The following is a 72,089-nucleotide window of genomic DNA, read 5'->3' as shown; positions in this document are numbered from 1 at the left end:
CCTTCTCCATCTGGCAATCTGACGGCACTGCACCAGTGCACAAAGCAAGGTCCATTAAAGACATGGATGACAGTCTGGTGTGGATGAATTTGACTGGCCTGGACAGAGTCCTGACCTCAACCCCATAGAACACCTTTGGGTGGATTTCGAGTGGACAGTGAGCCAGGCCTTCTCGTCCAACACCAGTGTGTGACCTCACAAATTTGCTCCTGGAAGAATGGGCAAAAATTCCCATGAACATAAAAGTTGGACCGACGTCATTTCATTTTGAACCCTAGGAATTAGGAATGGAATGCTACTTAAGTTCATATGTGAGTCAAGGCAGCTGAGCGAATACTTGTGGCAATATAGCATAGGTTCCAAAGGATTTTCAAATCATTGTATTGTGTTTTTAATTGTGTTCTACACAACATCCCAACATCATTGGAATTGGGGTTTATAATAATGCTAATAATAATAATAATTAATAATAATCCTACTACAAGTAATACTTTTGAGGTTGCAACATTTCAAACCAAAAATATAATTTATGCAATAGTAGTAGAAGCAGATGAAGAAGTTGTAATGGACCAACTTCCACATTGCCGGACACAAGGGAACGTACAGACGCCGGACGGTGGGTAAAAAGGGCCAAAAGGCATGTTTGCAAAGCACTCCTTTATAAAAATCTGTGTTGTGATTGGGAGTTTTCATAGTGATGTGCATTTCAGCTGTATCACTGACATGCTCAGAGGAGTTGGTAAATAACAATGTGTAATGCAAACCACTTATATGACAATGTAGAAATAATTTCAAAAAGCAACCACAACCTTTAAATTATGTGGTAAAATCCCGTTCATATTTTGGACTTCATGAAGACTTCACCACTTGGAGAGTGCATGAATGCGCATTTAGAAAACAGGTGAAATCACGATTTATCGCCACTTTTTTTAAGTTACTTGGTGGTAAGGGCTATCACTGGGCTACAGCATTGCACCACTGGAATGGCAATTCACTTTTCAAGCCAATTACTTGCGATAGTGATAGTGGAAAGTGGGATGCTGGGAATGTGGACCCGTTTGTCTTCAATCAGTCTGTTTAAATAGCTCGGAGCTCGGGCCCATCCATCACCTTGGGAATTTCATTTCCACGTGTCCAATGCAAATGAACAGGGCTTGCAATCAAATAGCTTTTGTTTTGTCAATAGTGGCAGCAAGACAAGAACAATGTGATCTCATCTTTCCTGGTGCTGAATAAACAAAGCATCTGCTCAGAGGGGCTTCATTTAGTTATATGCCTCTTGGAACATTTACAGTATGCGATATCAATGGGTTTTTGGTTGATTAATGTTTTTATACTGTACTGATAGGAGATTGGAGCTTATCATTCTATTCCAAAAATTTGGGTTTATACAATTTAGAGACAGTGCTAAAAGAGTGTTGGGAAGACTATTTTTTGCAATCTTAATTCATAATATTTCCATTTCAAAACAAAGGATTGTCATGATCTGTGTTCCTCAGTTTGTCCTGGAACAGAGCATTTCTGTTTCCTTTATGGATTTAATTGTCACGACTGCTGTAAACCTCATGTCTTTATTTGCTACCATCTCTGTCCTCGATCATAGCTCCTTTATCAATTTATTAGCTCGTCCCAAAAGAGATTCGTTGATGAGTCGAGGAGAGCAAGAGAGGAGCGAGGAGGGACAAATGTTTGGAGAAATGAGATTCGTTGATCTTGAAAATGTCATCATTTTATGCAGACATCAATAAAGAAGTCATGTGTGTCACAAATGAATCGTCTCTGTGCCTGAATTATTACCAGTACTATCACAACCTGTCATCTTTCTGTTATGTTTCATGTGGAGTTAAGATAAATATGATGTATATAGTTCCTCTTCAAAACTTCGTTCGTGAGTGCTCCCCACTACATTTTCTAGCAGTGCATATTTGGAGTGACTTGTAAATATGTATAGTGTTGATATGTTGCTTTGGGATGCAAAAACAGTGTAGAGCCATCAAAACCTTTTTGCCTTAATGTGGCCAAAATCATTTTCCATACTTACATCCTATTATTATTATTATTACTTTTATTGCATAGTAACCTTGAGCGAGTGTAATTACGTAATTTCAATATTAAATACTGCCCAAAATAAAACATAGATGAGCAAAAGGAATGCAAGCCTGTCATTTAATGATGATGCAAATGAGAAAGACTCAGACCAAATGGGTAGGTAGCATCGAAAGTCATTTGATGAAAAAAAAATGCCAAACAAATCATGTGAGTGACTGGCTGCTGTAACAGCTGACTGAAAGTCACATTGAAATTAGCTCTAAAAGTTATATTAAGAAATTAGACTCCTCTTTTTCCTCTATATGGAAACCTTGTGTCGATTATTTGATCTGATTGAAAGAGTGCAGTCATTGGACGTGCTCAAAACTCTGCTCGCAACTGTGCTTGATTAATGTCATCATATGAGCGACGGGCAAAGGACACTGTCGCCTTGTACATTCCGCAACCAGACGTAAAAATGGACCAGATTCCAAAGAGAGTTGGTGGCTCCAAATAGGACTGAAAAACATGCTTAACTGTGTAAGTGTATGCCTCTGTTACCCTGTACAACACAATTATTAAACCTTCTTACCCTGATCTTTTAGTTTAACCAGTTGTTGATTAATATTAGAAAAAAAAAATATTTTGCCCTGCAAAAATGCAGCCCTCCTTGCACCCTAGAATAATTTTCTGTTTTTGATCATATTTGCTATATTTATTGTTCAAGCTACAGTTTACGTCGGAGTCCTGTTCCACGACAATGATGACCGAGTCTACATACAAGAAACTGCACACTATGGTCTCTATCCCTAATCTATGATAACATATATTTGTATGAAACCCCCTTCTAAACCTTAAATATACAATTATCAAATAAATAACATCAACAAAAAAATGGGAAAAATTCTGTCATATACTGCCCTGCAGTTCCATTATTGGAGCCGGGAGGGCGCTTTGTGTCCTCTCTCTCTCCTTCCTCCCCTCTCTGTTTTCAGCACCTGTCTCCAATCAGCCTCATCACCACCGGTATATCAGAATCAGAATCAGAATCATCTTTATTTGCCAAGTATGTCCAAAAACACACAAGGAATTTGTCTCCGGTAGTTGGAGCCGCTCTAGTACGACAACAAACAGTCAATTGACAGAGAACACTTTTGAGACATAAAAACATTGACAAAAACAATCACTGAGCAGTAAAGGGTTGCTAGTTATCTGGTAATGCCGGTACAAATTTTTTATTTATTAATTTTTTTGGACAATTTTCCTTTAGCACTTAGAGCAGTTTGAATGACTAATATAACAATAAGCCTGCCTGTTCCAGGAAATCCTCGCCAAAGTATTGCAGTTACTTCCAGCGGTACCACAGCCCATTTACCTCACGTAAGTCACTCTATTCCTTGTTCCCTTTTTTGACTCCTGTGTCTCCTTGTTCTCAGTGTTTTCCCCCGTGTTCGTGATCCATGTCATTCATGTCGCCAAGCCATCCGCCTGTCCTCACCACTGCCTGCCACCTGTCCATGCCACCGCCTGCCAACCCACCTAGGACCACCGCCATTACCTTTCCTCAATAAACTGTTCAACATTTTATATCTGCCTCCGCCTGCCCTTGGGTCCAGCTCCTCCACATACGTGACAAATTAATTACCTTTGCTTTTCTGGTTGGCGACTCAATTACCCGCCCTTCATAGCTGCAAAATGTCATGTCATGTCAGGTCAGGTGGAGACAGGCTTAAGTAATGATATATGCAATGTGGGGTGAATTTTTAAGGACTGCGGAAGTTTCAATTGGACTGAAGTGGGATTTATAATCCTGCCCCAAGTGGAGGAGTTTATGTATCTTGGGGTCTTGTTTACGAGTGAGGGAAGAATGGAACGGGAGATCGACAGGCGGATCGGTGCAGCGTCTGCACTGATGAGGACTTTGTATCGGTCCGTTGTGGTAAAGAAGGAGCTAAGCCGAAGGACGAAGCTTTGAATTTACCGGTCGATCTACGTTCCTACCCTCACCTATGGTCACAAGCTGTGGGTCGTGACTGAAAGAACAAGATAGAACAAGAACAAGAACAAGATACAAGCGGCCGAAATTAGTTTCCTCCGCAGGGTGTCCGGGCTTTCCCTTAGAGATAGGGTGAGAAGCTCGGTCATCCGGGAGGATCTCAGAGTAGAGTCGCTGCTCCTCCACATCGAGAGGAGCCAGATGAGGTGGCTGGGGCATCTGATTCGGATGCCTCCCGGACGCCTCCCTGATAAGGTGTTTCGGGCACGTCCCACCGGGAGGAAACCCCGGGGACGACCCAGGACATGCTGGAGAGACTACATCCTTCGGCTGGCCTGGGAATGCCTCGGGATCCCCCCGGAAGAGCTGGATGAAGTGGCTGGGGAGAGGGAAGTCTGGGCGTCTCTGCTAAAGCTACTGCCCCCGCGACCCGATCCGGATAAGCAATAGAAAATGGAAGGATGGATGGATGGATGGATTGACTGGTGACCATGAGTCCAGTTAGGATAGCTAGCAAGATCACCTAACTAACAAGAAAAAGTACCTTAGAAAATGGATGGCTGGATGGGCAATCATGAAATTATATTACTAATTATTTATTTTATTATTATTTAATTATTACGAACGTGACTACTACATGTTTTGTTCAGGCAGGTCCCATGACAGTAAAAAAAAGATTCAGTGTTTACTATGAAAGATTCCATCACCTGTGTCTGATTTATGAAACAGTCCCAGACCTTTGAAGGCTGTCAGCAAGTCTTTCTAAATGCATTGTTCTAATTTTCTCCACAACTATTCATCTCCACTTCTACAGAGAGGAATTCTTTTAAATTGCATCTGTCATGGAAGTGAAAATACAGGATGTCAGAATTATATCAAGAGCGACAAGATTGCTTGTTTAGTCTGCTTCATACTACAATAGAAGATATTGGTTTCAAGAAACACAAACTGCAGTACAAAATGAATCTTTGGTAAACAAGAAACCAAAAAAGTGAAATTCTAAATATGGTGTTGATCAATTTACCATTCATCAATTTTATATACTAGCTGGACCCTATTCCAACTGACTTTGGTCCACCCTGGGTTGGTCGCCAATCAATCACGGGGCATATTTCCACCCCCCCCCCCCCCCCCCAAAAAAAAAAAACATTCACTCTCACACCCATGGACAATTTAGACTCTTGTTTTAACCTCAAAATCAGTGCGGAAGGAAGCCATACAGTAGGGACTTGGAGAAAACCCACACAGGGCCACCCAGGGAAAAGATTCAAACTCGACACAAGATATTTGAACCCAGAGTCTATCAGCTGTGAGGCAGACTTGCTAACCACCACCATGCTGCTGAGTGTAGACAATTTACAACACTTTCTTGTAAATACTTCTCTTAAAGGAATTGCGCATATACATTAACTCGACCAGCAGAAGCACATTACCCCCGTCAGTAAAAAAATATATATATATTTTTAAAATGCCATTTTTATTAGCTCGTTCTCATGAACATGGCCATAACTGTCATACTGTATGTGCATGGATTTTGAATTTTTTTTTTGTCATGTCCCCAAGTGCATTTAATGCTGGTGTGGTGTTTATCGGGGGACATCAAATTGTGCGTAATTTAGAAGAAAACAATGAGTTGGAAGCGGCGCCTGCGTCACTTCCGGGTTATCGTAATTTTAAATTACAGCGTTATAAATCAAGATATTTGATAGAAATGAGGGGCACCACGTCATATTTTTACAAGTTTAACTTGAGGCGAAATGACGACAAACCTTTATTATCAGTCTCTTATCGGAAGGTGGCTACATTCTAGGAACTTTGAGTTCTAGACTTTCTAGAGGTTTCGTTCCAAGTCCAAACACACACATAATCAATGCAAGGGATGAATTTTATAGAAAATTGAATAATGAAAAGGGGTTTCTACAGGATAAAACACAGACAAACACAAAACAAACAAGGTATCTACGAACATTGGCAAAGGAAGGGATTTGTGACGTGAGATAAGCAGAATGGGCGTGTAGTGAATGCATATAGCTGAGGACTCCTGGTCTCGTTAATATAAACCCAAATATGCACTAATCCATACTTTTAGTAGACCGCAATGTTGGACTTACGTGTCTGGAACACGTTTGAAGCCGGCGAGTCAGGCTCTCGAGTGTTCGGCCTGCCCAGGCAGGACGTCTCTAGGGCGATTTTCGGAGCGGGCGCGTTGCGCGTCCGCCTCCGTTCCCTCAGACTGAGTTCGGGCCCCAAGCAGGGTGGCTCGGCGCGCTTGCAGGAAGCTGCAGCCGGGGATCGTCCGATGTGTCCTTGTCACCTCGGGTGAGGTGGGCGTCCTGCCTGGCGCGGTCGTTGGCGAGTTGGTCGGAGTGACCAAAAAGACTTGTGCACCAAGCTCGGGCTCCTTCCCTGCCAGAGAGGTGACATTCCACATCCCGAGAGCCAGCTTCTGTAGCCGGGGATTGGATCGCCAAGGTCCCCACCTTCGGCCACCGCCCAGCTCGCACTGCACCCGACCCCTATGGCCCCTCCCACAGGTGGTGAGCCCATGGGAAGGGGGACCCACGTTACCCTTTCGGGCTGTGCCCGGACGGGCCCCATGGGTGCAGGCCCGGCCATCAGGCACTCGCCTTTGAGCCCCACCTCCAGAATTAGAGTTCGGTATTAGTCACTGAAAATGCACGGATAATTAGTGCGCAGCGTCGCAGTTGAAGGTGATGGCCACTGGCTTGTAGCAAGGTCAGAAGTTGATTGAACACAGCATGGGACATAACAATGATGTCTGCTGCGGGGTCAATCAGAGCTTCTTGGACAAGTTCATGCTCAAGCGTCACGGGTAAATATAACTTTCGGGACGTACCTTTAGCGGTTAATTCACCCAAAAGCTGTCGGAATGGCAGAACGTTATTTAGTAGCGTGATGTCACGCGAGTCAGGGGCCTTGCCTGAGTCTAGTCGGACGATTAGGACGGCACAAGAGAGGTTTAGGGATTGGGCGTCACAAAGTGGTCCTCTAAGGTTATGGCGAAGTGATGTCGTCGAGGAGTCGGTCAGGGTCACGGAGGCACTTGGCAGGTCATTAGGGGAACAACAGAGGTTACCTGGTGGACCTATTGCGTCCTCTGTGGCCCTGTTCGACTCAGTCAGGCCTAGTCATAATGATGAGTCCCGCTTTATGCCTTTGGACAGGCTGCGGAGCACCTCAAGTAATTCTTCTGCCACGGCACTAAATTCCCTTTGAGAGCTGTTGGTTAGGGAGCCCTTTTCCCGGTTGTCACTTGTCGTTTTAGGGTCTCGGTTGGACGAGTCAGATTTAGGCTGGTCGTTACGTGTACCCTGTTTTGTCATGTAAGTTTGGCGCGAATTAGAGCTGCGGTCATTCCATGATTTGGATTTGTCGTTGAATTGGCGTTGTTGGTTACGAGGACCATTCTTGTATGCGGGCCGAGATTGGTTGTATGGGTTAAACGACTTCTTTTGATTGTCCGGTTTAACAACGCTAGAATGTGGTGTGTCGGTAACACGCGTGTTGTACGTAGCGCCCTCTAATTCCATCTGTGGTGATGCGTTTGTAACGAAGACGCCTGAGTCTTGTGCTTTAGAGGGAGGGTGTTTTTGTTTAGAAAAAACGCTTGGCGGCCAGTTCACACAGCTGGGCACTGGACAGTGTGTGCGGGCACGTGAACCCGACTGTACAACTGAAGTGTGGTGGCATTAATTATGTAAATTATAAAAGTCTACAGGACGAGAGTATAAGTGAGGGGATACACAAGCGATTTGCATATTCATGAGTTATTTGTCGCAGTAAGTGCGTGACCCCACACCCAGTGAAAGAGTGGATGCTGAGAGAGCAGATGTGTTTAACAAGGGTCAAGAATAGGGATCACCAACATGGTGCCCACATGGGTATAGCTCAGGGACCTGTTCTAAAAATAGTTCATCAGTGATGGGACATTGTGATTTCCTAGGAATGTTATAGAAGTGATCTTGATACAATGTAAACACTTTATTTATTTAAATAAAGTGTTGTATATTGATATTTGTCTGTTTCCTACCTTGTTAAAGCATTGTTGATAATTATTATGAGAAATCATCAACATTATCATTGTATTCACATTGATGAATGTCATTAATTATTAACAATAACATAATATTAAAGCATTTTAAGCATTTGAGCATTTTTTTAAATTTCAGAAGTGTATATCAAACAAGTAACCCTCCACAATAAACAGTACTCCCAGTTTTAAAATGGTTCAAGAGTTGATCATGGCTCAGTAATCTATTATGTAAGAGCAAGTGCAGTCAATGAGGCAGAAAAGTGTGTGTGTTTGTGTGTGTGTGGGTGTGTATGTGTGTGTGCTTATGTGGGTGCATGCGCGCATGCTTGTCACGGATGTGAGCGACTCACGTGCACAAGATGTATGCCAACATGTAGCTTGAGCATCTGCCTCGCTGCCCATTTCCCACTTCTGACTGCCCATTCAGAACAAAGAGAGACAGAAAGAGAACAGGACATTATGACCATAATTTGAGGTTTGGCAAGGGGAAAAAAAAGCACATTTGCAGGGCTTAGTTAATCCAATTAGCTAAGCTATATTGAGTTTAACTTCCCCCCCCCCCCCCTTTTTTATGTTCACTTATGTAAACACAACGAGCTGACTTTGCACTGCACATGTCATACTTTTTTTCCACTTAATGATTTTGATTTATTCTCACTTTAGCTGTATTGCACTGAGAAGCTTTTTTTAACTCCTGGCCGGAACCAGAGGGCAGAAACAAAAATCCTGATTGCGGGAGTGATTGTGGATCAACTTGATGGATTGCCTCCTTCCCTCTGATTGGTTGCCTCCATGCAGAAGACGCAACCCTCACTACTTGTGAGAGCGCATGTGTTTGTTATATTGACAGCGTTGGAACCGCAATTTAACGAGAGAAGATTGTATTTGCATAGTATATTTAGAATTGCTATTGTCGCGGTACATTCACCGGACTTTGGTGGAGGCAGAGTGGTTTCAGTTCCCACTCAGTGACAGTGTGAATGTGAGTGTGAATGGTTGTCTGTCTCTATATGTACCCTGCGACTGACTGGTGCAGGGTGGAGTCTGCCTTTCACCTGGACTCAGCTGGGAAAGGCTCCAGCTCCCTGTGACCCTGAACAGGCTGTGCAGTATGGAAAATGAATAGATAGCTGGATGGAATGGCTGCAATATAGTCATGTTTTCACCAGGGTTATATATCTTTTTTTTTTTTTTTTAAATCTGTCCTGTTCAGCTGCATGGCCAGTCGGAATGGTAGATCTGTATACGTTTTGTGCTGGTATGAGCAAGGCAGTGCTCATACCTTTTGTGCTGGTATGAGCAAGGCAGTGCTACTGATGAGAGGTGCGGTGGGATGCATTTATAGTGTCTAAACACCTGTAAGAACGTGTGAGCTGATATCTTAATATAGCTTCATCGTGACATCTCGGTGCTGCGACAGAAAGTCTCAGCATTTACACATCACTTTAGATGAAGTTCCTATTTTGGTTTCTTTTATATATATATATATATATATACTAAACTTTGACCTGTGAAAAAGTACATTTAAAACAAATAAATAAAGCATTCCAGGTATAATAATGGGAGTGATTGTTCAATGGATTACTCTAACATAAAGCGTTACAAGGTCACATTTTAGCTTATAAACTGAAATATAGGCTTGCAGTATAAATCCTGTTGTGTGTAACAACAGCTCTGTCACGCTGCGAGTTGGAATGGAGCCAAGAGCAGACTGAGGCAGAGGGAGTAGATTTAGAATTGTTTATTGCAGGTTGACACAGGTTAAGGATATCCAAGGCAGAGTGGTGGACCGGCAGGACAAGGAGCGAGCAGGAAGCGTGAAACGTGAGCAGGTGGGGTGGCTTGGCAGCGTGGCTGGAGCAGGCAGCGAGGCGGGGGAGGCACGGGAGGAACGCCGGAGATAGGAAAGAACAAAATCGGGTGAGTACAGCAGCGGGTCGTAGGATAGTTACCGTCATACCACAAGAAACCTGGAAGTACGAGAGTCAGCCGGTGAGTCAAAGACAAGTGTCAATACTCAGGCGAAGGCTGTAGAACTTGACGGGTTTTAAATGCAGGCAGTAATCAGTGCTGCTTGAAGACAGGTGTGCTGCACAGGTGATGCTGATTGCGAGGGAGACAGAGGGGGAGAGGGCGCGACAAGGCACAGGGCGCCACCCAAGCTCCAAAAGAGAAACTGCAGGTCATGGATCATGACAAGTTTGATGATAACCATTCAAAACTACAACAGGAAGGTAGTCCTACAGTGACTCAAGACATTCTTTTGTCTATTGTTGTGATGTATATGTGTATTGTGTGTCGTGTCATGTCCTGTATGTGTCCTTGTGATAGAGAAAGAAACGGAATGTGTGTATCAGATATTTTATAAAGGTTGGTGTTGTCATGCTTTGTGTTCAGTTGAGCACTGCTTGGTTGGGCCATGTTCAAATTCGCAGCCTCTTTCGTCATCCCAGGTAATAAATAATGGTGGTATGATTTTGTCTGACAGATCCCGAGCAAAATAAATAAAAATAAAATGAAGCTTTTTACTGTACAGAGAGCATAGACTGTGTGGTATGCAACTGCATGTATGAATACAAAAATCTGCTTATTGCCACACTAGCATATGCTTTTTATAGATGTTATTGATGTAATAGCTGTGTGTGCCGTAGGCCAAACGGTATTATTATATAATTATGTATACATACTTTACATACACAGCATATATTATTTGGACAACTTGAATTGATTATTCTTGAGGGAATTTTCAAAAGGCATCAACAATAGATTCCAAAACTGTACTCGCTGCAGAATATAAGTTCACAGGAAGGTAATTCTCAAATTTCGATTGTAGACCTTTTTTGTGAACAGGTCCTACAGGTACTTTCATGATTTTATACAACAGGGATCATAAATGAATCATAACTTCAGCAAAATATCAGAAGAAGAGGTTTACCGTAATTTCTCATGTATAATGCACTTTTTTTTTTCTTTTGCCAAATTGTCAAAAGTCAATAGTGCGCATTATACATAGGTATAGGGGGAAATGGGGGGGGGAGAAGTGTCACATTTTATAAATGTTTGCTGCCAACTAGGCGGCACGGTGACCGACTGGTTAGAGCGTCAGCCTCACAGTTCTGAGGTCCCGGGTTCAATCCCCGGCCCCGCCTGTGTGGAGTTTGCATGTTCTCCCCGTGCCTGCGTGGGTTTTCTCCGGGCACTCTGGTTTCCTCCCACATCCCAAAAACATGCATTAATTGGAGACTCTAAATTGCCCGTAGGTGTGAATGTGAGTGTGAATGGTTGCTTGTTTGTACGTGCCCTGCGTTTGGCTGGCAACCAGTTCAGGGTGTACCCCGCCTCCTGCCCAATGATAGCTGGGATAGGCTCCAGCACGCCCGCGACCCTAGTGAGGAGAAGCGGCTCAGAAAATGGATGGATGGATGGATGCTGCCAACAAGAGGTTATGAAGAAGCTGTACACTTTCATTCCAAAATGCCATTGTTCCCCTAGAGGTTATGAAAAAGATGTAGCCGACACTTTCATTCCAATATGACAAGGGTACGTATGTCTGCATATAGTGTATGTACAGTTGTGCTCATAAGTTTACATACCCTGGCAGAATTTGTGAAATATTGTTGTTGTTTTTTTTTAAATACGACTGTTGAGTGAACAACAATCATAATTCATTTCTTTATGGTTATGTTTTATTTAATGATAATGCATTACTGAAATGCTTGACAGTTTAATTTGAATCCCATTTTTAAAAAAAGTAAATGTGTTTCGCTAGCCCTTCATGTTTTCTTTAAATAATAATAATAATTATTATTATTAATTATTATAATTATTATTATTAATTATTATAATTATGATTATTGAAGAATCATCTTACAAATTCTGCCAGGGTAATCAAACATATGAGCACAACTGTGTGTTTTCTCATTTACTAAATAAAAGTAAGGCTGTGAATTTCGAAATAAGAGCAAGTAAATAAAAAAAAGTATTACATGTTCAAATAAATTGCTTAACTTCAGAATAATTATTTGAAAAAAATACTTCGTTTTGATCATAAGGGGAGAAGCAAAATCATGCATTGTAAAAATGCATTATACATAGGTAGAAGGGTTTTACAGAATTTTGAGGTCAACTTTGGGGGTGCGCATTATACACGATAAATTACGGTACGTTAGGAGGAAGGTAATAGAAACAAGAAGCCTTGTGGTAATTCATCTGGACTTTGCTTTTGTAAACTAGCTCCTAGTCTTTACAGAAGGGTCAGAGCAAAGATTTTAACTCCACTCCATTCCACATGCTCCACTGTTCCACCCTAACAAATGTACACATGTACATCCAGCCATCCATTTTCTGTACCGCCTATCCTCACTTGGGTCGCGGGTGTGCTGGAGCCCATCCCAGTTATCTTCGGGCAAGAGGCAGGATACACCCTGAACTGGTCGCCAGCCAATCGGAGGGCACATGTAAACAAACAACCATTCGCACTCACATCTACGAGCAATTTAGAGTATTCAATCAACCTCTTCTTCTTTTCCTTTCGGCTTGTCCCGTTAGGGGTCGCCACAGCGCGTCATCCTTTTCCATGAGAGCCTATCTCCTGCATCCTCCTCTCGAACACCAACTGCCATCATGTCTTCCCTCACGACATCCATCAACCTTCTCTTTGGTCTTCCTCTAGCTCTCTTGCCTGGCAGCTCCATCCTCATCATCCTTCTACCAATATACTCACTCTCTCTCCTCTGGACGTGTCCAAACCATTGAAGTCTGCTCTCTCTAACTTTGTCTCCAAAACATCGAACCTTGGCTGTCCCTCTGATGAGCTCATTTCTAATTTTATCCAACCTGGTCACTCCGAGAGCGAACCTCAACATCTTCATTTCCGCCACCTCCAGCTCTGCTTCCTGTTTTCTCTTCAGTGCCACTGTCTCTAATCCATACATCATGGCTGGCCTCACCACTGTTTTATAAACTTTGCCCTTCATCCTAGCAGAGACTCTTCTGTCACATAACACACCTGACACCTTCCTCCACCCGTTCCAACCTGCTTGGACCCGTTTCTTCACTTCCTGACCACACTCACCATTGCTCTGGACGGTTGACCCCAAGTATTTAAAGTCCTCTACCTTTGCCATCTCTTCTCCCTGTAGCCTCATTCTTCCCCCACCACCCCTCTCATTCATGCACATATATTCTGTTTTACTTCGGCTAATCTTCATTCCTCTTCTTTCCAGTGCATGCCTCCATCTTTCTAACTGTTCCTCCAGCTGCTCCCTGCTTTCACTGCAGATCACAATGTCATCTGCAAACATCATGGTCCACAGGGATTCCAGTCTAACCTCATCTGTCAGCCTATCCATCACCACTGCAAAAAGGAAGGGGCTCAGGGCTGATCCCTGATGCAGTCCCACGTCCACCTTAAATTCTTCTGTCACACCGACAGCACACCTCACCGCTGTTCTGCTGCCCTCGTACATGTCCTGTATTATTCTAACATACTTCTCTGCCACTCCAGACTTCCGCATGCAGTACCACAGTTCCTCTCTGGGTACTCTGTCATAGGCTTTCTCTAGATCTACAAAGACACAATGTAGCTCCTTCTGACCTTCTCTGTACTTTTCCATCAACATCCTCAAGGCAAATAATGCATCTGTGGTACTCTTTCTAGGCATGAAACCATACTGTTGCTCGCAAATACTCACTTCTGTCCTGAGTCTAGCCTCCACTACTCTTTCCCATAACTTCATTGTGTGGCTCATCAACTTTATTCCTCTATAGTTGCCACAGCTCTGCACATCACCTTTGTTCTTAAAAATGGGCACCAGTACACTTTTCCTCCATTCCTCAGGCATCTTCTCACGCACTAGAATTCTATTGAACAAGCTGGTCAAAAACTCCACAGCCACCTCTCCTAGATGCTTCCATACCTCCACAGGAATGTCATCAGGACCAACTGCCTTTCCATTTTTCATTCTCTTTAATGCCTTTCTAACTTCCCCCTTACTAATCATTGCCACTTCCTGGTCCACCACACTTGCCTCTTCTACTCTCCCTTCTCTATCATTTTCCTCATTCATCAACTCCTCGAAGTATTCTTTCCATCTACCTAGCACACTGCTGGCACCAGTCAACATATTTCCATCTCTATCCTTAATCACCCTAACCTGCTGCACATCCTTCCCATCTCTATCCCTCTGTCTGGCCAGCCTGTATAGATCCTTTTCTCCTTCTTTAGTGTCCAACCTGCCATACATGTCATCATATGCCTCTTGTTTTGCCTTTGCCACCTCTACCTTTGCCCTGTGTCGCATCTCAATGTATTCCTTTTGCCTCTCCTCGGTCCTCTCAGTGTCCCACTTCTTCTTAGCTAACCGTTTTCCTTGTATGATTTCCTGTACTGTGAGGTTCCACCACCAAGTCTCATTCTCTCCTTTCCTGCCAGAAGATACACCAAGTACTCTCCTGCCTGCTTCTCTGATCACCTTGGCTGCAGTGGTCCAGTCTTCTGGAAGCTCTTCCCGTCCACCGAGAGCCTGTATCACCTCTTCCCGAAAAGCTGCACAACACTCGTCCTGTCTCAGCTTCCACCACATGGTTCTCTTCTCTGCCTTTGTCTTCCTAATTTTCCTCCCCACCACCAGAGTCATCTTACACACCACCATCCTATGCTGTCTAGCCACACTCTCCCCTACCACTACCTTACAGTTGGTAACCTCCTTCAGATTACATCGTCTGCACAAGATGTAATCCACCTGTGTGCTTCTACCTCCGCTCTTGTAGGTCACCCTATGTTCGTGCCTCTTCTGGAAAAAAGTGTTCACTACAGCCATTTGCATCCTTGTTGCAAAGTCTACCACCATCTGTCCCTCCAAGTTCCTTTCCTGGATACCGTACTTACCCATCACTTCTTCATCACCCTTATTACCTTCACCAACATGTCCATTACAATCTGCACCAATTACGACTCTCTCTCTGTCTGGGATGCTCAGAACTACATCATCTAGCTCCTTCCAGAATTTCTCTTTCACCTCTAGGTCACATCCTACCTGTGGGGCATAGCCACTAATCACATTACACATAACACCCTCAATTTCAAATTTCAGCCTCATCACTCGATCTGATACTCTTTTCACCTCCAAGACATTCTTAGCCAACTCTTCTTTTAAAATAACCCCGACTCCATTTCTCTTCCCATCTACACCATGGTAAAATAATTTAAACCCTGCCCCTAAACTTCTAGCCTTACTGCCTTTCCACCTGGTCTCCTGGACACACAATATATCAACCTTTCTCCTAATCATCATGTCAACCAACTCCCGGGATTTTCCTGTCATAGTCCCAACATTCAAAGTCCCCACATTCAGTTCTAGGCTCTGTGTTTTCCTCTTCTCTTTCTGCCGAAGAACCCGCTTTCCACCTCTTCTTCTTCTTCTTCTTTGACTTCGACTTCGACCCACAGTAGCTGAATTTCCAACAGCGCCCTGCAGGTTGACGGCGCCGGTGGCGGACGTTGTTAACCCGGGCCACGACCGATCCGGTATGGAATTCTTTGGATGAACGCTCATATTTGTTTGGCAAGGTTTTAAGCCGGATGCCCTTCCTGACGCAACCCTCTGCATTTATCCGGGCTTGGGACCGGCCTACAGTTTGCACTGACTTGTGCCCCCCATAGGGCTGCATTAGTATTCAATCAACCTACCACGCATATTTTTGGGATGTGGGAGGAAACCGGAGTACCGGGAAAAAACCCGCACGGGCATATAAATATAAATATAAAAATGGCCCTTTTCATAACAATTATTTGTGGTTTCTGCGATTGGCTGGCAACCAGTTCAGGGTGTACCCCGCCTCCTGCCCGATGATAGCTGGGATAGGCTCCAGCACGCCCGCGACCCGAGTGAGGAGAAGCGGCTCAGAAAATGGATGGATGGATGGATATTTGTGGTTTTGCAAACACAAAGTAATGTTTTCCATGGAAAAACAAGCATCTGTCTGTACAATAGATGAAACTCTTACTAGTGGGTCATTCTATGAAAATGGCAGCTTTCCGAACAGCGATTTCAATTGTTTTGTATCCTTCTTTTAATAAATAAAAGGTTCATCAGCCGATTGTTCATGAATAAACAGTTATTGCATGTGCACCACTCCCCAACAAGTTGTTTCACCAATGCAGCAAAATCGACAGGGAGAATGAATGGGTCCTCATCATCAGCCTTAGTTCCTTCTTTATTTTCCGAGTCTTGGGCGACCCCACCGTGACTGCAAGGCTAAGTGGTCCGTTCCTGTAGGGCCTAATTCCCCCTTCAGTATACACCGTTGGTAATAATTCATCTTCAGAATCGATGTAATCGGATGACTCATTTGTTTGTTTGCTTTATTTTCAGCACGCGTTACGTCACAGTGATCATGTGGCCATATACTGCATCCAGAATGACTGCGACACAACCTAATAAGAAAAATTTAACTAAAAAGTGCCATAAAATCTAAATCGGTCAACGTACATTGATGATTTTGTTTCAGGGAAGAGTTTAAATTAACCATTTCACAGGATGACTAGTTAGTTTTTGACCAAGGAAACAGCAAAGTGTTACTTTAATGAATACATTTGTTATACATGTACAGTAACAATGTGATCAAAGCTGTTCTTTTCCAGGAGTTTTTTTGTGTTGAGGTAGAGATCACAATGTTTTCACCTTGGCAGAGGTTTGCGCTCCATTGAGTAGCCTACCTTTGTAGTTCTTTAATGGTAATGATGGAGAAAACATCCTCTGGTCATAAAGCTGTGGATAGAAATGCAACATATTCCGCCCACACAGCAGCTGCAGGCAGACATGAATCTCATCGAGACATCATCTTGTTACTGGTGTTCCTGTGGCAAAAAAACTGTTCTTTTACCTTTGCATTTCTATGATTGGCTTAACATTTCTATTACAGTAACAAAAGTAATTCTCATTTGTTCCTTCAATTTCGGAATAAATATATGAGCTGCATAGATTGCTCTCTAAAGAATACAGTAAAAGTATCAAAAAAATCACAAACAACACACAACACAAACAGCAAAAGATAATTTTTTTTAAATCTAAAGTCACTTTATTGGTTTCTACATACAACTTTGGATATAAGAGTTATAGCAATATCATATAAGAGGAAGTCAAAAATAATAATTTATGGTATATATTTATAAAATTACAGATTTACAGTCCTACTGATGATTTATTACACTAATACTATTGATAGTATACCATATTTATCTTCAATTCAATCACCAAAGAAAATGAGACACAAGGTTAAGAGGTTATACAGGAAGGGCATAATCATACTGCATTTGCTTCTTGCTTATTTCCAGACGTGTTGACTTTCACCAACGTCACGAGACAGCGAAAAGATTTTTTTCTTTTTCCAGAGTTAATTTTCAGATTTGGATCAATGCAGCTTCCTATGGGTGTTTGGCACTGCTGCTTCACAGAAACAGCGTTCGATTCCAGACTGCTCTTAAGCACTTAAGGGCTTTTCTGTGTGAAATGTATTTATTCTTCTCATACCTGTGTGGGTTTTCTCTGGGTGTTCTGGTTTCCCCCACAACTTCAATCATATAAGGTTAATTTCTAGTTAGTTACTTGACCAAAGTAGTGACACAACATATGGATTAAGTCCTTGGGCATTACTCAGGGACAGCTTACTGTAAACACAGAAAACATATTTCACTGTGCATTGTACATGTGACTAATACAAAGTACCATTACCTTTAATATTCTCCTTCAACAATACATCACACACAACACTATGTTTGGTTGTGTGTGTGTATTTTTGTAATCTGAGAGGTGTTCCTAAACATTTATAATACATGTGCAAAATGAAGATGAATTTCTTTTGTATTGCTTTTATATTATAGCATTTCATATTTGACTATAATACAGACATGTAATCCCTAAATTACAAAGAATACTTGATTGCAAACAATTGTCTTTCAGAACCAATGTACTCAGTATTAATTAGTTATAACCCCCTATAAAGTTAAAATTTATATACATTTTACAACGAAGGTTGTGGCGCTTTAACCAAAATATAAAGCATTTTAAAATACTGTGTAGCGGACATGAGCGCCACAACTTTGAGGCGCCACAGAGACTCGCGACCACTGGAGAAGCCCCACTCCTCCACGCTGCCCTGCTGTGAGACGGCAACTAGGACAGGGCCTGGTGTACATCAAGTGAACCTTAACCTAATTAGCAGCTTTCCGTCAAATCTTGATTCCTGTCTTCAAAAGACTCCTTCCCCGAACAAAAGATTGGAGGGACACTCCCTTTAAGCAGACTATGTGGTTAATATTCACCCATGCGCTCGGGCACCTCCGGGTGCCACCACGTGCCCGAACGAATGCCGTTTTTTGATCGAAGAAGGCAACCATGCGCCTCCGATCGTTTTCCCTAGCCACGATCAGTCGGCGGGGCCTCAACAAGCAGCTGCCGGCATCCCGGACGGATCCCGCACCCCTCTGAGGGCCAGAACTCGGCCCACCGCCAGGTCAACCGGCAGGGAAGTTATGAGCGCATCCCAAACGGGACAACAACTTTCCTTTCCTATTTATTTTTATTTTTGTGCATCTAGTTTTTCTTCAACTGAACCTTCTTCATTTCCACTTGAGGTCCGGAGGAAGACCAACCCAAAGACCAGCTGATCTGCGTCCGTGAGTCGACACTGCAATCCTTACTATGATGTACAACATCAGTGTGTAATAATTGATTCATACGAAATCCAAACTTTGCCTTCTCTCGCTCTGACTCAACGCATTAAACGCTCATACGCTCATTTCGTTTAGCCCAGCGACCACACACGATGACCTCTTTTCTTTCTTTCGTTTACCCTTAGAGTTATGTTCTTGTTGTAGTTGTGTGTTTCATTAAATATACCATCAAATTCCACTCATGGTCATATTTTGTGTGTTCTGAATTTAAGTAAACCTTTGTAACCTAGGACTCAAAATGTCGTAGACTACAGATTCTGAAATTGATTAAAAAGGTTTGTCGTCATTTCGCCTAAAATTAAACTTGAAAAATTTGACGTGATGCCCTTTTCGAGACATTAGTTTGATTTTTAACAATTAAATCAAAATTACGATAAACCGGAAGTAACGCAAACATCGCTCCTGGCTTATTACTTTATCGTAAAATAATTACAATTCTTATTTCATACATAATCGCTACAACTGCATGGCCAGTAGCTGTCACGATTTGGTGGAGTGATCATTTCGTGCTCAATTTGGGACAACAAAACTATGGTGCTGGAATAATCGATCCATTTTCTACCTCATTAGGGTCGCGAGTGAGAGGAGCACTATCCCAGTTGTTCTCCGGATGAGAGGTGGCATACAGCCAGGACTGTTTCCAATTTTTCTGTAGTCTGGCTAATGTATATAATATTTGTTTGCACATATTTAGTCCTGCTGATTGCACAAAACTGCAAATAAAAAAATAGCGTGAGGTGACGCAGCCAGTGCTCAAAACGAAACGCCAAAACGAAAGGGGGGCACGTGAGAGCCCACGGGCTCACGTTGCTGCCGTTCTTCTTCTAATTAGAGAAATAAGTAGTATTTATGAAAACTGTGATGGTAAATACGCTAAACTGCTGGAAACGCAACGTTTATTAATGGCCAATTATTATGTGTGTAAATAGAATGCTGATATACAGTATATACATTTTTTTTCTCCAGTTTTTGATGTCAGGATGCCATGCAACTTTGTTTGCCACATACATTTGTAAATATGGCTCTAGTGTCACATCACCGGGTCCAAATATTGCACATTTTGTTGTTGTGTTAGCTTGTTTTCTTCAGAAAGTGCATACAATGATATGAGCAACTCCATCTGCTGAGTCACATCTGACTAATCATGGTTACAATATCCCAAACACCAATTTAAAAATGAAAAAAATCCTTCATCACCAACAATTTTTAGTCATTATCTTCCGTATATTAAAAAATGTCAGCAGCAGTAAACCCTTTGATAGCACAATAGACTATTAAAATGGAGACTGGGCTACATGTCCTTCCTGTGACCTTCCTTGACAAACTGCATTTGGTCACAATTACTAACTTAAACCAAATTGGTTTGAAAATATTGACATCTAAAGGATATTATAAATATGTCTAATTACAGAAACCATATTTAGCAAATTATATTTGATGTGCCTTCTCTTTTCAATCTGGTGCCAATTCCATCACTTCTTTTTTTTTTTTTAAATACATTTTTACTGTCATCTATATCGTAATTTAGTTGGATTTGGGGGGGAAATATTTATACACAATGGTTTTTGGATACATTTCCTGACACTGAACTATAACAGAATTTCTGGTTTTACATCAAATATAAGAATTCAGCAAATGACCACCTTTCATACGCTTGATATTAAATACATCAATCCATCCATCCATTATCAGTTCCGTTTATCTTCACTCGGGTGAAAAATACTTCAAAAGATACATATTTTAGGTTAATATGTATTACAGCTGCTAAGCCCAAGTGCAAAATGTATGAAATGATACTTTTATACTGATTTCTATTCATCTAGTGTTGCTAGGCTGGCTGGAACCTCCCTCAACCGATCATCTGTCAAGCACAAGACGATTGCGATTGGGGCATTGACTGGAAATCAAGTCAGCTATGGGAACCGTTACCCTAACTATGGCATTTTAACGATTTTGTAACTCTTTGTGCTTTAATGCCAGCTGTATCAGCAGTATTGACGCTGAAAGCAATTCTTCTTATCATGGGTTGGATATCCTACTGTGTGGTAAAGCAGCAGTTCAATATATAGCTCTCTGTTTTTACAAAGATGCAGGCTCTTCAGTTTGGCAATTCAGACGTGGGTGTCTCACAATAACCCCCCCCAAAAGAAAAGTGATTTCAGTCTTTTGTGGTGGTTTACAGAAGTGCACAGCAGAAGCCTCCATTGATTGAATCAGAACTTCATGATCATTTAACCGTTCACTTGTGCATTGATCCACGTGTCCTTCCATCCATACATGTGCAAAAAACATTTGCTCTATCTCTCTTTCTCTCTCTCTCTCTCTCTCTCTCTCTCTCTCTCTCTCTGGATTGTGTGCAGCGTCTGATCCAGAGGCATGCGTGGTCAGGAGCCATCAAAGCTGGAAGACACAAGGGATAGAGTGTAATTACTGCATATGCATACATGTAATGTATGGGCTTTGAGGTTTTCATGCGTGTGGTCAGCAGAATGCAACGATCTTTACACTTGAGATCAAGATGGAGTCTGATTTATTCAGCCATTAGCAGCTGCTTCATCATTAAATATTAACCTTCCACCATCACTCACCAGTGGTCAGTGCATTAAAAAGGGGGTCACATCAGGGTGACCTCTCATAGTGACAAATAGGCAGGCACGCACACACACTCACACACACACGCACACACAGAGACTAAGGGTTGCACTCAGTAGAGTTTGTCGCCTGAAGATTTTAAGTTGCAAACCAAAATGAACTCTTAATTCATGGACAAGGGCGCTGACACATCAACCTGTGTTTGGTGTGTGAACAGACCACTACCACAAGTCTCTAAATGGCTGAATAAAATAATAATACAATTTTATCTGCTAAAGAGTAAATTTACGTTAATATGTACAAGTATAACAGTTTACTTGACATTTCTCATAAACCTGTGTGGTACATGTTAAAGGTCAGCATTAACCCACACCCCCAAATGCGATGTATCCCCGCATATTAAAGAATTTTTTGGGGTTAAAAAAAGATAAATATATATATTTTAAAAATTTCCAATCCAATTGTAATGGCTTTCATTTTTCCACTGATTTTTTCTGTTTTTGGTCCAGTCCGATCCCTGACCCCTGTGAATAGTGGGGCTCCACTGGACCACACAAAGGTTAATTGACTCAAATCATGGATGGATGGATGGAAAGGATGGATCAATGTAAACATTGTTATAAATAGAACAGACTTGATTGGGAAAGCTTTGTATTTCAAAATACTATGCTATGGGAAACATGCAGTATATGATGCAAAGTTAAATGCCTGTAACTTATGTCTTGAAAACCATACAATTTGTGGCTTTTTTAATGTGTGCAAGAGGCTCACCTGTCCCAAAGCTTCACACTCCCGCAGGAGTTGGTGCAGCAGCCAGCAGATATCAGAACTGCGAAGGGAAAAAAAATAAAAAATGGAGATGATCAATGACATCATTGATGACACTATTATTCATGAGTCAGAGCCAACTGCACAAGTATTTGCATAAATATTAACCACTGGAGTATGGCTACAAATAATTACTTTTAATGACTACGGATGCAACCTATTGACAGACGCGCTACACAAAGACAGAAAAACAAGTGTAGCTCCAGTTGTTCATATGAAACACTTTCTTTTTCTGTCTGTCCCCCTTGATTCCTGTCACAGTCGGACAGCCACTGGCAGCAGTTTCTCTCCCCGTCATCCTTTCCTGTCTTTTCCTTTGGTGACAGTCCCATAGATGTGTCAGTCTGTCTCAATCGTTTTTTTCTTTTTTTTTATTAAACTCACTCAGATGCATTTAATTTGGAACAATTTTGCTGTAAGTCAGCGCACTCGACTGTCAACCTCCTGACGTTTGCAGAGGACAACACAGTCATCGGCATCACCAAAGACGGTGATGAGTGTGCGTATCGACAGGAAGTGGAGCAGCTGGAGCTGTCGTGCGTCCGACACAACCTGGAGCTGAACACGTCTGTAGGCGCTATCGAACAATGCAAACTAAAACTAGCAGATATTCCAACAGCTTCTTCCCTCTTCCCATTGACTTCTTAGACAATTAACTTACAATTCCATTGTAACATGCTGTCAATTTGCTTGAGATTGTAGTCAAATCTCTGTCACTTTGAACTGCATCAATTTCTTGAAGACTCTGCGCCCTTTGCACAATGGTCATTGCACCAGACTATTGTTCTATTAGTCATTTCAAACTGCTCTAAATTGCCAAAGGAGTCTGCATCATTTGCACAATTGTCCAAAAAAAAAATAATTATCGGCATTACCATATTACTGATAACCTTTTATCGGTCAGTGACTGTTTTTTTATGTCTCAAAAGTATTCACTGTGTCTGTTGTCGTACTAGAGCGGCTCCAACTACCGGAGACAAATTCCTTGTGTGTTTTTCACATACTTGGCAAATAAAGATGAGATTCTGATGTTCTGATTCTGATGAAAAGTTAGCAATGTTGAAATGATTTTTAGCGACCAACAAATTTAAGTAGTGTTGTAGGGGCATGAAACAGAACACTAAACAAAAACTGACCGCTTTATTATTCGTGCAAAACTTTGGTCCTATACTGCAGCGGTTCTCAAAGTGTGGTAAAAGTACCACTAGTGGTGCGCTAGCTCCTACTAGTGCATAGGTGTCAAACTCAAGGCCCGGGGCCAGACCCAGCCCGCCACATCATTTTATGTGGCCCGCAAAAGCAAATCATGAGTGTCATCCCATGATTCTTGCTAAAATCTGTACCAAATTTTCAAATTGCCATATGTAAGGAACAATAATGTTGAGATATTGCATTTTTTTTTTTACCAAATCCCATTTTACAGTCACTTAAACATTAGTTGAACAAACTATTATCATTTTCTTCTGATTTCAAAACTAGAAAGACCTCAATTTGTTGTGTGTGTATATGTATATATATATGTAATAATACAGTATGATTAGGTAATTGAACTTAAATAGTTTCCCAGTGATAACGGCCTTCTGAAGGAAATCATAATTACAATGTCTCCCATGGCAAAAATGAGTTGGACACCCCACTAGTGGTACTTGAAAGTCCCCCTGAATGAAATATTCAAACTGTGCATCATGTTACAGTGGCTTAAACTTTTTTTTGAATCCAGTGTACCACATTTTTAAGTACAGTTCAGTTGTATTTAACTTTTAAGTACAATAACTTTGTTTTCTTTTTGAACCGTTTGTTTTTGTTTTATTAGGTATACTATAATTTTTTTATTAAACTTTTATGTGCAGTAAATTTTCATTGAATCAATATTTAAGTATAGTTATTTTCATACATTTATGCCTGGAATTGATGTTCAAACTGCATACTGTTAGAATGGTTTACAATAATAAAAAATATTTTTAGGAATAAAACCTCTGCCTAATTTTTGATGAACACCTGAGCCTACTATGCTACAGTATGTCCATATTAGTCATTACAGTGGTACTTGGAGTGCTAAGAATTATTTTAGGTGGTCTTGGTGTGAAAGGTTTGAGAAGCACTGCTATACTGTATTTTTAAATAATTTCTTTGCAGAGAGGTACAAATAACTATTATTGTAGTTTCAGTTTTGTGCTGGGAAAGATTTCCCCCTTCATGTAGCAAAATAGGGTAACTAACCACAAATAAACACTTCTCAGAATGATGCCGTGCCGGTTGGGTGTGTAAATTGTGTCTTTTTGAACCACACAGTAACTAAATGTTACGTTAGTTACTACTGTAGTTTGTTAGTTCTATTAACAATGCTAGTTGCTAAATCTGGCTTTCTGACTGTTATCTTAGTCAAATTTTGTTGATGTATTTTTAAATCCAAGGCATTTTTCGCAAATTTCAAAACTTCAAATGGATGTCACAGGGAACAAAACCTTAACATCTTTTCTTTTGCTCATTTCAGAACTTGAAGGAAAACTGAGGTATTATTAGACTGTCTGTTCATCTAAATGCAGTTGTGAACTCAACCATGTGACAAGCTTCATGGGCATCACGAGCCACCTATACGCATTTCATCTGCTCAGTGTTCCTGTCACAAAGCAGAGGAGAACTTGCCCGTGCGTCTGTGAGAACAGCATTCCTATTATGAAATGACATATACAGAGATTTCCTTGGATCATTCTGTGCAGCTCCAAACAGCTCTTCTCTCCTCTTCCTAAACTCAATATGCCCTCATACATACAGTGACCTGCTTGTACCTCTAGCAGCATACCAGAAGCCCAGGCTATCAGACACACACACAGACTTACACACAAACACACGCAGACTCACTGAAAGACAAGCCTATGGGCTGATTCACAGCTGTGTCCTCTGGTTCACTTCACTCACTTTGCATGTCAGCGAGTATGATGGACAAGGGTGGAGGGATGAAGGAAGAGAGTGCCTCTGTCAGTGTACAGTTTGTGAATCTATTTTCGAGCTTTCTGCATTTTTATTTCCTGGATGAGGACACGGAGAAAAGAACAGACACAAAATCTTGAATTCGAAAAGGGCTATTTTCCATCAAAGAGCGCGCACTCAAAACACGCACACACATACACGTACACGGATATCAACACTGGCTTTGATACATGAACACCAAAGAGACAGAACAGTGGCTTTACTAAATGGCATCAAATATCCTTTATACTGCACACATAAAACCACACACCATGTTCATGTGTATCTATTATATACTGTATAAATGGGCTTTAAGCATACACCTGGGCACTTTTGTTTCTTTTGAGTTTCTGTGCACACGCCGCTACAACTCTAAATATGTGCATTCTGTCAGGCTATAATGGTTGTAGTGTATTAACATATTCATTTTACAAGGTGTCCCTTTGTTGAAATGTAAGGACAAAAAGGGGGCATCAAAGCTGACTGGAGATAAATGACCAGGGAAGCAGCTGTTGGCCTAGTTAGCAGGGCGGTACTTAACACAGGACATCTGATTATACACACACATACACACACACAGAATGATATTACAAACGCAAGCCCACAAAAAACCTCGCAAACAAAGCTCAATGTAATAAGACAAACTGCCAATTCAACTATGACATTTGCTACTCTCATGGGCAACGTTATAATCGTCTGGATATTGATGTTCATATGAGTTTTACCTGGCCCACCTTTATTTCCGTACCCCTTATTTTCCTGTAATCCCACCATGTTATTATCCAGCAAGCACCCAGGTCAATGGTGTATGATGCTGCTGCTAAATATTAATAAACTCCACCAACTTATTGGCCCATTCTGTAGCAAAATGTTTCTGTGTAAACCCTTTGAATCCGATAGAGAAACAAGTTACATGTGGCCTAATTGAAATGCTGCATTTTGATTATGGTTGGCCTAATTAATGCTGGTGACAAGTATTGTTACTGTTAGGAAACATGTTCTACCCAAAGAAGATGACGGGCAAATGAGCAACAATGTAAAACAAAAAAGGAAATATCCAGAAGCAAATTAAATCTTCATGTTTTAAGACCTGTGAGAAGATTACACTGATAAATGTGTACACCCCTTACTCCCAGCATGTTAGGTTAATTGAGGACTTAATATTGTCCATAGGTGTGAATGTGAGTGTGAAAGATTGTTTGACTGTATGGGCACCCTGTGATTGGTTGTCAACCAGTCCAAGGTATACATTGCCTCTTTCCCAATGTCAGCTAAGATCGGCTCCAGCTCAACCGCGACCCTAGTGAGGACAAGCAGAATAAAAGATGGATTTTTATTTATTTTTTTTAATTTATGAACCGAAATGATTCAAATTTAAAGAAATGCCCAATTAATACTTTTACAAATGACGATAGCAAATACTCCCTCCTCTGCTGAGGGCAAATTTATTGATGTGAGACCAGAGAACTTTGGAAACATGTCAAAATGGCCCAAACTGTCCAGAACACAAGAGAAGAAGAAAAAAAGAGGGAAAATGGGAGAAAGAGAGGTCAAGTTGTTCCTACTTTTGGTTTGTCACGTTAGATGGCACCATATAAGATCTCGCCTAGGGTGCCACATTGGCAGTGTTTGGGAAGTGAAGCAACACTCCAAGAACCAGTCCCCTTTTCATTATTGGGACTGAACAGACTGAGTGTGTGTGTGTGTGTGTGTGTCTATGAAGGTGATGCTGAAACAACTGCTTGCAAGCTGATTGCTGCTGCCGCTGCTGCTGACTCCCCTGGGCTACAACTAACCCTGCCTGCTACTGCAAAATTTGAGACCCGAACGCACTTCAGCAATTTCAATGACAACATTTTGTCTTTATGCACCACTGTTCTTTCTCTCTCGCCTTCACTCTGCACTTATCTTCTCTGCACATGTGCTAATGAAGAACGAAGATGCTGTCATGTTCCTGTTTCCCCACCTGGCTGTTCTGGTGTCTTGTTTATCTTTCCTTAGTGTTCTTGGCGATCTTCGGTGGGCGCAGTTTCCTTAGATGCACCGGCTGTCTGTTACAATCAGCGGGCGATTTAGGCACTGCAAAAGCAGAAGGACGGCGCCGGATTATTGTTAATTGCTTACTTCCGCTGCCTAGCACCTGTCCTGCAGTGTATCTGTTTTTTGGTTTTTTTTGTATTATGTTAGTTTGCATATTGTACTTTACATGTGTTTGACGTCTGCAATCTTCAGTAACTTTGTATTTCTAATCTTGTGTATGGAAAATATGTAAGTGTCGTTCTTTCACTGTGGCTCGTCCACCACTTTGGTTTAGTTTTTATATTCAGCATTAATGTATTCCCTTGTCCATCTTTTGTCATTCCTTGTCATTGGCTTATTTATTATTGTATGATAATTTTATAATAGTTACTTTCTCCTTTTATTCATTAAATCCTTTTTTTAGCGTATATCATTTTGTGTCTGTCTTTTGGTGTCCAAGATTTAGCGGTAAGCCATCTTAACAGTTGCTTTTAAAGAAGATGACAGCTGGTTCAATTCAGGATGCACCAAGCTGCATCCTGGACAGTTCTCGACTTCAACTCAAGGGTAAAGAAATAATGGTGGTGTGTGTTCTATATGGAGACGGCTGCATTGCTTATCTATCTCTCTCTCTCTCTCTCTCTCTCTCTCTCTCTCTCTCTCACTGATCACTCACTGCTCTCATCTCCTACTTGCAATTGATTGTACATTCCCAAAAATACAACATCAAACCGGTAACATTTCATGTAATGTTACCCGCTCGCACCCGACCCCAAGCTACACTTTGTGGTGGCTTGCAGGTGAGTGGGACACAGCGGTCAAACTAAAACAAAACAAAAAGTTATAGAGAAAAAGGGGGGGAAAAAAATGATATCATAATACAATGGGAAACGCTGTACTATTACAAGGCCGTAGACGCAGAATGGCAGCCACACTTCCGTCAGACTACAACAGGGAATCTGTGGCTATACAAGTAGCTTACCACCACTAAGGTGAAACTGTGGAGTGAATGAGTAATGTGTGTACAGTATTTGTAAAGCATCATTGAGTGCAGAGAGGACCAGCTCTACACCCTCGGCAGGGTCCTCGCGGGTGCCTGGGAGTACGCCCAACCATTCTATATGTGTTTTGTGGAGACACACAACACTTGGAGAAGGCGTTCGAACGTGTCCCTCGTGGAAGTCCTGGGGGGGGGGGGGGGGGGGGGGGGGGGTGCTATTGGAATATGGGGTACCGAACTGCCTGATACGGGCTCTTCGGTCCCTGTACGACCAGTGTCAGAGTTTGGTCCGCATTGCTGGCAGTAAGTCGGACTCGTTTCCGGTGTGGGTTGGACTCTGCTGCCCTTTGTCACCGATTCTGATCATAACTTTTATAGACAGAATTTCTAGGCGCAGAGGCGTAGAGGGGGTCCGGTTTGTTGGCCTCAGTATTGCATCTTTGCTTTATGGAGATGATGTGGTTCTGTTGGCTTCATCAAGCCGTGATCTCCAACTCTCACTGGAGCAGTTCGCAGCTGAGTGTGAAGTGGCTGGGATGAGAATCAGCACCTCCAAAATCTGAGACCATGGTCCTCAGTCAGAAAAGGGTGGAGTACCCACTCCAGGTCGGGGATGAGATCCTGCCCCAAGGGGAGGAGTTCAAGTATCTTGGGATTTACGCGTGAGGGAAGAATGGAACGGCGGCTCGGTGCAGCGTCTGCAATGATGCAGAGTTTGTATCAGTCCGTTGTGGTGAACAAGGAGCTAAGCCAAAAGGCGACGCTCTCAATTTACCGGTCAATCTACGTTCCTACCCTCATCTATGGCCACGAGCTGTGGGTCGTGACCGAAAGAACAAGATGAGTTTCCTCCGCAGGGTGCCGGGCTCTCCTTTAGAGATAGGGTGAGAAGCTCGGTCATCTGAGAGGGGCACAGAGTGGAGCCACTGCTCCTCCGCATTGAGAGGAGACAGACAAGGTGGCTCGGTCATTTGATTAGGATCCTGATCCGGGCACATTCCATCAGGAGGAGACCCCAGGGCGACTCAGGACACGCTGGAGAGACTATGTCTCCCGGCTGGCCTGAGAACGCCTCGGGATCCCCTCGGAAGAGCTGGAGGAACTGGATGGGGAGAGGGAAGTCTTGGCTTCCCTGCTAAGCTACTGCCTCCGGGACCCGACCTCGGATAAACGGAAGAAAATGGATGGATGGATGGATGGATGGATCTTTGAGTGCCTTGAAAAGCAGATTTTCAAAGAGTAGAAGTACCACACAAACCCAACCATAACATTCTCAGATCAGAATCTGATGTCTTTCTCCAGCAACTTGGCATATATGCACTGGGCAATAAGTATTTCCATCCATCCATCCATCCATTTTCTGAGTCGCTTCTCCTCACTAGGGTCGCGGGCGTGCTGGAGCCTATCCCAGCTATCATCAGCCAGGGTACACACTGAACTGGTTGCCAGCCAATCGTAGGGCACAGACAAATAAACAACCATTCGCACTCACATTCACACCTACGGGCAATTTAGAGTTGTCAATTAACCTACCATGCATGTTTTTGGGATGTGGGAGGAAACCGGAGTGCCCGGAGAAAACCCACGCAGGCACGGGGAGAACATGCAAACTCCACACAGGCAGGGCCGGGAATTGAACCCCGGTCCTCAGAACTGTGAGGCAGAGGCTCTAACCAGTCGCCCACCGTGGCAATAAGTATTTGTCTAAAAAAAAGACAGGTTGCGTAGATGTTTGAAAAAAAAATAAAAAATCTGATTTCATTCTGTGTCATGAACAGACACAAATGATCAATCGATCCCATTAAACCGTTTATAGTAAGTGTAAGATCACAAGCTCTGCAGCAATCCTCATCTGAGTGAGGATTTGTTTTTTTCTCATTTATTTTTTTAGAAATGCCACCCATACACACTGTTTATCTTTATTTGTATTTGTTCATGCACAGTATGTTCTTCTAGTTTCTGTTGAAGAAATGCACGATAGAATTCTGGTCTTTCTAATATTTGTCTCACTTAACGAAATTTTTTTATTGTATTCATTTTACCACATATGACAGTTCATAAGATGACAAGCAATTCTATACCACTGGAAGATTGTTTGTATTTGAACCATCGTTTGAATAGTCGGACAACAATTTACATGCAATGTCTCACAGTTTAGATGTTTTTTCCAAGTAGAAAAAGTAGAGTTAGAGTAGTATTGAGCACGTTAGAAAACCTTACTGGCTATGTGTACGCTGTTCCTGTAGAATGACCTCATAATTATGTAAATCATCCATTGTTTCAAAACTGCTAACATAGCTGAATTTGTGATGGTCACGTCTGCTCGTGTATGTGCCTTCTGCATAAACTACTGTTGGTAATTAGATTACTGTATGGAGGACAAAGTGTAATGAGTCTGAGCTCACAGTTTTGTTTAAAACATGAAATTGACCAAATGGCCCCCATGTACCACAGTAGATGTATTTCCTGCTGACAAATAAGCATGACTGCATACTCATAAGGATGTGATAATGGTTTATGAGTCATTACCTAATGTTGCAAGGACAGTTTGATACTTATAATACAGGATTGGCAAGGAAAATAGTCAGCAGATCTTAGTTTTTGGTTGAATTGAATACCATGAAAGCCTTTGCTACTCCAAATCTGTATCTCCAAATAAATCAATAAAGATGGTGAATTTAACATTCTTGGCACATTTTTATTCATTCACTAATGTGCTTTGCCTTTGTGTGACACGTATTCATTCACAATCAGTGAATGAACAATAGAACAGCTAATGAAATAGAAAGAAGCTGCAAGTGTCCCTGTCTTCGCTGCTCAGTACGATATGGCAAAGTCAATAACTTTGACAATAATGATACGAAGAGCGGAATCTTCACTGCAAAGTGAGCTGTCAAACCGAGCAGGAATCCCTCCCCCTTCATTCCTCTTGTTAAAAATGTATCACTTGTTATGGCTGATTATGGTTTGTATAGACTAACCTGTCACAATGCTCAATCACTTGCACAATCTAGTGATATAGAATATAAGAGCTGTCAAATATTCTGCATAATGTTCAATTTTTATTGAAACTGTCAGAGAGTTATTAATTTAACAATGTTTATCATTGTGGTTGTAGTTTGCATTGATGTAAAACTGTATTGCATCATAATGAGAGCTATTCCAAATCTTTTTGTCCCTACCATGCATTACAACCTGGTAAACAAAATATTATACACAGCTCTCATTCTGATACAACACAGTTCGATATCATGACAAACTACAACTACAATAATAATGATAGACTGCAGCTGATGTAATACTTCACTAATCGCATCAATGGTCAAATGTTGTGGCTGGCCTCTTTTAACTATAATATATTCACCTCGGTGTTGGAAATGTGTGAGACCAGATTTTATATATTTCAACAGCATAAATTGGTCTAAGACCTTTTCATGTTGATCACATTGCATATTAGGTTGCATCTGAACCCATCCATTTGGTGTCGCTATAAGGTGCTGAATGGTCAACAGAATGTTGATGTTCTTTATCAGGCTCATAAGAAAATTATATGACCTGATACTTGTCTGAGATCTATTATATGGGATCATGAAACAGGTTATCAGCTATTTTTTAGTCCCCATAAATGTCCAAGATATTTCAATAAAATGAGATGAAATAGCTTTTACAGCTTTAGTATTGGTAATCTATAAAATAATGGTTGTAATTAACCTCAGTATTTCCCATCAAATATCCCATTGTTTACAATATTATACTATAATAGTAATAATAATAACAATAATAATAATAATATAACTATACATTACGTTGTTTGACAGAGAGAACATTCATCAGTTTAGGACCATCTAGCTGTTCAGTGTTGAGGGGAAAATCTTCTTCAGCGTTGTTGCCAGGTATCTGACAGACTAGCTCCTGAGGAATTCCTACATTGATACCTCTGTCCAGAAAGGAGCGATCACAAAAGTACCGCAGTGTCTTGAGCACACAGGAGTGGTCACCCAGCTGATCAGAGAAGCCCAGGAGAGCAAAGGGGACCTGTCTGTACTGTGCTGTAGCCTATAGGTCCATGCCCCACAAGATGGTCGAAGAGGACCTCATCCTGGAGTACTATACCAGCTTCAGCCTGATACTCTCCTCTGGGTCAACAACATCAGAATGGTACAAGCCTGAAAAAGGGATCATCATCGGATGCAACATCTCGGTTATCCTTGTTTCCCTAGCCATGAACATGCTGTGAATTCTGTTGAGGTTCAGTGCACAAGACCCCCATTAAGTCCAGCGTCTGACAGCCGCCCGTCTGGGCTTTCAGGGGTGACCAAACGGTGAAACCTACATCTGTCCCAGAGTGCAGGTGGATCCCGAATGGTCTCGAGAAGCTGATAACCTGGACTTGCATACACTACATGCCGGCAAAGTCTAAATGACTTGTGTTGAAGAAAGGGAAAGTCATGGATAAGTTCCGCTTCACACTTGGGAGCACCCGGATACCATCAATCACTGAGAACCTGTGAAGATCTTTGGAACAGTGGTAGGCACAATGCCCGTTTGGGGCGCTGTCAATTTTAATCTTACATAGACAACTACATTTTCCAACAACTTAAAGTTATCCCATAGACATCTGTTTTTAGTATTTCTTTGGCTCCCGAACAACATTCGAGGGTAGGAAAATAAGTTTAAGCACGTTTCCTAGAAAATTTATAGGGCTGAAACAAACTTCCAACGGTATATACTGTATGTTTGTGAGTCCTAATTTGGTACTGAGAAATATGCATGCAACTTATTTCAACAACCCAAGGATTCGCAATGCTAGCATTCAAGATGACACTTAAATGGGTGAACTCCTCAGAAACACATTCTCAATTATTGTCCTTTTTTTGTCTTTTTCGTTCATCTTTACATACATTACCTGACTTACTTACACGAGCTAAGACTTGTTAAACATTAGGGAGTCTACGCCGAACCTTCTTTCGCCAACTTCCTTAAATTCCATCCATCCATCCATCCATTTCTACCGCTTATCCGAGGTCGGGTCGCGGGGGCAGTAGCTTTAGCAGGGACGCCCAGACTTCCCTCTCCCCACCCACTTCATCCAGCTCTTCCGGGGGGATCCCAAGGCGTTCCCAGGCCAGCCGAAGGATGTAGTCTCTCCAGCGTGTCCTGGGTCGTCCCCGTGGTCTCCTCCCGGTGGGAGGTGCCCGGAACACCTCACCAGGGAGGCGTCCGGGAGGCATCAGAATCAGATGCCCCAGCCACCTCATCTGGCTCCTCTCGATGTGAAGGAGCAGCGGCTCTACTCTGAGATCCTCTCGGATGACCGAGCTTCTCACCCTATCTCTAAGGGAGAGCCCGGACACCATGCGGAGGAAACTCATTTCGGCCGCTTGTATCCTGGATCTTGTTCTTTCGGTCACGACCCACAGCTCGTGACCATAGGTGAGGGTAGGAACGTAGATCGACCGGTAAATCGAGAGCTTCGTCTTTCGGCTTAGCTCCTTCCAACATTATAAGATTGATTCAACTAGGAATAATCTAGGATAGAAAAACGTTTGATCATGCTGTCAGCATGTACAGTGTATACAGTGTGTGCTCTTGCTGATCTTCACTATTCACATTTGTTTTAGCAGCGAACTTGGAACGTGCCATTTTCGGGGCAATCTTGGCTCCTACAGCTGGCAAAGTATTCAAATGTGAACTCCTCCAAAAACCTTAAAAGTTGCATTGGCAGCAGTTAACTGAGTGACTCAGGCTGTGTAGTGAAGCTATTCTCCTCCGTTGCTAGTTCAGGTGAGTGGGGCTGTCTTCATGTCAGTGTGTCAGCCAGAACACCACACGAGACTCAGGGGAAGGATAGTAATACATTCACTGAGGCAGATGTGAGTTTTTCTTCTTTTACGCCATTTCTTTGATTACAGTACCTCCCTGTTCATTCGTGTGTGTGTGTGTGTGTGTGTGTGTGTGTGTGTGTGTGTACATCTCAGACCATATTCTGGTATTATTTGAGGTTGCACTTGCTGGTAAAACAGTTAAACCTGCCGCTGCAGCGCTGCACTGTTGTGTTTTTAACCAATCCATCACTGCCCATTTCTCAACTATTTTTAATCGTAACTGTGTCATTCCCTAGTCTGTGTCTAATAAAGAGGAGATTTTTTCATGGTATCACTCCACTGGCCTCTCTGTCTTGGACATATTAGCTCAATTGAAAACCAAACTGACTAAAGCTCAATCTGAAGCCTGGTTAAAAGTCACGACTAAAGCTTTTAAACACAAGTGTGGCAGAACTGAGCACAAATAAAAGAAAGAAAAACGGCAGGTGTCTTTCCATATATTAAGGGGTTGCTGGCATTATTATCAGACAAATGTAAAGGAAACCAAAACCAAACCTCTGTCAGACATTATCCTTTTAAACCACCACACACCTTTTTAAAACATTTAACTCCGTCCTGAATGCCTAGTAGTCTGTTTGTCTGGGGGCCTTCCCCTCTCTTTTCGCATGAGATCCTTAACTTTTTTTGTAAATAAGTTGCATTCTAAATGGGCTGCCACCTTCTTCGTAAAATCCTTCATTCCCTGTCACCTGCCTTGCTGCTTTTCACCAGTTTGAGCCTGTGACTATCCAAAAGATTGTGGGTCACTTCAAGCCTTCAGCTTCTGTTCCGCCGTACTTATTTAAAGAGGGTTTACAAGCTGTAGAACCATCTGTTCTTCGTATTGTCAATAGCTGTCTGTTTTAAGGTGTGGTCCCAAACTGCTGTTATTATACACATGTTATAGCTGCTAATTTCAGCTAAGTCTCTGCGCCCTTTGCACAATGGTCATTGCACCGGACTACTGCTATATTCGTCATTCAAACTGCTCTAAGTGCATCTTTTTGCACAATTGTCAAAAAAATAATAATAATGATAATGATAGATAAAATTGTACCGGCATTACCAGATTACTAGCAACCTTTTATTGCTCAGTGACTGTTTTTCTCAATGTCTTTATGTCTCAGAAGTATTCTCTGCCAATTGACTGTCTGTTGTTGTACTAGAGCGGCTCCAACTACCAGAGACAAATTCCTTGTGTTTTGTGACATACTTGGCAAAATAAAGATGATTCTGATTTATGCGAACAATACCCAAAATGTTGTGTCTCTAAAAGAAGAGTAATGAATACTCTCTCACCCTATTGCTCAAATGTCTTAATATAATAATATAAAGGACTGGCTGGCTCAGAATTTTTTAATTTGGAATGACAATAAGACAGAGGGATGGTTTTTAGTGGCACCGCTAGGAAACATCAGGATAGATCTGGGTTCATCGGCCACTCCCAAGCCGACCATCTGAAATGTAGGTTTGAAGTTGGATGCTCATCTGAAATTTGACAGCCGAATGAGGGGAGTTGTCAACTCTTGCTTTTAGGCGGATGGCCAAAGTCAAGACAAAGCTTTCAAGGCAGCAACACTTTGAAGCAGTATTCCATGCCTTTGTCACTACGTGGCTGTACTACTCTACTATTGTACTATGGAATCAATGTGGGGGGTAGCGCATCTTCCACTTCCGCCAATACAAATTGCCGCTGCACATCATTTAAGTGCCAAATGTAAATTTGAGCACATTTCCCCCATTTTAGCCTTATTTCACTGGTTACCAGTGTACTGCAGGAATAATTTTAACATTATTTGATCAACTTTTAAATCATTAACTCATTCAGTGCCATTGACGAATTAACTCATCAAGTAGAATTAATACATTCCTTACCATTGACGAGTTTTCTCGTCCAATACATTTTTTCACGGGATTGGCCGGAGAAGAGTCCTGACATAAGTACTCTGTAATTTTCAAGCTGGTTTCATGTTTTCTACCGAAAACCGCCAGCAGAAGGCAGTGATGCACCATTTTAGATTTCATAAACATACCTCTCAACCTTGATTGTATGCACACAGCAGCGTTTGCATGCCAAAAATGGTGGTACGTACAGGTTGGAAGTCGGACGAACTAAAGCATTTTTACACTTGCAGAGATAAAGTATATGTATAGTATTTGCAGAGTATGTATTGTAGCAGTTAGCATAATTGTGTGTTTGTGTCAGAAATGTATATAACTGAGATCTTGTATGACGAGGACCATGTCAACTGCCAGGAAACACGAAGCATCATGACTGACGGAAATTCCCGTGAGTTTGTGTCACTCACAGCGCATTATATAGCTAAATACATGATTATTTTGCAATCCAAATGTCATGTACTGCCCTGCATTACCGTTTTGGGAGCCTGGATGGCGCTTTGCGCCCACTCGCCTTCTCTCTCTCCCCTGCCCTCTCTCTTTCAGCACCTTCCTCAAGCCGCACACCTGTCTCCAATCAGCCCTCGTCACCACCTACATATAAGCCAGCCTGTTCCCGGAAATCCTCGCCAAAGTATTGCAGTTGCTTCCAGCGGTACCATGGCCCATTTACCTCACGTGCGCCACTCTGTTCCTTGTTCCCTTTTTGACTCCTGTGTCTCTCCTTGTTCTCAGTGTTTTCCCCTGTGTTCGGGATCCACGTCATTCCTGCTGTCTGTCCTCACCACTGCCTGACACCTAGTACCACCTCTATTACCTTTCCTAAATAAACTCTTCATCATAATCTATCTGCCTCCGCCTGCTATTGGGTCCAGCTCTTCTCCATACGTGACACAAAAGCCATTCCTAAATGTTGTTTTAGCTGGAAACTACAATGAAAACACTTTCAGATGTCTGAGGTGTGACAAAAAGCAATAAATAAATAAATAAACACAAGCATCGAATTTACTGTTGCATAAATGCTGCTTTTCACAAAAAGCTAATTATCTCAACATTCGGTGAAAAACTTACCAATGTTTCACTGCACATAACTAAATAACGGAAAAAGGTAGTGGAAAAAGGTAGGATCAAGCTTTCTTTTCCTGTTGAAAAAGAGAGTCCATCCTTTAATTTGGTATATTTGGAATGTAAATAATCATAGAACACAATATCCTGTAGGCCTTGAAAGATTGGTCAAAATCCTCAAAAAATGGCTGGTACTCACGGGTTGTCTTTTCTGAGAATTGAACACTGAATAAGTTAAATGCTTTACTCCCTTATAATACTTAATAATAATAATAATAGTTTTATCATTATCATTATTATATTTAAAATCAAACAGGTTTATTGAATTTCTATTTTAGAATTTAAGAAAAATAAATCATTAAATTACAATAAAATACATACAAAAAAGCGACTGTTAGATCCAGTGGGAGCCGTGGCAACTCTGATGACGCATTATATTTAAACACACAAGACATAACCTTCCTAGAACACAACCAAAATTCATATCCATTCAGTTGTGTAGAGAAACACTGAATAAACGCACCAAAAAGAGCAGTATAGCATTTTAAAGTGATATGAAAACAAATCAGTGGTCTTAAATTTCAGGTACCCATCAAAAGGACCTCAGCTCCTGCTTATACAGTATGTTATCAAAGCACCTTCAAATACAAGCTTCTATTATTGGCCGCAAAAAGCTCACTGGCAATGTTTTATACTTGTTTTGAGCTACTATATACAGTATCTACAAGTATGTGCCTCAAGACAAAGACCCACCAATGTGAAATGCAGCCAGAGAAGCAAAATAAACATTGAATTAATGTAATATATCCCCATTGATACACACACTAGCCTTATGTGTATTATAGTCCGAGTCAAAGCCAACTTAAAAACATGCCTAATGCTGAAAATAATGTCACTGCACACTCCCCTCACATACGTATGGAACACACCTCACACATACTTCCACATCTCTGCACAGTCTAGCTGTGATACTGTAAATGTGTGAATGTAAAATGAAACAGAGATCATCTTAAAGAAATCAACATTGTGTAGCTCAGTTCATAGTACTGAACCTGGAACCATTAGCAGATGAATGACAACAAAGAGGGCTTTCTCATTTTCTAAATCGTCTGTCAAACTGATAAAGGTAGGTGTGATGTAAGCGCTACAAATCCCCTTATTTGTTTTCTCGAATTTTAGAACTGGAATGATGTAATGCTATAAGCAGCCTTTTTAAAGCTATTGAAACAGAATAGTCAATGACCTACAATACTTCATCAAAGGACTCATGATGGCAAAAGCCTATTGTGAAACAACCATGAGGAACCGATGAAAACAGAAAAACAATTATTCCTATGTCCATACAGTATATCCCCTGAAAACATGACTTTCAATAAAGTCAAAGTCTCATAGGAAACTATAATTTAATGGAATGAACATTTTGCGCAACGGTACAAGAAAACGGTAGAATTGATCAAGTAGCATCACCACCAGACCAGTGGATCAAAAGCTGTCTGAAGCTCAATGTTGGACTCAAAGTCAACTTAAAAATGAAAGAAGAAGCTGTGATCTGACAACCAGAACAGTCTGACAAAAACGTAAATGAGAAAATGGTTGAAATGGACCTCTGGCCTATGCAATGGTGTGTGAACCCTGTGAATTTATTTAACAAGTTACATTTCCGATTCAGTTTTATTTATATTGCCCCAAATCGCAACGGAAGTTGTCTTGGGGTACTTTACACACGAAGCAGTTCTAGAACCACACTGCTCACTTACTAAGAGATCAACGGAACCCAAATGAACAGAACATGAGCAATCACAAGGTGATGGAGGCAAGAAAAAACCTGGAGCACAGCCGACACTTACTGTGGGGTGTGTGCGTGTGTTTGTGTGTATACATATACAACATATACCATACGCTGGTATTATTTGAGGTTGCGGTTGCTGGTAAAACGGTTAAACACACACGCATGCAGACACACACACAAATAAATCATTTTACACTTGAGACGATGTCAGTCCCTGGATGCAGGTGTCTGGAAACAATGAGTCCCAGCCATGGAACAATGAGTCCAGGGCTACACTTACCATTACGGAGTACAGATACAGCAATCCTCCGCTATGTTGTTGCTTCACAGTCCCGCTATATTGCAGATTTTTACTTGTACACTTGACCACTAATTTTGTGTTATCCATTGCTCTTACCCTCTTATGTTACAGCCTGCCACGATATCAAAAAAATTTTAGGACAATATATTTCCCCTAAAAGTATCATGATAAACGATGTTGATGTTTTTTATTGCACCAATATAATGATATTATAGCGCATAATAATTCAAGTTATTCAAGTTAGTCAAGCCCAGTTAGTTGGAATAGACTGCACCACCCCTGTGACCCTAGTGAGGAAAAGCCGTATGGAAAATGGATGGATGGATGTTATTTTTTAGTCTTTATTTTTAATTACAGTATAGTATGAATGTTGTCGTGTTATGTACTGTATAATTTCTGCTGCCTGTATAATTTCAGAATCCTCTTTATTTATTTATTTGTATGTCAAAAAAACACAAGGAATTTGTCTCTGGTAGTTGGAGCCTCTCTAGTAATACAATAGACAGCCATTTTGACAAAAAAAAATACTTTTGAGACATAAAAACAAAAACAATATAATGGCAAGAGGGAAGAAGCTGTTGGAATGTCTGCTTGTTTTAGTTTGCATTGATCCATAGCACCTACCTGAAGGAAGCAGCTGGAAGAGGTGGTGACTAGGATGTGGAGGTTTCAAGAGGATTTTACATGCGCTTGTCCTCAAGAGTAGGGAGGGGGGTAATGAAGATTTTTCCGGCAGTTCTGATTGTTCATTGCAGTCGGAGTTTGTCTTTACTTGTAGCAGCACCAAACCATGGATGGATAAACACAGGACTAATTCAATGACTGCTGTGTAGAACTGCCTCAACAGCTCCTGTGGCAGGCCGTGCGTCCTCAGAAGCCGCAGGAAGTACATCCTCTGCTGGGCTTTTTAGAGGATGGAGTTGATGTTGATCTCCCACTTCAGGTCCTGAGCGACTGCAATTCCCAGGAACTTGAAGGTTTCGACAGTTGACACAGCGCAGCTGGACAGCGTGAGGGGCAGCTGTGGCGACGGATGCTTTCTGTTGACTGTGGTGTCGTCTGCAAACTTCGGGAGTTTGACAGCTGGGTGCTTTGAGGTGCAGCCGTTCATGTAGAGAGAGTTGAGCAATAGAGAACGGATACATTCTTTGGGGGCCCCGGTGCTGATGTTGCGTGTGGATGAGGTGGTGTCCCCCAGCTTCATCGGCTGTTTCCTGCCCGTCAGGAAGCTGTAAATCCACCGGCAGATGGCAGGCGAGATGCTGAGCTGGAGAAGCTTGGAGGAGAGGAGTTCAAGGATCATTGTGTTGAACACAGAGCTGAAGTCCACGAACAGGATACTCGCGTAAGTCCCCGCATCGTTGCGGTGTTCTAGGATTAAGTGCAGCCCCATGTTGACTGCAACATCCACAGACCTGTTTGTTCGGTAGGGAAGCTGCAGGGGGTCCAGCAGGGGTCCTGTGACGCTCTTGATGTGGTCGAGCATGAGCAGTTCAAAGGATTTTATGACCACAGTCATAAAATAAGGCCCGCCCTTGAGCTGGTGGACTATGATGTGAGACCTTCACCTGTCAATCCAATGAAGCTGAAAATAGGTTTGCTGATGTCAACTCCTGCCTGAATATTGATAACATGTGCCGCTGTGCTTATGGTTTATAAACAGTTAATTTTCTTATGTGTGTGGGTGTGTGCGAGTGTGTGTGTATGTGTATGTCTGTGAGTGCGTGTGCAGAGATGCATGTGCGCGTGTGTGCGTTATGTGGGGAACACACACACACACAACTCCGAGCACTGACATTTTAACAATATTGCCGTGGTCGAGTGAGCTTTTGATCACCAGCCGTTAGCTTGTTAGCTCGTTAGCTCGCAGGCTAGCGAATGTAAAAAACAGTAAACTTTCTCTTAAGTGTCCCAGTTGTGTGCATCTAAAGAGCAAACGCCATTCTGCCAGCAGCTTGCTACATCGCGAGAGGCACGGCGGGTGTTATCACAACAATGAAAATTTATCAAGTCCAGAAAAACCACCGTCCCACTCAGCCCCTAATTGGCTAGCACCAAGGATTCATACATTTGAGTCTCTGTGTGTGGAAGCTCTTCACGAACACACACACACACACACACACACACACACACACACACACACGCTCACACACGCACACACAGACATACATAGGGCTGGTCTTAAACCATGAGTCTACGGATGCAGAATGAATATACTTCATGCGTCCCTGCTAATATTTGTGTGTCACAGACACGGGACCTACATTTAACAAGATCCCCGTATATGTGTAGAGCGAGCGAGAGAGAGAGAGAGAGAGAGAGAGAGAGAGAGAGAGAGAGAGACTCCAAAAAAACAATGTATGACAAGGGTTTGCCAGAGAGCCTTTGGATGATCCAGAAGAGGTTTGGGAGAATGTCATATGGTCACATGAAACCAAAATAGAACTTTTTGGTAAAAACTCAACTTGTCGTGTTTGGAGGAGAAAGAATGCTGAGATGCATCCAAAGAACACCATACATACTGTGAAGCATGAGGGTGGATACATCATGCTTTGGGACTGTTTTTCTGTAAAGGGACCAGGATGACTGATCCGAGAATGAATAGGGCCATGTATCCTGAGATTCTTCCATCAGCATGGGCATTGAAGATGAAACGTGGCTGGGTCTTTCAGCATGACAATGATCCCAAACACACCGCCCGGGCAACGAAGGAGTGGGTGTGAAAACTGACTTACAGAAAACTTTTGACCTCTGTCATTCCCAACATAGGGTATATAACAAAGTATTGAGATGAACTTTTGTTATTGAACAAATACTTATCTTCCACCATAATTTGCTAATAAATTCTTTAGAAATCAGACTGTGATTTTCTGGATTATTTTTTTCTCATTTTGTCACTCATGGTTGAGCTATACCTATGAGGAAAATGACAGGCCTCTCTCCTCTTTTTAAGTAGAAGAACTTGCACAACTGGCGGCTGACTAAATACCTTTTTGCCCCATGTATATCTTCTTTTCCTTTCGGCTTGTCCCTTTAGGGGTCGCCACAACGCGTCATCCTTTTCCATGTAAGGCTATCTCCTGCATCCTCCTCTCGAACACCAACAACCCTCATTTATTCCCTCACAACATCCATCAACCTTCTCTTTGGTCTTCCTCTAGCTCTCTTGCCTGGCAGCTCCATACTCATCAACCTTCTACCAATATACTCACTATTTCTCCTCTGGACGTGTCCAAACCATCGAAGTCTGCTCTCTCTAACTTTGTCTCCCAAACATCGAACCTTGGCTGTCCCTCTGATGAGCTCATTTCTAATTTTATCCAACCTAGTCACTCCGCGAGCGAACCTCAACATCTTCATTTCTGCCAACTCCAGCTCTGCTTCCTGTTGTCTCTTCAGTGCCACTGTCTCAAATACTGACATCATGGCTGGCCTCACCACTGTTTTATAAACTTTGGCCTTCATCCGAGCAGAGACTCTTCTGTCACATAACATACCTGACACCTTCCTCCACCCGTTCCAACCTGCTTGGACCCGTTTCTTCACTTCCTGACCACACTCACCATTGCTCTGGACGGTTGACCCCAAGTATTTAAAGTCCTCCACCCTTGCTATCTCTTCTCCCTGTAGCCTCACTCTTCCCCCCCCCACCCCTCTCATTCATGCGTGTATATTCTGTCTTACTTTGGCTAATCTTCATTCCTCTGCTTTCCAGTGCATGCCTCCATCTTCCTAACTTTTCCTCCACCTGCTCCTTGCTTTCACTGCAGATCACAATTTCATCGGCAAACATCATGGTCCACGGGGATTCCAGTCTAACCTCATCTGTCAGCCTATCCATCACCACTGCAAACAGGAAGCGGCCCAGGGCTGATCCCTGATGCCTTTATTATTCTAACATACTTCTCTGCCACTCCAGACTTCCGCATGGAGTACCACAGTTCCTCTCTGGCTACTCTGTCAGAGGCTTTCTCAAGATCTACAAAGACACAATGTAGCTCCTTCTGACCTTCTCTGTACTTTTCCATCAACATCCTCAAGGCAAATAATGGATCTGTGGTACTCTTTCTCTGCAAGAAACCATACTGTTACTCACAAATACTCACTTCTGTCCTGAGTCTAGCCTCCACTACTCTTTCCCATAACTTCATTGTGTGGCTCATCAACTTTATTCCTCTATAGTTCCCACAGCTCTGCACATCACCCTTGTTCTTAAAAATGGGCACCAGCACACTTTTCCTCCATTCCTCAGGTATCTTCTCACCAGCTAGAATTCTATTGAACAAGCTGGTCAAAAACTCCACAGCCACCTCTCGTAGATGCTTCCATACCTCCACAGGAATGTCATCTGGACCCACTGCCTTTCCATTTTTCATCCTCTTTAATGCATTTCTAACTTCCCCCTTACTAATCATTGCCACTTTCTGGTCCACCACACTTGCCTCGTCTACTCTCATTTTCCTCATTCATCAACTCCTCGAAGTATTCTTTCCATCTATCTAGCACACTACTGGCACCAATCAACATATTTCCATCTCTATCCTTAATCACCCTAACCTGCTGCACATCATTCGCATCTCTATCCCTCCTTCTGGTCAACCTGTAAAGATCCTTTTCTCCTTCTTTGGGGTCCAACCTGGCATACATGTCATCATATGCCTCTTGTTTGGCCTTTGCCACCTCTACCTTTGCCCTATGTCGCATCTCAATGTATTCCTTTCGCCTCTCCTCGGTCCTTACAGTGTCCCACTTCTTCTTAGCTAACCATTTTCCTTGTATGATTTCCTGTACTGTGAGGTTCCACCACCAAGTCTCCTTCTCTCATTTCCTGCCAGAAGATACACCTAGTACTCTCCTGCCTGCCTCTCCAATTACCTTGGCTGTAGTGGTCCACTCTTCTGGAAGCTCCTCCTGTCCACCGAGAGCCTGTCTCACCTCTTCCCAAAAAGCTGCACAACACTGGTCCTGTCTCAGCTTTCACCACATGGTTCTCTGCTCTGCCTTTGTCTTCCTAATCTTCCTCCCCACCACCAGAGTCATCTTACACACCACCATCAGAATCAGAATCAGAATCAGAATCATCTTTATTTGCCAAGTATGTCCAAAACACACAAGGAAGTTGTCTCCGGTAGTTGGAGCCGCTCTAGTACAACAGACAGTCAATTTACAGAACACTTTGGAGACATAAAGACATTGACAAAAAACAACAACAAACAACAATTGTGCAAAAAGATGCAGAGTCCTCAGTTCGAATGGCTAATATCGCAATAGTCCGGTGCAATGACCATTGTGCAAAGGGCACTGAGACTTCAAGCAGTGTATGCGGTTTAAAGTGACGAGTACTGCGATAATCTGGGACAATGGTTGTGCAAATGTTACAGATACTCCTCAATCAGTGTGCAAATGGAGCAGATGCTACTCTGGCATGAGTGGCCACTATATGCAAATAGTGCAGCACGGCGAGACAACTACAGTGAGTGCACGAGTAATACATAATACAGAAATGTGACAACGAACTCAAGTCAAAAAATTGCCAGCTTGTTGTAATGGAATTGTAAGTTAGCTGTTCAAGAAGTTGATTGCAAGAGGGAAGAAGCTGTTGGAATGTCTACTAGTTCTAGTTTGCATTGATCGGTAGCGCCTACCTGAGGGAAGGAGCTGGAAGAGCTGGTGACCAGGGTGGGGAGGGTCCAAGAGGATTTTGCACACCCTTGTCTTAGTTCTGGCAGCGTGCAAGTCCTCAAGGGTGGGTAGGGGGGTACCGACAATCCTTTCAGCAGTTTTGATTGTCCGTTGCAGTCGGAGTTTGTCCTTTTTTGTAGCAGCACCAAACCAGACTGTGATGGAAGAACACAGGACTGATTCGATGACCGCTGTGTAGAACTGTCTCAGCAGCTCCGGTGGCAGGCCATGCTTTCTCAGAAGCCGCAGGAAGTACATCCTCTGCTGGGCCTATGCTGTCTAGCCACAGTCTCCCCTACTACTACCTTACAGTCGGTAACCTCCTTCAGATTACATGGTCTGCACAAGATGTAATCCACCTGTGTGCTTCTACCTCCGCTCTTGTAGGTCACCCTATGTTCCTGCCTGTTCTGGAAAAAAGTGTTCACTACAGCCATTTGTATCCTTTTTGCAAAGTCTACCACCATCTGTCCCTCTCCTGGATGCCATACTTACCTATCACTTCTTCATCACCCCTATTTCCTGCACCAACATCCATCCATCCATTTTCTGAGCCACTTCTCCTCACTAGGGTCGTGGGCGTACTGGAGCCTATCCCAGCTGTCATCAGGCACCCTGAACTGGTTGCCAGCCAATCGCAGGGCACATAGTAACAAACAACCATCGCACTCACATTCACACCTACAGGCAATTTAGAGTCTCCATGCATGCATGTTTTTGGGATGTGGGAGGAAACCGGAGTGCCCGGAGAAAACCTATGCAGGCACAGGGAGAACATGCAAAATCCACACAGGCGGGACCGGGGATTGAACCCGGGTCCTCAGAACTGTGAGGCTGATGCTCTAACCAGTCGGCTACCGTGCCGCCACATTATACATAACGCCTTCAATTTCAAGTTTCAGCCTCATCACTCGATCTGACATTTCACCTCCAAGACATTCTTAGCCAACTCTTCTTTTAAAATAACCCCAACTCCATTTCTCTTCCCATCTACACCATGGTAAAATAATTAAAACCCTGCCCCTAAACTTCTAGCCTTACTGCCTTTCCACCTGGTCTCCTGGACACACAATATATCAACCTTTCTCCTAAACATCATGTCAACCGACTCCCGATATTTTCCGATCCGGTATGGAATTCTTTGGATGAACGCTCATATTTGTTTGGCAAAGTTTTAAGCCGGATGCCATTTATCCAGGTTTGGAACCGGCCTACAGTTTGCACTGGCTTGTGCCCCCCATAGGGCTGCATTATATATATATAATGCGTGTTTGTATTGATCGATTTATTTATTTGAAACTTTTTGCAGGGGAAATTCACCTTCCATCCATCCATCCATTTTCTGAGCCGCTTCTCCTCACTAGGGTCGCGGGCGTGCTGGAGCCTATCCCAGCTGTCATCGGGCAGGAGGCGGGGTACACCCTAAACTGGTTGCCAGCCAATTGCAGGGCACATAGGAACAAACAACCATTCGCACTCACAGTCATGCCTACGGGCAATTTAGAGTCTCCAATTCATGCATGTTTTTTGGGATGTGGGAGGAAACCGGAGGGCCCGGAGAAAACCCACGCAGGCACAGGGAGAACATGCAGACTCCACACAGGCGGAGCCTGGATTTGAACCCCGGTCCTCAGAACTGTGAGGCACACATATACACTGTATAGCCATCCATTTTCTGTGCTACATTATGCGCTTTATGTACTGTGTGTGTGTGGGTGGGTGTGTGTGCGTGTACATCATAAGTTAAAGGAAATTGACTTCAATCTTTTCAGAATCAGACTCAGAATCCTCTTTATTGCCAAGTATGTGAAAAACACAAGGAATTTGTCTCTGGTAGTTGGAGCCGCTCTAGTATGACAATGATCAATTTTGTGCCGCTTTTCAAAAATGTGTCTCAGAGCAAGGTGTTCTAAATTTTACCAGATTGTAAAGTAACAGTGCAGTTAAATTAGACTACACTACCACCAGGTGCGAGCGACAGACGATGACAAGTCTTATTTGGCTGTTCAGTGATGAAGTGCATCCATAAGTGCAACTACAATGGTTGCTTTTACTGTCTTTCACGAGTATTCACTTTTTTCTACAGACTCTTGGCTGGAGCATCAGCAAGTAGTAGCCACTCACCTAATCGCAACCTCTGGTCGTGATGGTATCAAAATCCATCCCAGTATTTGCCCCACAGTGAAGGTGAGCGGGATGAACAGTGGCCTATTTACATGAGACAGGAATTCAACCTCAAAACATATTGAATTCAGTTGGGCTAAAAAAGAAGGTGAAAAGTATTCTGTAATTTGGCGCATGTCACAGACATGTTATTAAGAAACCTGTTTTCATTGCGGAAAAATGCATGTCTCCTTCAACAGATTGGAAAGCAAGTGTATTTGCAATCAAAGTGTTATTATGGCGGCATGAAGCCTTCAATTAATCAAAACGTTAGACTGTTAATTAGCACAGGTAATCTTCTGATGTGGTTTGTTTTTGTGTCCAGAACCAAATACATTGTGCAAACTGTTTTTCCCCAACAGGACAGACACCACATCACAATGTGAAAAATTGCAGCCATCAAATTTGGCATGCATTGACATTTTCATTCATTGCACTGGAAACTTTGTGCCTTTTAATATTAAGATCTATGATAAAAGCTAAGGGGTTTTTTCTCTTTTGATTATGAAAGACTTAACCAGCTAATGCAGTAAAGATGTGCAATTAGCGCGCCCATTACCACAGTGCTAGACTAACGCAATTGATCCAACAACCTATTTGTTTTTAACTGGGTTCATTCAGCAACAGAGAATTTTCTTTAAAGGTACCATATTTTACCAAACCTAATTTATCTAGTATTTGAGATGCAATACTGGCTCTAAGGTGCCTCAGTAAACATGTGAAATATGAATTAAAATCGTCCAAGCATCCCTGAGCTTCAGACGTTTTCCAGACTCCACCACCCCCCGACAATCGTTCGTCCCCCCCAACAACGTATGGATTTACAATGTTTAGTTGTCAATTTCCCCGGCCCCGCCTGTGTGGAGTTTGCATGTTCTCCCCGTGCCTGCGTGTGTTTTCTCCGGGCACTCCGGTTTCCTCCCACATGACTATGAGTGCGAATGGTTGTTTGTTCCTATGTGCCCTGCGATTGGCTGGCAACCAGTTCAGGATGTACCCCGCCTCCTGCCCGATGACAGCTGGAGTAGGCTCCAGCACGCCCGCGACCCTAGTGAGGAGAAGCGGCTCAGAAAATGGATGGATGGATGGATAGTTGTCAATTTATGAATGTATCTATCTATATATCTTGAATTAAAATAAATCTTCCAAGAAAACAAAAATGTTTTCAGAAGCATGTATGTGGGGCCAAGGGGCTGTGCTGGTTTCTGGTCTGGACACTCCGATTGACGGGCCGCAGAGGGGTGGGGTCCGCCGTCAGAACTTGCCTTCGCCCACCCTATGAATTCATCCTCAAATTATTATTATTATTATTTATTTATTTATTTTGAAAAAATGTGTTCGGTAGCTATTTCACACGCTTTGGCATTGACAAAAAAAAGTTAACTTCTTGAAAATCGGTTGACAAATGAACAAGTTATAACCTAATGTCAATGTCCTTGCATTGCCTTTGAAGGGGAACATCGACTTTCCCAACATGGTCGCCACGTAGGCACGTCGGTTAGCCGGGCTGCTAGCGCTGGCGTAGAGTCTTCATATCTACTGTATCGTCTGAACCACTCCACACATTTCTAGCTGTGTTAACGCTAATGACCAGGTCATGCTTCATTTACGCTGACACCATCTATGTAATGACAGTTGACCACACGGCGATGCTTCAATGCCTCCTCTTGAATTGCTCTATATTATGTGTCGGCACAGACTCGGCATACTGCATAGCTATTAGCTCATAAGCTAATTAGGCACTTGGAGTTATCACTAGCTAATTGAATAGCAAACAGTTTTGCTATTCAATAACCCTAACCCAGTTTATCTGATACGATATGAAATGTCTCCATGAAGTATCTTACGCCAAGATAGGGCGTGTTCATATGTGGTGTTTTTTATATTTTAAGAGTATGGGGTAGAAAAAGTTGACATGCCTTGCAAAAACTCAAAATCTCACCAAGAATATTTTATTTATAGTCAAAACTAATTAAAATTAGACGCATCACTTTAAAAAACAACTTTAAAAATTGGAGTAGGACAAAAAATTACTTACTCCCCTGGCAAACGTTTTGTCTACTTATTTAAAAATAGAGTAAAAATGAGCTTGAAACAAGTAACAAAAATGGTCTAGAAATAAAGTGATGAGTCTTATTTTTTTGAAGATTTTGAGTTTTTGCAGTGTGGTGTCTATTTTCAGTTATTTTTTTAAAATGCTGGCAGTATCAGGTTGCTTTCATTGCCATAACTGCATGTGCTGAATGTAGTTAAATGCTAGTTTCGACACGACACCTTATGGAACACTGTTTGCAAATGTCTGTTTTTCAATAGATGGATATTTTTTAAAAAGAAGTCAGCCAGGTACAGGTGAGAGACTGTCAAAAAAAATAATAATAAATAAAAAATACAATATTGTATGACAATGAGTTATCGTCATTTCTTTTTTTCCTTTGTAGTTGTTATACTATATATACTACATTTCCAACATTGTTGTCTATTACTGAAATCAAAAGGTGAACTTATAAACAACTTATTTCTTCTTTAATAGAGCTAGAGACTAGTCAAAATGTTTATAATATTCCTTTCCTCTGAGATGAAATACTCATATTGTATTCATACTGTTACAAAATGCCTGTGCTTTTCTGACAATAAACCAGACTTTTACAATGTAATAATGTAATAATAAATAGATAAATAGATAAAATTATAATATATAATATAATATAATATAATATAATATAATATAATATAATATAATATAATATAATATAATATAATATAATATAATAAAATACAGTCAGTCACTGATGGTGCAGTGGTACAGTTGCCTAACTTCGGTGCAGGCAGCGTGGGCTCAGTTCCCGGTCAGTGACGGTGTGAATGGTTGACCATCTCAATATGTGTCATTCGACTGACTGCCGACCAATTCAGTGAGTAGTCCGACTTTTGAGCTGGGATAGGCTCTAACTCCCTGCAACCCTGAACAGGATAAGCGATATTGAAAATGGATGGATGGGTGGATGGATGAAATTTCAGTCCTTGGCTCCCAGCACATTGGAAGCAAGGTCTCTAATGATATAATTGCTCTACATGGCTTCACAATAAGCTCCAGCAGCACTGTAAGGCGCTGTCAGGAGGAGAAAAGTGATGTCGATTCACAGGATCTATGACTGACAGGGGCCGAAGAAAAATAGTCTTTTCAATTTGCGGCATTGATGTAATAGGGCCAAAAGTTCCGGCCCTGCTGACTGTAATAGAGCCTAATTCTAATATGTATGGCTATAATTTTAACCACTGTAAAGTTCTTTTACCCCCCAGTAATTTGAATACACACAATTACAACATCACTGTTGGTTTTCTGCAATACTGAGAAACATGTTGGAAAATGTTATATTCTGATACATATACTGTACCTTAATATTTAAGATGATGTGCTGACCTGGGGGCAAAGCAATGAGCAGCCTTGCATCTATTAAAAATGATGGTACATGGTTCAAGAAGAGAACATGAATTTAAAGACAAATGAATATTACCCTGTGCCTACCGTTGTACAGACTCTGGTGGTGGGGGGAGAGTTGTTCTCCAGCCGCCCTCCTGTGAATCCCATCCCGTTTCAGGGAGCCTCTGCTATTCCCTCCCTTGCTGTATTCCATCCCAGGACTGATCTGATAGTGATGGTGGTGTCGTATGGACTCTGGACTCCCCACTATCACTCGCTCTTTTCGTAGATGCTCAGGTGTTCCTGGTACTGTTTTCTTTGCCTCAGGGCTCCCACAGCTTGCCCCGATGGCGTTATCTGGACGGTGTCTTTGACTCAACTCTGGACTGGACTTGGCCATGCCCTTCCCACAACCTGGTGATACTTGCCCTAAAATTAACAACTGTTTCTGGGCAAGTAGGTCAGAGCTGAAGGCCTTACAGTGCGGGTCGCGTGGTTGCCTGTTGGGAGATTTATGTTTTTCAGGGCTGCCTCCTCCGAAGCCTTGAGGGTCCATGTTGGTAAGGGACCCTCCTCGTGAGCGGCATGGCTGGGGGAAGGTGTGGTATTCTGGAGTGGAGCTGTGCCTCCTGCCTGAGGAATCGCACATGTCTTCCAGTCTGTAGGGGGGTTCCAGGGAGGCACATCTTGATCCAGGACTAGCACTGGAACCCACAGGTAAGGGTTTCTGCTGGGCAGTATCAGGGCTGTCTGTGCTTCCTGCACTGGAGGTGCTGCTCCCATCACCAACATCACGCAGCAGGCCAGGTGCAGGTAACCCAGCACCCAGTTGTGACAGACTGCTGTGACTGTCAATGGAAGTCCTGCGGCCAGGCCCCTCTCGCCCACCTCCACTACTCCCTAATGCAACAGATGCAGCCCTCTCGTCCTCCAGCATGAGGCACACCTCCTTCAGCTCCATATTATCTTGTATGACATCACTCTGCCGCTGCTCCAACTCTTTCAGCTTTTGCAAGTAGATGGCCACCTCCTTTCTCATCAGACCACTGCTGTAGCGGCCCAGGCGCTGCCACTCTCGTGTCACCCGTTTCCCTTTCTGACGGTCGTCATCCAGGAAGCAGCACAAGTCCCGGAGCTCCTGGTTATCTTCTTGCAATTTCTGGTTGACATCCTGGTTTTGAAACACAGGCACAAGAGAGGGAAGCTCACACACAGATCAGAACCAGTGACGGGGCGACATCGATACTTCAGGATAGGGCTGAACGATTTTGGTCTTTTTTTTTTTCCATCAAAATTGCGATTACGATTTAATATGCGATTATTTTTCTCAAGGTCTTCTTTTCATGTATTTTTGAAAGAAAAAAAACACAAGCAATCAATTAATCTGTATTACTACAAACAATATCAGATCTATTATACATGAATTGTTAAGTTTTATCTAGTCTATGAATAGATAAATAAATAAATAAATAAAACATATATATATATATATATATATCTCTCCAGTCAGTAACATCAGTCATATCGAGATATATTTTCAAACATGTCAGTCAGTGATCCCTGTCGGGTGCAACTTGGCCCACATGACACACTGGTGGTCATTGGTGGTCATTGGTACCTTGTGATACTTTTGTAGATGCTGGAATAAGATTGTAGTATTGCCCTATGTGTTTGTGCTTGTAGCTACAGGAGTGAAACAGTTCTTATACCGTGCTTTACTTTGTGCCGCATCGTCTTTCAAAAAGACCTAAACCTAACCATAACAAACTTTGTGGTTTTTACTTTGTATAAATGTCACGCATATTTAGAATGGTCATCTTCAGAAATATTATTTGTGCCGTTTATTTTCTAGACAAGAGCAAATTGTTTTGGTCTATTGAAATAATTACTTTGAGATTTGATCATTTCAATAAATGAAGGTGAATGCCACAGTGGCACAGTATTGTATCTTTGTTAAATCTGTCCCAAAACTGAAAACAAAATATATACATATGTTCTTTGTCTTTGTTAGCTATTTGTGTAATTTTGTACTCCCCCCCCCCCTTCCCCCCCTCCCCCCGTCCTTAAAAGCTAAGCGACGCCACTGGGATGCATCATCCATTTGTTAATGTCAGACAGGCTAAGACGCTGGTGAAAAGATCTGGACGTCACCAGTTCATAGAAACAATTATGATAAGAATATTAACGTCAACATACCAAGCATGAAAAATGAACTGCGTAAAATTGAATTTTAATCTACAGTATTCCAAATATTGGAGTCTTCCAACCAAGTGTTGCTTCTGTCTCTCCCCAGTGGAATTTCACTATATTACTTATAGTTTTATAATGTATACGCCACGGGCCATGTGCCCAATCTAGCTCACCCCCATCCCATTTTCACCTTCAAACTCCGGATCTCATGAAGGTGTTGTTGGAGCCTTCTGTTGACTTCTCGCATCAGGTTCGCGTGCTCCACGATGACGCCTCTCTTCTCCGCCTCGGTCCTCCGCAAGCGCCTCACCAGCTCGTCTTTGCCCCACAGGAGCAGCTCCTCGTCGGGTACCTTGGCGATGTCGTCCGCGTGACCGTCTGCCCTTTCGGAAAGCTGCGCAATGTGCGCTGCGCCTTTCTCCATCTTTTGCAACTCCAATCAGGGCCCAAAAGTGTGGTCCAAAGAATTCCACAGAAGCACGCTAAAATACTCTGACCCAACCCGGATCGGGACCCCCAGCCCGCCCTTCGTTATGTTTCTGAATCGCTGTCATTGAGGTTGCTGTGCCTCCGACAACCACACCGTGCCCTTCTGATACTATTTATGATACCGTAGCATCACCGCAGCTCCGTGCCTCTGCCTGAGACCTCGAATGGCTTGGCTTCAGGTGCAGCTTCTCTGTCCAGGTGCTGAAAGGCCGCCGTGCGCCCACCACCGAGAAGATCGAGGAGGACCCGATGGGGGGAGGCTGCAGGTGCAAAGAGAGCTCGGATGAGCCGGGGTGTACATGTTGGGAAGTCTCTGCGAGCGCATCTATGGCTGCCTCTCTTTGTGCGCCATCTGCTGCAATTTATAGAACGGTACAACCACCCGGATGGTTTGTACGTGTTGACAAAACTGTTCTGTGCAAATTGGTCCGAGGAGGTTAGGTCATGGCCTAGAAACCCCAACATTCATGTGCAGAGTCAATCTGATCATTGAAATATAAATATCAGCTATTTTAGCACAATGCAATGCTTTTTCTCTCAAACTAATAATAGCGTATAACGCACATTCCTGCTGTGGAAAGTTGTTGACATACGGCATAACTAATTATTTGACTCTGTGAGACAATCAGGGTAGTAGCTGTGACTGTATTCAAAAACAAACAAAGGCGTTCTGAAGCAGTGAACCACTTTGAGACAATTGTGAGACATCAATGTTTTTGACACACTTTTAAAAAAAGAAAACAAAAACCAGCTGTTGGCCAAACCTGCGTATTGCTTTTCAAGGGGAAGCGTGGAAAAAGCTTCAATGGCCATCATCTGTCTGATCATTTCATGTGTTCGGTCCTCAGAACTGTGAGGCAGACGCTCTAACCAGTCGCCCACCGTGCCGCCTAAAAGCAAGTCAAACTGCATAACTTCAGTTATCTTTTTGTGATATTTACCGGTAAATTTGTTTGATGGTCTTAAACAAAGTCTCGTAAATATCCTTTGTCTTCCTTTGTGAAATGCCATTGCCTGAAATAATTGAATAAAGAAAAAGTGGGGAAACTGCAAAAATGTAAGAATATGAGAAGGAGGCCAATGCTTTTTCACAACATTGTATGCTATGTGTCAAAGCACTGGTTCGCCACACCCCCACTTTATTTGGTCGAATCAGAGTCGAGTATCACAGTGATATGTTCATAGCAAATCTACTTGATTATCCAGTTTTCGAGAACTCACAAGAGGATGGAACAGTCTCTTTCTTCGCTGTCATTTCTTGTCCTCGTTTCCCTGTGTAAAGCGCTGACCATTAATGACATTTGCACTAATGGAAGGCCATGCCCTGAATACACTTTGGTTGCATTGAATGAGGTAAGTTATCTGCTGATTTGTAACCGCTCTCAAATACCACTGATAAGTTGTTCTTCATCATAGTATGTCTGTGAAATGTTTTATGATTTTTTTTTTTGGTTTGGATTTATTTACAGGATTTTGAAAGCCGTTTGTATGTTGAAACCCGTTGGATTACCACTAAAATAAAAGATGATCAGATAATTGACGTGATCGCTGCACATAACAGATTGAAAAATTTCTGCGACAGACAGAAGGCTAAAGGTAGGCTCTCGGGCTTTGAAAGAGTAGCTTGAATTTCATTTTTCTCCCCGATCAGCTACTTGACTATCATGTGGTTTTGAGTACATGTAAACAAGTTGACATTGGTACTAATTTCAACAGATTCATTCTAATGAGATTCAGTATGAGCTGTAAACAATTGTGCCAAATGTTCCTATCTGTTCACGTAGGTATTATTTTAGCAGTAGGCTACTGTACCATAATTATTGCCTCTCAGTATGATGCAGTGCAATAAAACGTATGTTTAATGTTAGACAGTGTCAGTCAATGTTGTGGGTTTTTTTTTGTTTGTTTTTTCCAGTTTCATGTCCCTCTCATGATATAGAGTTGCATACATACAGGTTTTCCGATGCCTAACAGCTGGCCTGTCCTGATCACATTCACTGAAGGTGCAAATGCAAACATGTCTTGGTTTGTGCCAAATGAAACAGAAGTGGCTCTTACCAGTGACACAGATGTGGTATTGCAAACAAGACCTCGGGGTACTGTTTATGTCAAGTAAGAAACAAAGTCATTGCTTTCTTTAAAGGGTTAAGCTATGTTTTAAGCAAATAGTAAAAGTATATAAACATGTACAGTAGTTTAAGTACAGCTTTCAAAGTATGATGAATTATAGATTATAGTCAAAACTGAAAGGTTTAAAGAAATCTGATATTTGAATGTGCAGCATTTTGAAATTCAAACAATAAATGGGGACAGCTATTTTCTTATATGTAATAATTTTCTTTTTCCACATCCTGTAAAGAAAATTCCGGGAAAGACCAAGCAAGCAGACAGGCCAAGAAAATAAAGACAAGCTGCAAGAAGCCTTGAGACAAGCTGGGAAGCCCTTTGTTAACAGCCGCTACTCTGGAGCTGGTTACACTTCCTATTATGCTTTGCAGCAGTACAATGAAATTTGGATGACTGCTCTCTAAATGCCATAAACATCCTCATCCTTATCTGTTTATTGCGAACCTGCTGTTGTTCTTCTGAACCTATCTTCTGAATCAAGATCATATTTGGCAAATTAGTCACATTTCTGAACAGACATCTAAGAAACAATAAAATAGTCCAAATCAACTATTTTTGCATTTGCAATCAACTTGAATGGAGTGGATATTTAGAAAATTGCAAGAAAAAAGGGTGGTAAATCGTATAATTTTAATCTTAAATTCATTTAAGTCAGCCAAGTCTTATATGGGCTGATTCAATGAATATAGTAGTCCTAATCTTCACTGAGCCGACCCGATCCCTTACATGCTGCCCGATCTTGGACGCTTAGGAGGGTCGGTCCTGGTTAGTACTTGGATGGGAGACCGCCAAAAAATACCAAATGCTGGGGTTGGGCAGTGGGCCAATCACCTGCACCCGTAAAAAAAATATATATATAGATGACTGAAACCGGAATTGCGGCCTAATGTGCCCCATGGCATTGAGAGCTCGAACTAACTAACTCATCTTCACTGATGTTTTGTATAATTCTGTATATACATATATGTGAACCAAGTTTAAATGACTTTAAAAACACCCTGACTTTCCTCAGACAATAAACCTGTGCGTGTGGTTTGGTTTGCTTTTTCTTCACCCATATCGACAGATCAAAACATTCACCTTGTTGCCTTACGGCATGTGGTTAAGAAATATGAGGTTTATCTTGTTCTTCTTGGTTAGCCTGTTCGCTCAAAAGCAGTACAACACTTGACCTGTTGACTTCAGGAAATAGAAGTTGGAAATAAACTGAAAGAAAATATTTTGTTTCTTTCCCAGGTCAATTTCACTGCAGATATTTAACGCTAGGTGGTAGTATAGGCTCAGCTATGATGTGGCTTGACCATTACAAAAATGAATATTATCCAACTGGAATAATTATTCCTTCTTAAATACGTTTATCAAATAACCATTCACCGTACTATCACTCTGTCTTTTTCTTTTTTAATCTTTTGACAACTACACCTTTTTAGTTGTTACATTCAAGCCCAAACTTCCTACTGTATTTTGAAAAACACAGCTACAATGGGTTTTCTCCGGGCACTCCGGTTTCTTCCCACATCCCAAAAACATGCATTAATTGGACTCTAAATTGCCCGTAGGTGTGACTGTGAGTGCGAATGGTTGTTTGTTTCTATGTGCCCTGTGATTGGTTGGCAACCAGTTCAGGGTGTACCCCGCCTCCTGCCCGATGACAGCTGGGATAGGCTCGAGCACGCCCGCGACCCTAGCGAGGAGAAGCGGCTCAGAAAATGGATGGATGGATGGATATATATATATATATATATATATATATATATATATATATATATATAATGCAGCCCTATGGGGGGCACAAGCCAGTGCAAACTGTAGGCCGGTTCCAAACCCGGATGTATTCTGTTTTTATTTGTGTTTGACACAACGTCCCGACTTCATTGGAATTGGGGTTGTACTTAGTACATTTTCATAAGTGTACCAGTGTCTTGAATTCAAATTTACATCCTTCCAGGGGGATTACTGTATATATTTGAGTTCTCTATCCAAGAAGGATAGCCTGCTATAAATACTGAAATATAGATTTGCCTGAGAGACTATAAGTGCAGCACATGAATAAGAATTCTGCCTTGTAATGTCGGGCCACAGCATGCAGCATGTTTCTTGACCTCTGGTAGAAGGCCTCGGAGGTGGGGGTTGGGGTGGGAGAATGGTGAGGGGGGTGTTCAATCGTGTGTTTTGTTTTGTATGTGTACAGTGTGTGCATGACTCATAGTGAGATACAGAGAGAAGAGAGAAATACAGCATGACTGACAAATCTGCTTTTCTGCTAAAGCGTGTTGACTAATCCTTCACCAAGCCTGATGTGGGCAAACTAATGCCATATAATCCATGCAAGTTCACATCGACACTATACACTTGCAACGGCAAGGCGGGGGCATAAACTCCTTTAGGATCACTTACAGTACAGTACAGTAAAGTGCTCCATCCATCATCAAAGCTTCATGTTCAGAGACACATGAATCATGTTTTTTTTGGGTGGTCACAAATTAGTGTGACATGATAAGACAACATTATGAAAGGAGCATATGGTACACTGGTACAATATTACATTCCAGTGCTCCATCTCAGTGATGAAGGCTTGCCATTTGTATTTTATTTAATGCATTTGCCTCATTCTGTTACAGCCCCAAGTGAATGTGTGCTTCCCAAAAACATCCTGATTAAGCTTAAATCAGAAGATCCATCCATCCATCCATCCATCCATCCATTTTCCATACCGCTTATCCTCACTAGGGTCGCGAGCGTGCTGGAGCCTATCCCAGGTGACTCTGGGCAAAAGGTGGGGTACACCCTGAACTGGTCGCCAGCCAATTGCAGGGCTCATACAGATGAACAACCATTTGCACTCGCATTCACACCTACGGGAAAGTTAGAGTTTTCATTTAAACTACCCTGCATGATTTTGGGATGTGGGAGAAAACCGGAGTATCCAGAGAAAACCCACGCAGGCACGGGGAGAACATGCAAACTCCACACAGACAAGGTCGGATTCGAAACTGGGTCCTCTGAACTGTGAGGCAGATGTGCTAACCAGTCATCCACTGTGCCACTTAAATCAGTGGATCATATGTAGCAATTGCACAAATTTACCAGTATGGTCTTTGTGCACCAGACACATGAACAAGGCTGCTTACCTTAACCAGGATGAAAAGATCGGTTGGAAGCTGTGAAAAATTACTTGCTTTTGAAACAATAATGACAAAACACTGCTAGTACTGCCATATATTTTAAAATTCAGTTTCTTACCAAAGTGAAATATTTCAGTTTAAGATCCTAACTGTCAGTTGTGCGGATTGATTTATGGCAACAATCTCTAATAATTATTAATGTAGTCTCTACCAGACGTACAACAAATACTGCTTTAAATGGCAATACAGAAATCCATTTACACTTTATACTAGACGCTATCACAATTATCTATTCATGTTGGATAACATTCATCCTGCTCAAGGTTCCAGAGAGGACTGGTGCAAGTCCCCAGTTGACTGAGAGAAGCAGGCATCACCATGGACTGCCCTCCATTCAATTGCAAGGTGATTGTGAATGGAGCAATGATTGGGAATCAAGCCTGTGCCAGCTGAAACTCAGTTCCAGTATGTGAACTTTGACACTACCTTCATCATCAAAAATATTTTTGCTGCCTGTCAAATTTTCCACAACTTTTTGGAGGGAGGCTTCATAATCTCAGAATCCAGGAATTTGGCACTTTGTCATTTATTACTCTGTTTTATATATATTTATATATACACTGAACAAAAATATAAACACTTTTGTATTTGTTCCCATTTTTCGTGAGCTGGACTCCAAAATCTAAAACTTTTTCTCCATACACAAAAGGCCATTTCCCTATTGTTCACAAATCTGTCTGCGTCAGTGAGCATTTCTCCTTTGTCGAGATAATCCATCCCACCTCATAGGTGTGGCATATCAAGATGCTGATTAGACAGCATGATTATTGCATTGCATTGGCTGGCCACAATAAAAGGCCACTCTGAAATGTGCAGTTTTATCACACAGCACAATGCCACAGATGTCGCAAGTTCTGAGGGAGAGTACAATTGGCATGCTGACTCCATGAATTCAATGTTCATTTCTCTACCATAAGCCGTCTCCAAAGGCGTTTCAGACAATTTGGCAGTACATCCAACCGGCCTCACAACCGCAGACCACGTGTAACCACACCAGCCCAGGACCTCTACATCCAGCATGTTCAACTCCAAGATTGTCTAAGACCAGCCGGCCTGACAGCTGCTGCAACAATCGGTTTGCATAACCAAATCGTTTTTTCACAAACTGTCACAAACCGTCTCAGGGAAGCTCATCTGCATGCTCGTCGTCCTCATCGGGGTCTCGACCCGACTGCAGTTCGTCGTTGTAACCGACTTGAGTGGGCGAATGCTCACATTGGATGGCATCTGGCACATTGGAGAGGTGTTCTCTTCATTCTCTTCCGGTTTTTACTGTTCAGCGCAGATGGCAGGCGTGTGTGGCGTTGTGTGGTTGAGCGGTTTGCTGATGTCAACGTTGTGGATCAAGTGGCCTATGATGGCGGTGAGGTTATGGTATGGGCAGGCATATGTTATGGGCAACAAACACAGGTGCATTTTATTGATGGGATTTTGAATGCACAGGATATAGTGACGAGATTCATCCACGACCATCGCCTCATGTTGCAGCATGATCATGCATGGCCCCATGTTGCAAGGATCTGTACACAATTCCTGGAAGCTGAAAACATCCCAGTTCTTGCATGGGAAGCATACTCCCTGGACATATCATCCATTGAGCATGTTTGGGATGCGTTTTTGTAACGGACATGCTCTCGCCCAATGGCACCGTGACCCCAAACTCCAGACCAAGCGGCATCGCTGTCTCCGCTACCCCACCGAGGTAGACGAGCACAGGGATGCCAGGTTTCACTTCGTACACAGACGCTAAATGAATTACAAGCAAGTAGTTTCAAAGCCGAGACACAGACTTCTGGTTTTGAACCCGGATGCTAAATTAATTAACTTCCAGCCTGAAGAGCCTAACAACAAAGACTTCTCTTTCCCGATGTCTTTGGAGACATTTGCCCATCTGGCCTGGGACAATGGGCAAAACACTAGCGAGACCCACAGAATAAAAAAATAAATAAAATATCCAGAGGAAAGTGTTTCATCCAGTAATTACAACCCCAATTCCAATGAAGTTGGGACGTTGTGTTAAACATAAATAAAAACAGATTACAATGATTTGCAAATCATGTTCAACCTATATTAAATTGAATACACTACAAAGACAAGATTTGTTCAAACTGATAAACTGTATTGTTTTTAGCAAATAATCATTAACTTAGAATTTTATGGCTACAACACATTCCAAAAAAGCTGGGACAGGTGGCAAAAAAAACTGAGAAAGTTGAGGAATGCTCATCAAACACTTGTTTGGAACATCCCACAGCTGAACAGCGTAATTGGGAACAGGTGGGTGCCATGATTGGATATAAAAGGAGCTTCCCTGAATTGCTCAGTCATTCACAAGCCAAGATGGGGCGAGGTTCACCGCTTTGTGAACAAGTGCGTGAGGAAATACCCGAGCAAGGACAATGTACAATTGCAAAGGATTTAGGGATTTCATCATCTATGGTCCATAATATCATCAAAAGGTTCACAAAATCTGGAGAAATCACTGCATGTAAGCGGCAAGGCCGAAAACCAACATTGAATGCCCGTGACCTTCAATCCCTCAGGCGGCACTGCATCAAAAACCGACATAAATGTGTAAAGGATATCACCACATGGGCTCAGGAACACTTCAGAAAACCACTGTCAGTATATACCGTTTGGCACGACATCCGTAAGTGCAACTTGAAACTCTACTATACAAAGCAAAAGCCATTTATCAAAAACACCCAGAAATGCCGGAGGCTTCTCTGGGCCTGAGCTTATCTAAGATGGACTGATGCAAAGTGGAAAAGTGTTCTGTGGTCCGACGAGTCCACATTTCAAATAGTTTTGGGAAATTGCGGACGTCGTGTCCTCCGGGCCAGAGGAAAAGAACCATCCGGACTGTTATGGAAGCAAAGTTCAAAAGCCAGCATCTGTGATGGTATGGGGCTATGTTAGTGCCAATGGCATGTGTAACTTACACATCTGTGAAGGCACCATTAATGTTGAAAGGTACATACAGGTTTTGGAGAAACATATGCTGCCATCCAAGCAACATCTTTTTCATGGACGCCCCTTCTTATTTCTGCAAGACAATGCCAAACCAAATTCTTCACTTGTTACAACAGCGTGGCTTCGTAGTAAAAGAGTGTGGGTACTAGACTGGCCTGCCTGTAGTCCAGACCTGTCTCCCATTGAAAATGTGTGGCACATTATGAAGCGTAAAATATGACAACGGAGACCCCGGACTGTTGAACAGCTGAAGCTGTACAACAAGCAAGAATAGAATTCCACCTACAATGCTTCAACAATTAGTGTCCTCAGTTCCCAAACATTTATTGAATGTTTTTAAAAGAAAAGGTGATGTAACACAGTGGTAAACTGACCCTGTCCCAGCTTTTTTGGAACGTGTTACAGCCATAAAATTCTTGTTAATGGTTAAGTTAATGATTATTTGCTAAAAACGATCACGTTTATAAGATTAAATATTATTTTTCTTGTCTTTGTAGTGTATTCAATTAAATATAGGTAATAAATGATTTGTAAATAATTGTATTCTGTTTTTATTTATGTTTAACACAACATCCCAACTTGATTGGAATTGGGGTTGTATATTGGAACCTCGATTTAGTGGACTAATAGGGGGAGGGGTTGTCCGTTGAATCACATTGTCCGTTATATTCAAGTATTTCCTTTGTGGCCTAAAAACAGCATTACGGTACAAAATTGTTGTTTTGTAATTTTTTGCGTGGGATTAAAATGCCCAGTACAGTATAAAATACTGTAAAAAAAAATAATTTGGAAAAGTTTTAATGTTTATCCAAAATTACCTCACTGGTGCATTAAATGGGTGATTTCGAGTTCCAACGGACACTATTTTCTGTCCGTTAAATCCGAAATGCATTAAATTGAGGTCTGCTTAATCGAAGTTCCACTGGAATATGATATAGGACGATGATGGTTTGGAATTTTTGTGTACCCTTCTTCTGACTAATACCTTTGAACTTTGATGCTGCAGAAGCTCTCTGGGGACTGTGGCTTGTGCTGTAAAATGAGCTGAGATTTATTTGGGTTTAGTAAGAGGCACAATAAAGGGTGGCTGTTGTTGGTCTGATTGTTGCATATCACAAAACTTGGCATTTGAATAGGGGGTGGGTTGATTTTTTTTTAATATCCACTGTAGTTTCAGTTTAGCTCCTTTGTTAATAGTTGCATTATTGATCGTTGGTTGTGTGAACAGAAATAAATACGTAATACATATACTACTGCTGGGAGGCACGGTGGGCGACTGGTTAGCACATCTACCTCACAGTTCTGAGGACCCAGGCTCAAATCTAGCCTCGACTGTGTGGCGTTTGCATGTTGTCCCCGTGCCTGCGTGAATTTTCGCCTGGTACTCCGGTTTGCGCCCACATCCCAAAAACATGTATGGTAGATTAATTGAAGACTCTAAATTTCCCATAGGTGTGAATGTGAGTGCGAATTGTTATTTGTTTATATGTGCCCTGTGATTGGCTGGCGACCAGTTCAGGGTGTACCCTGCCTTTTGCCCAAAGATAGCTGGGATAGACTCCAGCATGCTCGCAAACCTAGTGAGGATAAACGGTACATAAAAAACGGATAGATGGATGGATATACTATTGTATTTTTTTATAATTATTGTATGCATAATTTATAGAGGAATAAAGTTGATGAGCCACACAATGAAGTTATGGGAAAGAGTAGTGGAGGCTAGACTCTGGACAGAAGTGAGTAATTGCAAGCAACAATATGGTTTCATGCCTAGAAAGAGTACTACAGATGCATTATTTGCCTTGAGGATGTTGATGGAAAGGTACAGAGAAGGTCAGAAGGCATTGTGTCTTTGTAGATCTAGAGAAAGCCTATGACAGAGTACCCAGAGAGGAACTGTGGTACTGCATGCGGAAGTCTGGAGTGGCAGAGAAGTATGTTAGAATAATACAGGACATGTACGAGGGCAGCAGAACAGCGGTGAGGTGTGCTTTAGGTGTGACAGATGAATTTAAGGTGGAGGTGGGACTGCATCAGGGATCAGCCCTAAGCCCCTTCCTGTTTGCAGTGGTGAGGGATAGGCTGACAGATGAGGTTAGACTGGAATCCCCGTGGACCATGATGTTTGCAGATGACATTGTGATCTGCAGTGAAAGCAGGGAGCAGGTGGAGGAACAGTAAGAAAGATGGAAGCATGCACTGAAAAGCAGAGGAATGAAGATTAGCCTTAGTAAAACAGAATATATGTGCATGAATGAGAGGGGTGGTGGGGGGAAGAGTGAGGCTACAGGGAGAAGAGATAGCAAGGGTGGAGGACTTTAAATACTTGGGGTCAACCGTCCAGAGCAATGGTGAGTGTGGTCAGGAAGTGAAGAAACGGGTCCAAGCAGGTTGGAACGGGTGGAGGAAGGTGTCAGGTATGTTATGTGACAGAAGAGTCTCTGCTCGGATGAAGGCCAAAGTTTATAAAACAGTGGTGAGGCCAGACATGATGTACGGATTAGAGACAGTGGCACTGAAGAGACAACAGGAAGCAGAGCTGGAGGTGGCGGAAATGAAGATGTTGAGGTTCACTCTCGGAGTGACCAGGTTGGATAAAATCAGAAATGAGCTCATCAGAGGGACAGCCAAGGTTCGATGTTTTGGAGACAAAGTTAGAGAGAGCATACTTCGATGGTTTGGACACGTCCAGAGGAGAAATAGTGAGTATATTGGTAAAAGGATGATGAGGATGGAGCTGCCAGGCAAGAGAGCTAGAGGAAGACCAAAGAGAAGGTTGATGTTATGTCGTGAAGGAAGACATGAGAGCAGTTGGTGTTTGAGAGGAGGATGTAGGAGATAGGCTTACATGGAAAAGGATGACGCACTGTGGCGACCCCTAAACGGACAAGCCGAAAGGAAAAGAAGATTGTATGCATAATTTTGGCGATGGGTGCAATTTTGGGGATTTGATTACCTATCCCAAAAATGTCTGTGCACGTGCCTGTCCAAAGCTATAATGATACATTGGAGGGGCATAGACCATTAAAAAGTATCCACCAGTGGTGATGTCTAAGTAACTTGCATTATGAACCGATAGGGCACAGGTGTCAAATTCATGGCCCAGGGGCCTGATCCGGCCTGCCACAGTATATTATGTGGCCCAAGAAAGATGATTTTTCCTAATCTCTGCACCAAAGTTTCAAATTAACATATGGTATAAATAATATTTAGATATTGCAAGTATTTGTTACCAAACACCTTTAACAGGTAAATTGAACAATAGTTGGACAAACTATTATCCTGGGCCTCTGATTTTAAAACTAGTTATCCATCAATTTGTTGTGTATGTGAGGTGATTAAACATTTATATGAGTCAGATTGTTTGATATGTTTCCAAAGTTGTCTGGGGTCACATCAATAAATTTGCTTTCAGCAGAGGAAGGAGTATTTGCTATTATCATTTGTAATATTATTAATTGGGCATTTTGTTAAATTTGAATTAAAAAAAGCCCACGTTAAATGTTAGTTGTCAAGTTATTGTAAATATCGGTAGCTTCCCCATTTGAAAAAGACTGATTCAGCAACTGAAGATTTCATCTTGAGTTCACTCAATGACCAAGAAACATTTTCCTTTTGTCTCATTTTATTTTAACATCCAGTAGTTTGACAGTTCATCAAGAAAGCTTCATTCCTCACGTTTGTCTCTAGCAATCAGGTGCCTTAAGTTCATTGGCGTCTGCATGTTTAATTATATTTAGGATTTTGAGAAATATCCATCCATCCATTTTCTGAGCCGCTTCTCCTCACTAGGGTCGCGGGCGTGCTGGAGCCTATCCAGCTGTCATCGGGCAGGAGGCGGGGTACACCCTGAACTGGTTGCCAGCCAATCGCAGGGCACATAGAAACAAACAACCATTCGCACTCACAGTCATGCCTACGGGCAATTTAGAGTCTCCAATTAATGCATGTTTTTGGGATGTGGGAGGAAACCGGAGTGCCCGGAGAAAACCCACGCAGGCACGGGGAGAACATGCAAACTCCACACAGGCGGGACCGGGGATTGAACCCCGCTCCTCAGAATTGTGAGGCTGACGCTCTAACCAGTCGGCCACCGTGCCGCCGATTTTGAGAAATATTTTTTAAAAAAAAAGAGAACATGTTATTTTGAATAAGTGTAAGTAGTACTACACATACACATAATGCACATACACATTATATATATACAAATTTGAAATTTCTATAACATCAATCTTCAGCCTTAGATTTATTCATTTTAAAAAAATGTCCACAATGAATAAGGCTGTCACTGTTGTTTTAACATTAAAGAATGTATTTACTTGTTCTTATAGCCGTTTAATATTGTAACAAACTGATGTGTGTTTATTGTTGTTTGTTGCTGTTGGGGGTGTTGTGAGAGCAAGAAGTGTTCTGTTATGCTTTGCGCTGTTAATTCCGAGGGGCTTTCAATTCATCGCTCTGCATATTGCTGGGAAAATGGGCGATAAAGAGCCTCAAGGTGAGCTGATTTCAAAGGACTGTACATAGTTATCCTTGCTCCTCTTCTTCTATTTGATTGTTTTATATTAATTCCATTCTCATTTCATTTTAATATAATTAAATTGTAGGTGAATTTCCGCGGCACGGTGGCCGACTGGTTAGAGCGTCAGCCTCACAGTTCTCAGGACCCGGGTTCAATCCCCGGCCCCGCCTGTGTGGAGTTTGCATGTTCTCCCCGTGCCTGCGTGGGTTTTCTCCGGGCACTCCGGTTTCCTCCCACATCCCAAAAAACATGCATGAATTGGAGACTCTAAATTGCCCGTAGGCATGACTGTGAGTGCGAATGGTTGTTTGTTCCTATGTGCCCTGCAATTGGCTGGCAACCAGTTTAGGGTGTACCCCGCCTCCTGCCCGATGACAGCTGGGATAGGCTCCAGCACGCCCGCGACCCTAGTGAGGAGAAGCGGCTCAGAAAATGGATGGATGGATGGAAGGTGAATTTCCCCTGCAAAAAGTTTCAAATAAATAAATCGATCAATACAAACACGCAGCATCAGCACCGGGGCACCCTAAGGATCTGTTCCTCTGCTGTTCCGACTGCACCTCAACACACCCGGCTGACAAACTCAGTAAGTTTGCAGACGACGCCACACTCATCGGCCTCGTCAAAGACGGTCTATCGACAGGAAGTGGAGCAGCTGGAACTTTGGTGCCGCCAACACAACCTGGAGCTGAACACACTCAAGACGATAGAGATGATTGTAGACTTCAGGAGGCCTCCTTCGCCACAGCCGCACCTCACGCTGTCCAACTGGCCTGTGTCAACCACCGAGACCTTCAAGTTCCTGGGAACTACAGTCTCTAAGGACCTCAAGTGGGAGACCAACATCAACTCCATCCTCAAAAAGACCCAGCAGAGCATGTTAAGTCCTTCAGCTTCTGAGGAAGCACGGCTTGCCACAGGAGCTGCTGAGGCAGTTCTACACAGCAGTCATTGAATCAGTCCTGTGTTCATCCATCACAGTCTGGTTTGGTGCTGCCACAAAGAAGGACAAAAGGCATAGTCAAGACTGATTAAATAATTATTATTACCCACCTCCCCACTCTTGAGGACGTCCACACTGCCAGAACTAAGACAAGGGCATGTAAAATCCTCTTGGACCTGCCACATCTTGGTCACAACCTACTCCAGCTCCTTCGCTCAGGTAGGCACTGTCGAACAATAAACTAAAACCAGCAGACATTCCAACAGCTTCTTACCTCGTGCCACTAACTTCTTAAATAGTTACAATTTCATTGCAACATGCTGCAAATTTTGCACATCTCTGTTGAGACACTTTGACGTTATTTGTAAACGCAGTTTTATCACGCCGCACTATTTGCATATTATTGTTGATTTCTACTGGCCACTATGTGTTTAAGACCTCTCTGCACCATTGGCACAATCGTCAGTGTCCCAGATAATTGCACTATTAGTCAATTTAAACTGCTTTAAATTACCTGAGGACTGCACCATTTGCACAATTGCCATTATATCAGCGTCACCACACTTGTGGTACACTTTCATTGCTCAATGACTCTCCACACGTGTTTTTTGTATGTCCTAAATTTATATTTCATCATAGTGGCTGTTTGTTGACATACTAGAGTGGCTCCAACTACCGGAGACAAATTCCTTGTCTCTTGTAACACATTTGGCCAATAAAACTGATTCAGATTCTAATTCTGATTAGAAAATGGAACTAAATGTATATCAAAAACAAAACACCAGTGCCATGTGTTATTCTTTGGCCTGATCTGAAGACCCGATGAGAGGCTGTTAAAATTTGACATACTGCTTTAAGTACAGTACAGTGCTACCCAAAACATCTGAGGCAAGTTGTATCAATTTACAGCATATATCATGTAGCTAGAGTGCTATGAATCTGAATAAGCATGCATTAACCATTACACCCAAAATCATGTCTCTCTATTTCTTTGTTGTTGCTGCGGGACATTGTCACTTTTTGTTTCTCTACTGGCATGTAGCCAAGTTGTTTTGGCAGTGTGGGGTTGTTTTAATTCTCAATTTAAACACAATATGTCGGAACTGAGCACTTTTGAACTACTGTGTAACTACATCAACAGTAGTTTATTCCCAAAGAAATTGGCTTAATGACAAGGTTCTCAATTTTAAAAACCACTGCAGACCAACATTCTCCATTTCCTGCTTGTCTATGAATTGATATGGCGTAGTTCACTGCATAACTGGAAAAACTATAAGAAAGTGAAGTAGTGATTTACCTCATTGGAATAAAACAGTATGATACAAAGTAAAACAATCAAGCGAACTTTTGCCCATCAGCAAGATAATGACTTGCATTCCACCTACTCCATTTCTTCTCCTCCCCAGTTTCATCCTCAGTCACTTCCCTATGCTGCCTGTTTGTTCTTGAACTGACTTTCCAAACAGGTCACAGCCAAAAATAGAAATGTATAGTTAGCCATGGCTGCAGGAGTACATCATCACCTCTTTGGGGAAAGTCCATAGGGAAAGTTCGGCTACAGTCGGGAGATGCAGAGCAGTGACAGTAGTATTGGTCTTACGGGAGGACCAAATTGCACCTTGTGCAGTATGTACATATGGCAAACACCCAATTTCTTCATGTGTACTTCTAAAGATGGTCCTCCTTTATATATTACATAATCTATTTATAGTTTTTTTTTTTAATGTTGTTTCCTACATATTTTTAATTATTGTTTTTAGTGGTTGTAAGTTCTAAATAATAACTTCTGCCTCAGAGAGACTCAGGGATCTGGCTCCAATTTGGGTATACGAGGGTAAATTCAGTTTGAAATTCCTCATTTCTGTTGAAAATAGTAGAATGCCTAGAACTCACATTGAATCCGTTTATTTATTCATTTTTTATTTTTTTAAAGAATCTGCATAAACTGCTCTTCTCTATGGTGAAAAATCTAAACGTCTGATCACACTTGAGGGAGTAATAGCACATACTCAAAAATCTTAGGTGTCATGATCTGTGCCCTGCAGTTCCTCCTGTGGGCCCAGCTGCCAGTTTGTCTTCCGGCTACGGCCAGACAGAGCGGGCTAATCAAAACCTGGAATCCGCTCTTCGTTGCGTCGCTGCTCGCCATCCTGCCTCCTGGTGCACCTTCCTCCCCGGGGGTGGAATATGCCCACAACTCCCTCACCAACTCCGCCACTGGTATGTCCCCCTTTATGGCATGTCACGGTTTCCAACTTCTTTTTTTAAGGACCAGGAGCATACAGTGACGGTTCCCGCAGTGAGGGAGCATCTTCGACGGGTCCAATCAGTGTGGAAGGACATGAAGGCTGCTCTAACTCAGTCAACGGGGAAAAATAAGTGGCTGGTGGACCTTCATCGCTCTCCCACGCCAGAATACAAGGTGGGTCAGATGGTTTGGTCCCTTTCCTATCACCAAACTAATCAATGCCACCTCTGTTCAATTAAAGCTCCCCCAATCCCTCAAGATCCACCCAATATTCCACGTGTCTCTGCTTAAGCCTGTCTCCACCAGTACCCTACCCGTGACAAGAGGGCCACAAATATTTTTTTCAATGAGTCAAAGGTCCATTTTTCAAAGTCGGGCGGGCCACATCCAATAATATTGTAATATTCACAACAAAATGTTTTTTTTTTAATTCAAACTATCAACAAAAATATGAACTAATATAAAATGTAATTTCATTGTGCCATAAGTTAAAATAAATGGTGGAACAAAACAAAACATGACACCTGTCATTAATCCAAAACAAAACAAAAATGTTTCTTTTCAAATACAAACACAAAAAGGCACAATAAAGATGGAACAATGTAATGGGGCTTTGACTGTGTGTGTGCGTGCGTGCATGATATAGGATACTTACAAATGATATCAATGAAAAATAATTCAAAATTATCAAAATTTACAGTTAACATGGCACTTCGGTATTGTGCTCTTATTTATAAAGACAAAGTGCACCACTTCCAGTCACAGAAGAAGCTTATTAGCAGGGGTGCACATACCTGTAGCAATTCTGGTCTGGTTCTCAAATGAGCACCAGAGGTTGTTACCTGGTGGTCTTTTTTTTTTCATAGACCACCGACCTCAACTGGATGAACTTATATCTGTTTGTAGACATACTGTATGTGCTATTGGTTACATACTATTTTTTGTACAAATCGAGCAATAAAACTTTTCTGTTTGTTTAATGACCTTGTAACTGTTTTTCTTTCTTCCTTTTAGCTCTTTTTTTTACTGTATTATTCTAGGTCAACAGCACGTACATACATTATTGTACTTGTAAAAAAAAAACATTCATTTAGACGTTTATTATTTAAAACCTTGTAATCTGTATATACATATATTATACATAGTTACTTATTTTATAATCCCATAAGGACATTTTCATGTTATTTATTTCTAATTTATGGCAAAAGGGAAGGACCATGGTTGTGCCAGCCCACACTGCCATGACAAATGATGATGATGATGAGAAAGATGATAGGGTTGGGTGCAGAGAGGGGGGTCATCGAAGGGTCTTGAACAGGGTGCCATTCAAGCTAGCACCGCCCCTGACATGCAGTATGGGCCAGCTGATTTGGCATTCCGTTATATCAAGGTGTCTCTGTAACCCGCTTAAGGGGTCACCTCGGAGTCAGGACAGATACCAGAATAAGTAGTCAGGAAAATGTATGGATTCGTCGATGAACTATTGATAGCATAGTGTTGTTTTCACTTGGTTTACATGTCAGTTGCTTGTGTTTAAAAAACACTGAGGAAACAATATTTTTTTTCTCCAAACTCAATTGTGCACACACTCTCGTAGTAATGTACTCTGAGAAAAGCCTTGGCGTTGACAGTGTATCGCTAGGCGTGCATGTGTATGCACATCTGTGGGAATATAAACAACAACAACAAAAAACGTTACAAAACGCTCTGTAATCTTTTTAGAGAGGATGGGATTATTCATCCAGAGAGCAACTCTGATTTCTTTGATACAACCTTTCCTGTCGACACAAGTTGCTACTATTCACTGCTGTACCATCTGACGTAATAGAAAACAGTATCCCAATTTTTAAACAAAAAAATAACGTTGCATTTGAGTTGTAATAGCACTTTATGACACACAAGGAAGTGCAATTCCTTCTAGTTGCATGCGGTAGCTATCAGTGACTGTTGAAACTGGGTTTGCGTTGGACTTGTGACCGATGACTGCCATGGTTTTAAGTGAACAGCCATTTTAAATGAAAAACAAAACAAAAACACTGAATGTACTTTTAGGTTGAACATTTGAATACATGTTTAATCGAATTGAATTCAAAACAGTTATACTGCACATGGTGGTTGCCATGTGTTGATTTGCAAAAGGATGTTTACTGAATACTCCAAAGGATATTTGCATTTAGTTTTGTGTATTTAAGTATATGTGCGTATAAAAAGTGCTACATGAAAGACAGGCAACACAGTGTGGGAGGGTCTTCTCTATCTGTCTCATGAATTTCAAACACACCTAATCATACTGCTGTGAAAAAAAACAAAAAACCTTTTAACTGCTCCAGTCAAATCGTGACGATCAAAAGCGACAGTAAGGAGCTTTAGTTGTTCATAAATAAAGGAATAAACATGAAATCCTGGAATGGTTTACAGGACAATGACTCAAGTAACAACACATCAAAGAGAGAAGTAACATCCCAGTTTAGACTACTGTGCACCTCCTGTATGTCCACCTGTGTGTGTACGCGCAATCTGTGTGAGTGAGTGAGTCTTCAGCCTTCCTGCCATGCCAGCATTGCACACCTCGGCAAGAACAGGAGAAAACTGGATTAGCGCAAAGGCTTTACACGAGACGTGATGTTTCAATGTCGTCACGTGGCGCGCTCCGCTGCAGCTGCAGATCAATTGTGACAGCTCAATTCCACTGACCATGACAAGTCTCAAGTGGTTTAAACATCGACTTCTCTCTATCTTTTTTTTTTTTTTTGCTGTTTACCTAGCTCCCTTTTCTATTTTAAAAACAAAAGGGTCCTTCTGATTTTTCACTCCAGAGAGGTCAAGAAAGTGTGCCCTTTGAACCCAGTCAAGTAGCGTACCTTTGAGTGTAAGTGCACATTTCCAGGATGAGTGTTCAATGTTATTGTTCGTAATGATAACGCTGACAAATGACAGCCCCCTTTAAATGGTGTTTTGCCTGAGCCATCATTATTTTATTTTTTTCCCCTACAGGTACAATTTGTT

The 72,089-nt window shown here is 42.1% G+C and overlaps 1 protein-coding gene and 1 long non-coding RNA gene across 3 annotated transcripts; one reads left to right on the top strand and one right to left on the bottom strand.

The window, feature by feature from the left end:
* Nucleotides 1–16,705: 16,705 nt before the first annotated feature.
* Nucleotides 16,706–53,395, bottom strand: LOC133486115 (coiled-coil domain-containing protein 85A-like). Of its 2 annotated transcripts, XR_009790924.1 has the most exons (5): nucleotides 52,787–53,395; nucleotides 50,512–51,577; nucleotides 50,381–50,436; nucleotides 22,177–22,234; nucleotides 16,706–21,213 (listed from the first exon to the last, which is right to left on the bottom strand). XR_009790924.1 is itself a non-coding variant. In XM_061790786.1 (4 exons), the coding sequence occupies exons 1-4, from the start codon at nucleotides 53,018–53,020 to the stop codon at nucleotides 21,198–21,200; spliced, it is 1,374 nt and encodes a 457-aa protein (XP_061646770.1). In that variant the 5' UTR covers nucleotides 53,021–53,395; the 3' UTR covers nucleotides 16,706–21,197. The 2 variants fall into 2 exon arrangements, 1 of the variants encoding a protein (XP_061646770.1); XM_061790786.1 differs by lacking the exon at nucleotides 50,381–50,436.
* Nucleotides 53,396–54,278: 883 nt separating this feature from the next.
* LOC133486145 (uncharacterized) lies at nucleotides 54,279–56,244 on the top strand. The gene is made up of 4 exons (XR_009790936.1): nucleotides 54,279–54,438; nucleotides 54,555–54,681; nucleotides 55,041–55,197; nucleotides 55,445–56,244. It is a non-coding gene; the product is annotated as an uncharacterized LOC133486145 (long non-coding RNA).
* The last annotated feature ends 15,845 nt before the right edge of the window (nucleotides 56,245–72,089 follow it).

This window comes from Phyllopteryx taeniolatus, chromosome 11 (genome assembly GCF_024500385.1).
Source record: "Phyllopteryx taeniolatus isolate TA_2022b chromosome 11, UOR_Ptae_1.2, whole genome shotgun sequence".
Lineage (NCBI taxonomy): Eukaryota > Metazoa > Chordata > Actinopteri > Syngnathiformes > Syngnathidae > Phyllopteryx > Phyllopteryx taeniolatus.
This window is presented reverse-complemented; position numbering and strand designations above follow the sequence as displayed.

What these genes read in the sequence shown, in the direction of transcription:
- LOC133486115 (XM_061790786.1), bottom strand. Translation starts at nt 53,020, where the DNA reads ATGGAGAAAGGCGCAGCGCACATTGCGCAGCTTTCCGAAAGGGCAGAC. An exon ending in ATGAGATCCGGAGTTTGAAG is followed by an intron (nt 51,578 to 52,786) that starts GTGAAAATGGGA and finishes TTTCAAAACCAG; the next exon opens with GATGTCAACCAGAAATTGCA. An exon ending in CCACCAGAGTCTGTACAACG is followed by an intron (nt 22,235 to 50,511) that starts GTAGGCACAGGG and finishes TTCCCTTCGCAG; the next exon opens with TTCTGATATCTGCTGGCTGC.